A 51,296-nucleotide genomic window follows, 5' to 3' on the forward strand; every position below is an offset into this window, starting at 1 on the left:
ATCAAATGTTTTGCTGCAAATAGTGAACAGGGTCACAAGAAACATGTTGAGAAAAAAAGAAGCATATTAACTGGTAAAGATTTGAGAAGAATCAAACATGAAGCTACAGGAACCCGTTATCTTCAGTGCCGTCATACCTGGATAAGTACAAGATGTTCAGAGAAATGGCCAAGGTAAGGAAGGCTGAAACATCAAGACTGGGCCAAGACAGATCTGAAGACAGGTTGTTCAAAGGTTTTATGGACTGATGAGATGAGAGTGAGTCTTGACGGACCAGATGGATGGACGGGCCCACGGCCGGATCAGTACTGGGCACAGAACTCCACTTCACATCAGACGCCTGCAAGCGGGAGGCGGGGTACTGGTACGGGCTGCTATTATTAAAGACGAGCTAATTGGACTCAAAAACTCCCAAACCTAAAGCCAGTTTTTAAAAACACTTTCTTCAAGCAGTGGTTGAGGAAAAGTCTGCATGATTTTTTTGCAGACAATGCTCCATCACATGCGTCAAAGTACTCCACTATGTGGCCAGGCAGTGAAGGCCTTACAGATGAAAGAATAATGAAGTGGCCCCCTAAAGAACCTGTGGTGAAGGAACCTTATGGTGAAGGAAAACAGTTCACATCTCTGAACAGAGTCTGGGAGGCTGTGGCTGCTGCTGCACAAAAAGCTGATCGTCAGCAGACTCCATGAAGGGAAGGCTTATAACTGTTACTGAAAAGAAGGGTGACGATGCTGGTCACTGATTTAGTTTTTAAATGTCAGAAATGTTTGTCATTTTTGAGTTATATGTTTATTATTCTAACTCAGTGGTTCTTAACCTGGGTTCGATCGAACCCCAGGGGTTCGGTGAGTCGGTCTCAGGGGTTCGGCGGAGCCTCTGCCGCGGAGGTAAAGACACACTTGTGTAAAGTCATGATGACCCGCCCCGCTTGGCCATCACTGGCTGCAGAGGATCATGTTACATTGCTCGGCCAATCAGGGCTGCGGGGAATTTAGTGCGCGCAGCATCAGCGGCTGTCGTAGTTGTACGTTGCGTGGTTTCTTTCTTAATATTTTAATCCATACTAAATATGTCGAGCAAAAAAGAAAATGAACAGACTTTGCTCTGAAGATGCACCTGCCAAGGTGAAGCCACGCCTCTCTGAAGCCACGCCTCTCTGAACTGGTCTCCCAAAAACAGCAGCAGGAGTCTCACTGATATGCAGGTATGTAATTTGTGCAATACTTTATTCTGGCCCCAAAAAAGTATTTTGTGGATTTAAAATGACAAAAAACAAACTAAATTTAAAATAAAAAAAATTAAGTTATTAAAAAATTTGTCATTCTTTGAAAAAAATCCAAATTTATTTTTAATTAGTAAAATAGTAAAAATATATTTTGGGGGCTGAAATTCTTTCATGGGGCCGAAATATTTTTGGGGGCCAGAATAAAGTAACACTGTAACTTGCTGTGAGTTCATACCTATGTCTTGAATTTGGAAAAAAAAAATTATTTTATTTATCACTAAAGAAGGGTTCGGTGAATGCGCATATGAAACTGGTGGGTTCGGTACCTCAAGAAAGGTTAAGAACCGCTGTTCTAACTTTAACGAATGACAATAAACAAGTGAGATGGGAAAATGTTCAGTTTTAATTCAGTTGCATAATAATTCTGCACACTAACAGTTGCCCAATAATCTTGCACACATAGATGTTGTCCTAAAAAAGACAAGATCTCACTTTTGCTTCCTTAAATATTCAGGTTTGAGAGGTTATTAACATCTTGGACTGACAGAGCACTGTAGTTGTTCAACAATAAAATGAATCCTAAAACTACAGCTAGCATAATAACTGTGTGTGTGTGTGTGTGTAGCTACCTTTTGGACCTAACTGCACTACATAACCATGTGGGGTTATTATTATTCACACTTTATGGTTATATTTTGGATGAAAAGCCTCAAAGGTTTTAATATTATGAGTATTATGAGTAATATTTTCAGTGAGTCTTTTCCACTTATAGTGAACTGTACCTTCAGTGACTTAGAGGTCAGAGGTCAACTTCTCTGGACTGGAACTGAAGCAGCTCCAGTCCACAGCAAAGAGCCTGAGAAAGTTAAAAAGCGTTTAGAGATGGACGGCAGCCATGTTGTGCCTCCATGTTTCACCATCTCACCTTGGTTCTGATGGTTCTGGTCAGGATGGGTCTCACTGGGTTCTGAATGGAGCAACCTGGAGCTGGTTCTGTTTAAACATTAAAGTAAAATCTCTCACTTTTTTTTCAGGTCTTAATTTGAGATAAACACAGCAGAACAGCGCCTCCTGGCGGCAGCAATAATCCTCCATTCATCACATAGAAACATTGATAAGTGTTCGGTTTTTTATCATTGTTTAAATGATTCCTAAATGTTTTGGATAATAATGGCTCTGGGTCTGGTTTCTATTTGGTTCTGGAAGGCGGGAACATGTGTCAGGTGTACTGGGGTAATGAGTATTAGTTTGTTCCAGCAGAACCGGTATGGTTCTGGGTTCATTCTCACCGAACCAGCCGGATTTTACCGCGCAGCGGTCTGAATGCGACCCGCATGGCGGCTCCGCTAACACCGGTCGGTCTGCCGGCGTCTCCGGCCCTCAAGGCGGGGCGGAAGCGACGCTTTCTGTTCCTATTCCAGGGTTAAGTCAAAGCTAATCATTAAAGATAATGTTTAGCTTTAATTATTTTATGTATCATATTAATAATTATGCAAATATTTAGAAATAAAACAGCTACACGGAAGTTAGCTTCGATGCTAACAAGCTCTTACCCTTAACGCCATGTAATTGAATACCGGTGGAACAAATCAAACAACCCACCTGTACCACTTGGTTCGGTGGCTGGCCTCACTGGTTCTGGTGAAACCTACCGGTTCGGTTCGCTCTGCTGACCTTCACCTCTGACGTAATGGTCGACATGTTAGCTTCCCGGAAGTTCCGTTGGGGTCCATCCGGGTCAGACCGAACGGAACCTCTGAGAGGATGAAACTGGTTCCTTTCAAACTTGTGGCGCCACTCTTTGGAGCTAAAACTGTCTCATAATTCACAAATTCACAGGACGAGATCCACACTTATATAACAAAAATATCTCTTGATTTCCAAGCTGCTTGCCTGAGTTGTGTGTGAATTTTGAGACTCCCCTGCCTCTCAATCCACAAATGATTTTTTGTTTTTTTTTATAAGTAATTTATCTGATTGGATGATCAGCAACCAATGAGATAGCTTCCTTGTTTCAACCAATCATATGAACGAACCCCCCATGTTTCAGCCAATCACATTAATCACATATCTCAGCCTGGGTTGGAGAAGGACCTGGACTGGGGGGCTATCATTTAGTAATGTAACTATATTAGTTGTGTTACCACCCCCACGAGGCATCATTAGACCCAAAAAGGTGCAACTAAGGAGCAGATTTAGAAGCTCACAGAAAGCTACAGAATTTGTTAAAAACTGTGAGCTGTGCTGAAGTAAATAAAATAGAGAAGTTCAAATTCATGCTGAGTGAAAATCCTTCCTAAAAGTGAAGATATGTCACAGATTTCAAAAGAAAATAAAAACGGGAAAACACGGATAATATAGAAAATAGCGCCCCTTCACTTCCGGAGTGCAGTGGTCATATTTCCAAATAAGGTATGAGACTGCCAGCGGTCCGTCCCGCCCCATTCTGTTTGCTGCAGCGAGGTGGACTTGCTGGCTTCTGACAGTATGGCAAGCCGTTTTAACATACAAATGCATTTTGACTAGACAAAACTACATTTTGACTTTCTGCAATGGTAATTTAAGATATCTGCATTTACATTCTGACTAGTAAGAATAATAATTCTAGATACCTTCAATTACATTTTGATGAGTCAAAATTCCTGTCAAGATATCTCAAATGACATCGATGAATGTGTCATTTGACGGGACACCTATCCGTAATTACAATGCAAGATATCTTGAATGTAATTATGACTAGTCAAAGTTAAATTTTTAGATACCTGAATTAAGAATTTTGGGGAAGCCAACGCAGCAAGATGGTGGAGAGCAGTGACGTGCAGTGAGGTTGGTGGCTGGTGAGGCTCTGACTTAATCAATAAAACCCCCTGCATGTTATTGTTCACATACGGAAATTTCACACATGTGGACAACACTGAAGGGCAAAAAGATTATACTTTCACATACCATCTACAGTACAGCCGCGCTGTCATGGTAAAAATAAACTACAAAGAGTCAAAACTCACTAAATCCACTGAAATCTGATTCCGTTATTTAGACCAGGAAGCATCAAACCCCATGATTTTATGATTTTAATATTTTAGTGTTTAAACCATGACACGTATCCTCAGACAATAAGCTAACACAAAATAAGGAAAATAGAAATAAAGGATGTGAAAACCTCAATGTAAATGTAGGGCAGTGGCTTAAATATGTCAGCGGATGCCACCAAAATGTTAGATTTGTTCTTTGAGTTGTGGAAGTTGGTAAAGTGTGTCCATTGAAGGACACCGTACTTGGCGTCTGTTACGGTGCGCTGGCAGAACAACGGTCAGTATTTGCTGGTGATCAGGTGTGGAGACAATCCCAGGTATATCAGTAGCTGCATCAAGGTGAGCCGCTACCTGAGGAGCTTTGGCTCTGATGGAGAACATGGAGCCATTGATCAGAGATCAGATTGATCTGCTGGTTTCTGAGCGTTTAGATTCATCCAGACTGATCATCCTGGAGCTCTGAGCAGAACTTAAAGCAGGTACCGGTACCGGTACCGGTCCAGCTGCAGCCGTCCTCCAGTGGAGCCGCCCGCTTTGTGAATGCGCCTTATGGACAGAAATCATCTGGACCCTGTAAATGTAACTTCTGCTCATGATTCCTGGATTCAGAAGAAACGTTTAAATCCCGGCTGATCGCTCTGCTGCTCCAACAGCGTCTGCTCTGAGATCTTTAGGATTCTTTCTTTCATTTTTTATTTTTGTGAGGTGACCTTATGTGCCCTGAAAGCAACTTAGAAATAAACTATATTATTATTATTATAGATACTTACTCTGCTACAAACAAGGGCGTTGCCATGGTTACGGCTTCACATGGCGACTTCCTGGTATTTATACCAATTAATATGTATTTATGGAGGCGACAGGCGGAGCAGCAGCTGCTCCGTTTCCCCCAAATCAGGATTTCTAAAGGTGAGCAGGTCTGATCGCAGCTCGGCTTCATACATCTGGAGCTTTTTGTGCGCCACACTTTTTCAATTTGTTATTTGTTTCATTTCCTTTATTTAAGCAGGTAAACCCCGTTGGGATCTCGATCTCATTTTCAACAGGGACCTGGGCAGAAGTCTGCAATACAGCAACCTGGTTACAAAATCAAACTAATTAAAACATATGCACAAGTGTAAAACAATAGAAAACAATGTAAAAGCAGTGACACTGTTTAATAAAATCTCACTGCCTGTTTTTAAGAAGAAATAAATCCAATGAATTCAGTTCTGACATCTTGACTTCAGACTGGAGCTGATTCAGGCTGAATGTTTTCTTCCCCTTTTCACTTTTCTAAATTTGTCCTACGCCAAGTTTTAGTGTGAAAACCGAACAGTGTTTTATACATGAGGCCCCTGGTCCAGATTTACTTACTGGAAACTTTTATAAACACTTTAGGGAAGAAGTAAAATATTACCACATCAAGTTTTTACAGAAATTAAAAAAAAAATCATATTATACCTACTACAATAAAACAGACCAAGTTGTGCTTTGTCTGGTGAGGGACCACACAAAGCACAACTCAAAGACCCCAATGATGAACAAAAACTTTGGATTTGGTGTTCCCTCGCCCGGACGTGGGTCACCAGGGCCCCACCCCAGAGCCAGGCCTGGAGGGAGGGCACAATGGTGAGGGCCTGGTGGCCAGGCTTTTACCCATGGAGCCTGGCCGGCTCAGCCCGAAGAGGAGACATGGGCCCCCCACCTATGAGAGGGTCAAAGGGGTCGGGTGCAGTGTGTTATGGGTGGCGACCGAGGGACACAGCGTCTGCCTTCAAGCGGGCGCTGTGCCGGTCCATCGTGGTGAAGAGAGAGCTGAGCCAAAAAGCGAAGCTCTCGATTTACCGGTCGATCTACGTTCCCACCCTCATCTATGGTCATGAGCTTTGGGTCGTGACCGAAAGAACGAGATCGCGGATACAAGCGACCGAAATGGGTTTTCTCAGTAGGATGTCTGGGCTCTCCCTTAGAGAGAAGCTCAGTCATCTGGGAGGGACTCAGAGTAGAGCCGCTGCTCCTTCACATCGAGAGGAGCCAGTTGAGGAGCATCTGGTCAGGATGCCTCCTGGACGCCTCCCTGGTGAGGAGTTCAGGTCCCACCAGGAGGAGGGGAAGACCGGGTCACCCTGGAGGGACGATGTTCCTCTGCTGGGAACGCCTTGGGATTCCCCTGGAGGAGCTGGAAGAAGAGGCTGGAGAGGGAAGTCTAGGCCTCCCTTCTGAAGCTGCTACCCCGCAACCTGACCCCGGATTGGACGGACGGACGGATGGATTAAAACAGATTTATTGAGAAAATGTATTATGCTCAGAAATTCAAATTATAAATTACTAAGATACAAATTTACCAAACAGCAACAATATGAGACCTGATCGAATATAGGGACATGATCAATAATGATCAATAATGATATAGGGACAATATATAAAAAATCAATTGAAAGGTTAAAAACTCTACATTTCAACTAAAGAAACTAAAATGCTAATAAATGGCTTTAATATCGATGACAATAAATCCTCATTCTGTGAAGGTGATGCAGAAACGATAAATCTTGTCTTCTATGAATGCAATCAAACCAAATCATTTTGGAATTGCTTAGAAATGTGGATCAAATTGAAAATTGCTCTTCCTAAACAAAACAATAGAACTCTGTTGTAATATTTTCTGGCAACATTTTTTATTCATAAACAAAGATTGCTGAGATCATCCCCAGTTTTGAACTTTTTTCTATCTGAATTCCAGTTATATTTGAAATCTCTGAAATGTATTGAATCATATGAATACCTGACTGGAATATTAATGGAATTGCCCATCAATGCATGTTGCTAATTTAGTGATTATGTTATTGATTTATACTTTCTTTATCAATATTACTTTGTATTTGCATTTCTAAATCTGCCTCTACAAAGTTGCACTATTGTAATTGCCATACTTGTTTGTGCTTACTTTGTTTAAATAAAGATATCTCTAATTTAGTTTTGTCTAGTCATTATTTGCTTTTAAGATATCTATCATTTAATTTTCACTAATCCAAACTACATATCTCCCATCCTATAATGTTAAAACTGTTTGCCATAGAGGAGCAGAAAGTGAGATAAGAGTAATCTACCGAGCTATGCTAGCGCTTCTGCATGCTAATAGCATCAGGCTAGTGTCTTTCTATATATAGTTGAATTTATTCAAGATAAATAGCCTTTGTATATTATCTTATACACCCCTGGTCCTTAATTGATGAATTATCATAGCAGTGTAATAATTAATTTAAGTCATGGTTTTCAGAAACACAAAGTGATGTTTTTATTTTATTTATCCTACCAGGCTGAACATGCTATCTGCCAAAACATGCTACGCCTCGCGCTCTCTCCGTCCTTCGCCTCCCCTGGAAATATAATATAAAAAGATTTGATTGGCAGCTCAGTGGGGGGGAAGATCCCTGAATATAATTATAAAAATCAACTAACAGCAAGTGATTAAAAGTAAAAAGTAAATTTTTTTAACTTTATTTACAAATAAATAAAAAGTAAATAATTATTTATTTGTCTCCCTTAGGAATCAGTGAGGCGTGAAATCCTTCAGATTGTGAGGAGTCTTCACAAAGACGCTAGCCTGACGCTGTTAGCATGCAGTAGCGCTAGCATAGCTCAGTGGCACAACTTACTCACTTAGAGCGCTAGCTTGTGATGATAGTTGCACAATTAACCACTTAACATTAATAACGTTAACATGGAGATAAATAGCTAATATGTTAGATAGATATTTCACTTACATCTCCTCTGTTGCTGCCAGAAGTCAGTGTTGTAGTCAAGACCACCTAACCTGACACCGAGACAAGACCAAGACCAGCGCCCCGCGCTACATGGTACAATAAAATATGAAATATGATCAAAATTGCTTTTTAAATTGATCTGAAAGATTCCCATTCCCATAAAACCACCTAGATCAGGGGTGGGCAATCCTGGTCCTCGAGGGCCGGTGTCCTGCAACTCTTAGATGTCTCCCTGGTCCAACACACCTGAATCCAACAGCTGAATCACCTCCTAAGTGCAGTCAAGTTCTCCAGAGTCCTGCTAACGACCTCATTATTTGACTCAGGTGTGTTGAAGTAGAGATGCATCTAAAAGTTGCAGGACACCGGCCCTCGAGGACCAGGAGTGCCCACCCCTGACCTAGATATAAAATACTTAGAGCTGAAATAAATGTAATCAATATCATTATCAGTTCAAACTCTTTGTTCTGCTTTGCTTCCATCTCTGTGCCACAATCCTTCTCATGCCGTCCCTAACAAGGTAACGCCCTGGGCGGTTGCCCATGTTGCCCATGTCAGAAACCACCACTGTCTGCACCAAAGGTAAACACTCAACTATGAACACTGACCAAGAGCAACAAGCAACAAGCAACAAGCACCAGGCGACCCTGACTGTTCTCACCCTCCCTCATCTGCCACCAAGACAGGAGACGAGAACAACCAAAGAGCAACGAGGATGCTCTGTGTGCTCTTCCCTTCTTGTGTTTTATTTATTTGCTGATTAAATAAATATTATATAGTTAATTAAATAGAATAATAGCTACTGCAGAGTACCAGAGCTGTCGGGATCTGTGTTTTTCTGTGTATTTAGGGTTTTCTGTGTCCCTGAGTCTCCGTGTTGTCCTGTCTTCCCGTTGATTGTTTCCCAGGTGTGTCTGGTTTCTGTGATTACCCTCCCGTGTATTTAATGCCACCTGTGTGTCTGCGTCTCTGACAGGTCCTAGTCATTGTTTCGTCTGCTGTCCATTCGTAAACCCTGTTGCTACCAGTGCTGAGCCTTTGCTTTCCGCTCTGCTGTGCTGCCAAGATTTTGGACTTTGGATTGTGTTCTTCCCTAATTAAAACCATCATTTCTCACTTCAACCTGGGTCTACAGCGTTTGCTGCACCTTCACCACACCATTTCATGACAAGAGCAAAGAGCGGCTCTCAGTGAGGCTCCAGTCCTGTCGATGATAGTAAAGACTTTTGGTCACAGCGTTGTCCCATATCAGTGTCAGTCAACACCTCTGCACAATAACGCAGCGCAGTGAATTTGTTCCTGCACAGCTAGCTTAGCTAGCATCACCTCACAGAGTTTACCGTCACATTTTCTAAGTGACAGTGTGTGAACACTTTGTCCTTTATTTACAGCTTTGCATTAACTTCAGTGGCAAAGATAATAGTTTATAGTCGTTAATAAGCGATCAAAGAAAGGCTTTGATCAGTTTGCTGCAGTGGATGTGATATTTACCCAGAGTTCCCATGGTAACGGCACCAGACAGCCCAGTTTAGATTATACAAATTATATGTCAAAAGTTGGAAACTCATTTATTTTGAGTGAATCTGATGTTTTTGGATATGAGGCATAAAAACATTTTCAAATGTTTTGACATTTGCATTACAGAAAATATAAAGATCAATTTCAAATTGAAATATTTTTCTTAAGAAAATCTGCTACTGGATATATTTTATAAATTATTTGACATCGCCCAGTAAATGAATTTACTTGTTATGGATTTGTAATCCTTGATTTTAAAAACCGTGTTAATGAGTTTATTATTCTATTTTCTGTTGTTAACTGTCTGTTGTGGTAGAACAGATTTAATATTGCATATTAGGATAATCTGGATTAGCTGGATCTAGACTGAAGGCTACGGAAGCCCTTAGGGGACTTGGGGATTTTTTCTTTTGCGTTCCCTGGCAGTAATGTCCTGATCAGTTCAGGTGTTATGACTGAACACTGTAAGCCTTTCTCACGGGGCCATCATACTTTCTGCTATAATATGAGGCTTTCACCAGGTTTTTCCTTAGATGTTAATATCTCATTATGAAATATCTGAAGTTTTATATCTTTTTCTTTAGGATAGAAATGAACCAGAAACCTCTGACATAAACAGAAACTTTCCATAAGTAGGAAAGAAGAAAAAATACATCCAAACCATCTGGACTATTTCTGAGTTATTATCGCGGGTAATAAATCATCTGACAGTTCAGTGTCTGGTTGGTCTGAACGCTTAAAGGGCCGTTTCCATCCCAACCTTCACCAACAGACATAAACATGCAGTGAATGAATCCATTTTCTGTCCGTTTTTTGCACCAAAGAATTAATAACCACTGGGTTTCTTTAAATATGCATACATTTGAAATTCTAAATTGACATTTGTGACTGTATATAAAATAGACCAGCAAATATTGCAGTAAGCTTATTACAAGGGAACGCAAAAGAAAATGTTTCCCATGTCCCCTACAGGGCTCCGTAGAAGGCTTTACAGACCTTAGATAGTTATATTTATCTGTAAAGTCTCCGTAGTTTAAAAATAATTCCGAAATAATGACTTTGTGTTTGTTGTTCCAGAAAGCTGACCCATGATTCTACCGAACCTCTTCCGGTTCCAGAGGAAACCAGGAATCTGATCTGAATCACGTTTCATCACAAACTGCTGCTGTTCCCATCTCTGCCACCGGATGGCGCTGTGCTCTGACCGCACCGTGCCCCGCGGACACCACGTAACCATGGGCAACCTCACGCGCGTGCACACGTCTCTCAGAACAAACTTTGGTTGTTCGTACTTTCAAAATAAGAGGCTCTGGAACAGCGCGGGATCTCATTACTTTTTTAATGTGAATTGCTTGATTTTATATCGGCGTGACGTCACAAGCTGGAGGAAGTTGTTTGCTGTTGATCAGCTACGTGACTAAAATCCTGTTTATTGATTTTATTTCCCTCCCTGATCCAGAGAGCACGCGCTGCTAGCGCTCGTTACTGTTAAAGAAACAGCTTAACTTCCGGTCTGAGGACGCTGGGATCAGAACCAGTCCATGTTTGGACTCTTATTTTCCTAAAACTCGGAGGTCAGCACACTTCCTGTTATGTCTGGCTGTCGGGGGAGCGTGACACAGCCGCCACCCCCCGCCCCCTCCCAGACAGACGGTCTGCAGCATCACACGGAGACACACGCAGCTCAGCGCAGCCCGGAGGAGCGAGCCGAGTCCCGGTGAGTGTTGCTGGCGGAGCCCGCTGAGGGCTGGAGGGGCTGGGGGACAACTGTTGATGACTGGATGAATGTCTTTTTACCCATGTCTCTCTGTCTGTCCAGACTGCCTCTTTCTGTCCAGGCTGTCTCTTTCTGTCCAGACTGTCTCTCTCTCTCTGTCCAGGCTGTCTCTCTCTCTGTGCAGACTGTCTCTGTCTGTCCAGACTGCCTCTCTCTGTCCAGGCTGTCTCTCTCTCTGTCTAGACTGTCTCTCTGTCTGTCCAGACTGTCTCTTTCTGTCCAGACTGTCTCTCTCTGTCCAGGCTGTCTCTCTTTCTGTCCAGACTGTCTCTCTCTGTCCAGGCTGTCTCTCTCTCTGTCCAGGCTGTCTCTCTCTCTGTCCAGACTGTCTCTGTCTGTCCAGGCTGTCTCTCTCTCTGTCCAGACTGTCTCTCTCTCTGTCCAGACTGTCTCTCTGTCTGTCCAGACTGTCTCTTTCTGTCCAGACTGTCTCTCTCTGTCCAGGCTGTCTCTCTCTCTGTCCAGGCTGTCTCTCTCTCTGTCCAGGCTGTCTCTCTCTCTGTCCAGACTGTCTCTCTCTCTGTCCAGACTGTCTCTCTCTCTGTCCAGACTGTCTCTTTCTGTCCAGATTGTCTCTCTCTGTCCAGGCTGTCTCTCTCTCTGTCCAGACTGTCTCTGTCTGTCCAGACTGTCTCTCTGTCTGTCCAGACTGCCTCTCTCTGTCCAGGCTGTCTCTCTCTCTGTGCAGACTGTCTCTCTCTCTGTGCAGACTGTCTCTCTCTCTCTGTCTAGACTGTCCCTCTCTCTGTCCAGGCTGTCTCTCTCTCTGTCTAGACTGTCTCTCTGTCTGTCCAGACTGTCCCTCTCTCTGTCCAGGCTGTCTCTCTCTCTGTCCAGACTGTCTCTGTCTGTCCAGGCTGTCTCTCTCTCTGTCCAGACTGTCTCTCTGTCTGTCCAGGCTGTCTCTCTCTCTGTCCAGACTGTCTCTCTGTCTGTCCAGACTGTCTCTTTCTGTCCAGACTGTCTCTCTCTGTCCAGGCTGTCTCTCTCTCTGTCCAGACTGTCTCTGTCTGTCCAGGCTGTCTCTCTCTCTGTCTAGACTGTCTCTCTGTCTGTCCAGACTGTCTCTTTCTGTCCAGACTGTCTCTCTCTGTCCAGACTGTCTCTCTGTCTGTCCAGACTGTCTCTTTCTGTCCAGACTGTCTCTCTCTGTCCAGGCTGTCTCTCTCTCTGTGCAGACTGTCTCTGTCTGTCCAGACTGTCTCTCTCTGTCCAGGCTGTCTCTCTCTGTCCAGACTGTCTCTCTGTCTGTCCAGACTGTCTCTTTCTGTCCAGACTGTCTCTCTCTGTCCAGACTGTCTCTCTGTCTGTCCAGACTGTCTCTTTCTGTCCAGACTGTCTCTCTCTGTCCAGGCTGTCTCTCTCTCTGTGCAGACTGTCTCTCTCTGTCCAGGCTGTCTCTCTCTGTCCAGACTGTCTCTCTCTCTGTCCAGACTGTCTCTCTCTCTGTCCAGACTGTCTCTCTCTGTCCAGACTGTCTCTCTCTGTCTAGACTGTCTCTCTCTCTGTCCAGACTGTCTCTCTCTGTCCAGACTGTCTCTCTCTGTCTAGACTGTCTCTCTCTCTGTCCAGACTGTCTCTTTCTGTCCAGACTGTCTCTCTCTGTCCAGGCTGTCTCTCTCTCTGTCCAGACTGTCTCTGTCTGTCCAGGCTGTCTCTCTCTCTGTCTAGACTGTCTCTCTCTCTGTCCAGACTGTCTCTTTCTGTCCAGACTGTCTCTCTCTGTCCAGGCTGTCTCTCTCTCTGTCCAGACTGTCTCTGTCTGTCCAGACTGTCTCTTTCTGTCCAGACTGTCTCTCTCTGTCCAGGCTGTCTCTCTCTCTGTCCAGACGGTCTCTGTCTCCACTGTAACCTCAAGTGTCAGGGAGACATCAGGTCATCAATAACTGTTGATCAGACTGATGAGGTCACTAATTGATGACATCACAGGATCAGATTTGGTTCCTCTGTATGCCAGGTGTGTCCTAGTGTCTGTCCAGAGCCTCTGTGAAGGGGACCAGGAAGACACTGATGTAACAGAGATGAAGCTTCAGCTCATCTGTTTCTGATCAGCAAAGATCAATACTGTCATTAGCAGCTTCCTGCTGGCCCCCAGGGGCCCCCAGGAGTCCTAGTGGCCCTACGTTGTCTCCCTGCGTTGTCTCTCCTGTGTGTATTGTGGAGAGACAGACCGATCATGTGACGGTGTGTTTATCTGTTTAGCCTCATTGCGCCGTGTTAGCTAATATTGCAAAGACCATATCCGATGTCTGCCTGTCTTCTTCTGTCCAGCTGCATTAGAAACGGTTGATGGAAACGGCAAAATTGAGAATAATTTCCTCCGTTTCACAAACAAGCTTTTACATTTGCTTGATGCGGTTTTTGGATTTTTCCAAAAAGTTCTGATGTAGGGCATTCTCCCCTCCACTGGGGGCTCTGTGCCTTACCAGGGGATTCTAGCTAGCAACCTCTACTTCCTGATCGCTCCAGCCATGTCAACTTCTGATGAAGTTACACTTTGCGTTTCCTGGTTGATCTGCTCCAAACCAGTAGATGCTAACACGCCTAATTCACAGTTCGCTCAGGATTTGAAAGCAGGTTTTTCTTCCGTGCTAATGTTGCATTAGCATAAAAAGTACAACTTCAGAACTCTAGCAATATATTAGCCAACAGTTATGATGCTCCAGACAGTCCTTTGTGATATGAATATTTGACATGCTGATATTGCGATATACGTGCAATGCTTCGTGTGACCAGTAGGGTCCAGCAGCTGTTCTCCAGCCTCCTGAAGGTCTGCGTCAGCATCCGGAGGTTTTCTTGTTGTGATTCGGTCTGGGGTTCCACAAGGCTCTGGTCCCGGTTCTTTGTTTTTTCAGGAACCTTTAGAGTAGTATCCAGATTATTTCCAGCAAACCCGCCTGGATTGATGAAGATGTTATTAATAATACTGAACAAAATAAACTTCTCTCCACTGCTGTCTCTTAGCCCCACCCCTCCCCTTACTGAGCGGCCATGTCGGTGCTCGGCCCCGCCCCCAGCAGCGCCGACGCCTGCCTCAGCATCGTCCACAGCCTGATGTGCCACCGGCAGGGCGGTGAGAACGAGGGCTTCGCCAAGCGAGCCATCGAGAGCCTGGTGAAGAAGCTGAAGGAGAAGAAGGACGAGCTGGACTCGCTCATCACCGCCGTCACGTCCAACGGCGTCCATCCCAGCAAGTGCGTCACCATCCAGAGAACGCTGGACGGCCGGCTGCAGGTAGGATAGGGTTAGGGTTAGGGTATTGGACCGGACTGAAACCACTGCAGCCAATCAGCATCCATGTCTGCTGGTTGCTGATTGGCTGATCCAGGAGACAGGTAGTTTTAGTTTGAGCCAGGGGAAGGAGGGTTCTGGAGACGGTCAGCCAGAGATCCTCACAGCAGTAAGACCTCTCACTCTGATACAGAACACGTCTTTCTCTGCTGGTCCACCTTTAAATATGAACTGGGTTCGTTCTGTTGGGCCTCCGGGTCTCCTTTGTGGTTCTGGTTGTGACCCGGAGGCGGTTCTGACTCAGCCAGGTGCTCCGTCTGCAGCTAATGATCATGTTGGGCTGCAGCAGACTGGGTGTGGCCCAGTCCAACTGTCATTATCCCAGTAGAGACAACCGGCTGGTTCTGGTCTGCAGCCTGACAGCCAGAACCGGCCCAGAACTTCTCTAGTATCTCTGGAACCAGAACCAGATGGTTCCAGGAAGCATCAAGTCTGGTTCTGGTCCAATCTGGAATTGGGTCTCAGATGAAAAGGTTCTGATCTGTTGTGGAGCGAGTAACTGCTAATAATCATCGACTAATTTAATAATCGATTCATTGTTAACTGGAGAACAAGAGGCCAGTTACAGTCTGAACAATAAATAATAACATTTTGCATTTCAGATAGAAAACCTTCTTAATCTGCAAATCTGTTCAACCAGAAATCTTCTAATGAATGAATGAATGAATGAATGACCTTAAAATGGGACAGTCTACAACATACCTTATCCACTCAACCAGGTTTTGCTACAAATGCTAATTTCCACCTTTAGTCCTCAGTACATACAGTAATATTAAAATTCAAAATTTTAGCAGCTTCACATTCTGTAAAATGATCTCCTGTTAAGAACCTTTATTGATTAACTGATTCTTGATTAATAATCAGTAAATAATCTCCAGATTGTCCCTAAAGGAACTGTTCACTGCAGAACGTTTGATCTATGATTTACAAAAGGAACTGAATTAATTGTTTACATTTTATGTACTTGTAATATTGTGTAAAAGAAGCTTAAATGATTGAATAAAAAATCTGCAGAATGTGAAAAATAGCGTTGAGCTGCAGCTCAGATCGTTCCAGACGCCGGAGCTGATCAGAATCTCCCACTGATTCCTGGGATTCAGCTCCAACAAGCTGGAACTACAAACAATCAACTTATAATTAATGTTTTTTTAGATTAAAATTGGTTCTAATCGATAAACTGATAACATGCTTAGACTTTCATTCAGTGCTGTAGTTTGGCCTCCATCCAGCAGAAGGCGCTGCTGGTCATCCTGAAGCAGGAACAAAGATGGCAGCGTGGCCGTTTCAGAACGGCAGAGAGAAAATGCTCTTTATGTGATTCTGTTCAGAAATATAAAAACTGAACAAACTCCTGAAGTTTCACCCAAATGTTGCAGGTTGATCCGAGCTGCTCTCTCAACCACAAACCCAAATTCAATTCAAATTCTCCTCTGCCTACATCTCCCAGAATGCTCTGCGGTTCTGGATCAGGGTATCTACTGATATTGATCAGTAGATACCCTGATATTACTGATATTGATTGCGATATAAATACTTATTGATTTACTTTCCAGCTCTGCTGTTATGAAAAGAACTTCATCTCGATATCAGAGAAACTTCAAGAAAACGGCTTGGACCGATAAGATCAATCAACTATTAATGAAGTCATTAATCAATAACTGCCATCCCTACAAAACGGATCACATTAACCCCGTCTGGTCCAGAACCGTCCAAGGAAACGTTCTGGAGACATTCCAGCAGAACCAGAACCAGCTAAAGAGACCGGGCTTCAGACGTGCTGCTGGTTCTCCTGGTGTCGGTTCTGGTCAGAGGCCCGGTGTTCCCGTATCCTTAGAGACGCAGCAGCCTGGAGGAGGAGGAGGAGGAGGAGGAGGAGGAGGAGGAGGAGGAGGAGGAGGAGGAGGAGGAGGAGGAGGAGGAGGAAGGGCGGCTGGCTTGTTTTGTCTGAAACACAGGAAAGGGGCGGGACTAAGTGAAGCCAGACTGACTGAGAGAGAGAGTGTGTGTGTGTAGGTGTGTGTGTGTGTGTGTGTCATACCACAGAGTTTCCACACTGGAAGAATCTCCAGCTGATTCAAGCTGAACTTTCCAAAGATCCTGATCCAGAATGAACCGGTCCTGGTTCCTGTCCAGGCCGGGTTAGCGAGCCTCCTGGATCCAATCGGACCGTTCAGAACCAGATAATCACGACTCTGATCCTGGAGTCTGGAGACACTGAGTTTCCCTCCAGAGGATTTGTTTAGTCTGCAGCCGCCTGCCGCCCTTCACCTCCGACCAGCAACACGCTGTGACATGGCAACACGCTGCTGCCACATGGCAACACGCTGCTGCCACATGGCAACACGCTGCTGCGACATGGCAACACGCTGCTGCGACATGGCAACACGCTGCTGCCACATGGCAACACGCTGCTGCCACATGGCAACACGCTGCTGCCACATGGCAACACGCTGCTGCCACATGGCAACACGCTGCTGCGACATGGCAACACGCTGCTGCGACATGGCAACACGCTGCTGCCACATGGCAACACGCTGCTGCCACATGGCAACACGCTGCTGCGACATGGCAACACGCTGCTGCCACATGGCAACACGCTGCTGCGACATGGCAACACGCTGCTGCGACATGGCAACACGCTGCTGCGACATGGCAACAGGCTGCTGCCACATGGCAACACGCTGCTGCGACATGGCAACACGCTGCTGCGACATGGCAACACGCTGCTGCCACATGGCAACAGGCTGCTGCCACATGGCAACACGCTGCTGCGACATGGCAACAGGCTGCTGCCACATGGCAACACGCTGCTGCGACATGGCAACACGCTGCTGCGACATGGCAACACGCTGCTGCCACATGGCAACACGCTGCTGCCACATGGCAACACGCTGCTGCCACATGGCAACACGCTGCTGCGACAAGGCAACACGCTGCTGCGACAAGGCAACACGCTGCTGCGACATGGCAACACGCTGCTGCGACATGGCAACACGCTGCTGCCACATGGCAACACGCTGCTGCCACATGGCAACACGCTGCTGCGACATGGCAACACGCTGCTGCGACATGGCAACACGCTGCTGCGACATGGCAACACGCTGCTGCCACATGGCAACACGCTGCTGCGACATGGCAACACGCTGCTGCGACATGGCAACACGCTGCTGCCACATGGCAACACGCTGCTGCCACATGGCAACACGCTGCTGCCACATGTCAACAGGCTGCTGCCACATGGCAACACGCTGCTGCGACATGGCAACAGGCTGCTGCGACATGGCAACATGCTGCTGCGACATGGCAACACGCTGCTGCGACATGGCAACACGCTGCTGCGACATGGCAACACGCTGCTGCGACATGGCAACACGCTGCTGCCACATGGCAACACGCTGCTGCCACATGGCAACACGCTGCTGCCACATGTCAACAGGCTGCTGCCACATGGCAACACGCTGCTGCGACATGGCAACAGGCTGCTGCGACATGGCAACATGCTGCTGCGACATGGCAACACGCTGCTGCGACATGGCAACACGCTGCTGCGACATGGCAACACGCTGCTGCGACATGGCAACACGCTGCTGCCACATGGCAACACGCTGCTGCCACATGGCAACACGCTGCTGCCACATGGCAACACGCTGCTGCCACATGGCAACACGCTGCTGCCACATGGCAACACGCTGCTGCCACATGGCAACACGCTGCTGCGACAAGGCAACACGCTGCTGCGACATGGCAACACGCTGCTGCGACATGGCAACACGCTGCTGCGACATGGCAACATGCTGCTGCGACATGGCATGATGGCAAAGATGGACATTGTCCTCAGGTCCCTGCAGACGGGGTCGGTAGTGGCAGCAGCAGCCTGAGGTCAAACATGATGTCCTGCCTTCACCGTTTCCGTGGCAACAGTGTCTGTTCGACCAGCTTTGGTTTCTGGGGCGACTGCCCGGACCGAACCGTTGCTCTCTGACCTGTGGGTCTCACCTGCACAGGTAGCGGGCAGGAAGGGCTTCCCCCATGTGATCTACGCCCGGCTGTGGCGATGGCCCGACCTGCACAAGAACGAGCTGAAGCACGCCAAGTTCTGCCGCTTCGCCTTCGACCTCAAGTACGACAGCGTGTGTGTGAACCCGTACCACTACGAGAGGGTGGCGGCGCCCGCCTGCACAGGTAACACACACCTGAACCAAAAGCAGAACTGGTTCCGGTCCAGAACGGAGCTGAGGCTGAGCAGCAGCCCCCCCGCTGTCTGGATCAGAACCGGTTCTGACAGCCGTCCTCCTTCAGGTCCTCAGGCGGTGATCAAGGAGGAGTTCCTGCAGGACTGCCTGCAGCTGGACCTGCCCCCCCCCTCTGACCCGTACGCCCAGCCCCGCCCCCTCACCATGTATCCCAGCATGCCTCTGTCTCCGCCAGGTGAGCGCCGCCACCACCCTGCCGAGACGTCCTCGCCCGCTCCCCGGCGTCTCACTCTGCTTCATCTCCTGCAGGACGGACGTCCGTGACGCCCGCCGCTCTGGGCGCCGCCGAGGCTCCGGAAGGCCCCGCCCTCCTGCAGGTGGCCCCGCCCATTCAGCCAGAGGGCCGCACCTCACCCCCCGTTGCCCCACAGTCCGCCACGCCGGCTCCCGCCCAGCAGAGCCCTGAGTACAGTGGGACGCCCTCACCTGGTACACCTGCTCACCTGTCCTGCCGCTCACCTGTGCTGCTGGTCGGGTCTCTCACTCTACTTTGTCTCTGCAGTCAGCTGGTCAGGTAACGGTCCTGCCCCCTACACACCTGCAGGACATCAGCACAGCGGGCGGAGCCACACTCAGCAGACGCCGTTCCATCATCACCATCAACACACACCCAACACTCACTTCTGTAAGACACCATGAGGACGAGGAAACTTTGAGCTAGTGGGTTGCAGTGGGAGCTACTGGGAGGTAGTGGAGGGTACTGGGTAGGGCTGCGGTTGCTAGCTGCTACTGAGTGGTTCTGGGTAGGACGATGGTGCTGAGTTAGTGTTTGTACCTCCAGGGTCACAGCATCACAGCACTCCTCCGTACCCACAGCCGGTCTCCAACCATCCAGGTGAGACAATCTATTCCGAACACCAACATGTCTCTATGGATGTCCTCTGTCTGCCCATCTCGCTGTGTCTGTTCTGCAGGTCCAGAGTTCTGGTGCTCCATCTCCTACTTCGAGCTGGATGTTCAGGTGGGGGAGATGTTCAAGGTCCAGTCCAGCTGTCCCCTGGTGACGGTGGACGGCTACGTGGATCCTTCAGGCGGGGATCGGTTCTGTCTGGGACAGCTGAGCAATGTCCACCGGACTGCAGCCAGCCACCGTGCCAGGTTAAAGCCCTTCCAGCAGGTCCAACCAGTCAGTTCAGTTTAGACCAGTTCAGACCAGTTTGGATCAGACTGCTTGATCCCAGTACAAAACATTTCAGACCAGTTTAAGTCGTAGCTACCAGCAGGGCCGCTGCTTGCCAGAACTCACCCATCTCTTCCTGCAGGCTCCATATCGGGCGTGGCGTCCAGCTCGAATGTCGGGGGGAGGGGGACGTCTGGATGCGTTGCCTTAGCGACCACTCCGTCTTCGTTCAGAGTTACTACCTGGACCGGGAGGCGGGCCGAGCGCCAGGTGACGGGGTTCACAAGATCTACCCTGGAGCTTACATCAAGGTCCATCACCAGTCACTTCCTGTTTCACTTTCATCACTTCCTGTTTTCTTTCACCAGCAGTCAGGTGTTTCTCCGCCTGCTCCCTGATTGGCTCTCTTCACTGTTACGCCATACTAAACAACAATCAACACTTGAACCCAAACTCATCTCACTTGTCTGTCTGTCTCACTGGTGTCCACAGGTGTTTGACCTACGCCAGTGCCACAGGCAGATGCAGCAGCAGGCAGCAGCGGCGCAGGCGGCAGCAGAGACGCAGGCAGCTGCGGTTGTCAGGGCGATGCCAGGACCCCACAGCGTGGGAGGAATCGCACCTGCTCTCAGTGAGTGTCACCTCTGTGCACCTGAACGCCTCATTAATAATGCAGCTCTAACTGGGTGTTTAGCAGGTTTCTGTGTGTGTGTGTGTAAGGGTGTGTTTGGCTCCGCCCCCAGGTGTGTGCTCTGCAGCAGGTCCAGGTGTAGATGATCTGCGCAGGCTGTGCATTGTGAGGCTGAGCTTCGTCAAAGGCTGGGGGTGCGACTACCCGAGGCAGAGCATCAAGGACACCCCCTGCTGGATGGAGGTGCACCTGCACCGGGCGCTGCAGCTGCTCGACCAGGTGCTGCACACGCTGCCACCTCGAGAGCACGCCCTCTGATCTGGACACACCTGACTACTGTCGCCCGACAACCTCCGTTCCTCTGAGAGACGCAGAGCTACGGTTTCGTTTCCATGGTAACAACCTCCAAGGGTCAGTCCAGGCAGAGATCTGGGATCAGAATCAGGAAGACTGACTTCAGATCAGCTGAAACCAAAAACCATAAAGTTCATCTATTTATTTCTATTGATTATCTACCAACGATTAATTTCTAACTGATGACATCATTTCCTGTTTAGGTTGTTTATTCAACCATGTTTTTTTTTCTTTTTACAGCTTTTTATCCCATTTTAATGTGTTTTCTACAGAAAGCTTCTATAACTCTGTGCTGTCTGTTCTCATTACAATAAACATTCCTGTCCTGCATTCTGCTGTCCTGTCTGAAGGTGGTGCTACAGACTCAAAATATACCTCAACATGAACTAATGCTCACAGTGCAAACCATCTTAGCACTACAAGCCAGAAGAAGCAACGATGAGCTTTAACACTTGGAATTCTTCAAAATTCAAAATGGCTGTGCATCGTGAGGCTTAGCCTTTAGAGGTCGTCGAACAAACACACCATTCTCATCATGCTGTGATTGTTTTCCAAACTAATGGGAAAGCTGAAGTTCCAACTGGGAAATCGAGAAGCTGCTGTGCCGCCTTGACTTCAGTATCCAACATGGCTGCCTCCCAAAGTTAAATCATGAAAGTTTTAAATATTTATTAGCCATTCTGACACTTTTTGTATTATTTAACACATAAAATTGAAAAAAATACACCATTATGATCTGTAATAATTAGCGAATTGCTGTGGTTTGGAGGCTCAAATCCAAGTTTCATTCCCAGATCCAAGATCTGGAATCCCAGATTGAAGAGAAATACAATACTGGGAAGTATTTTAGCATCAGTAGCTATCCCATTAGTAGAGTTTTGAAAGTACTGGATTGAATTCCCATTTTCTTCAGCTGGTTTCTGTCTTTTTGCTGGTCATTTTATTTCTTATTTTGCCCATGTTTTGAAGCATGCTACTCTGTTCTAATTTAATCTTTGTTTTATGTTTTTGATGGTGTATAGATGAAGAAATGTCCAGATTTGATCTGGTTAAAGGAGCTTCGAGCAGATGATAGACGTTTCAAGTTAACTCCAGGGGCTGTTGTCATGGTGTCCAGGGGTTTTATGAATAGAAGTTTGTTGTCAGTAAATATGGCGTCTATCAGGACAAAGACTTCGCGCCTACAGAGTTTAAATGTTTCATTCTCGCCTTCTCGTTGGTCGTAGTGAAGTCCCGCCTTCATAGTTTCCACCAGTTACTGATAAAACATCCACACGGTGCCTTACGACGGAGGGGCTCGTGGAACGTCGTGTCTTTGAACCAATGAGAGGATGAGTTTATTGAATGTATGAATATTCATACACTGGTGGGCGTGGTCTGATGGTGGGGGTCGGGCAGCAGCGAACATGGAGGTTTAATCGTCGTCTAATGGCCGCTGAGGAAGGAGAGCTTTACTGAATTGCTTTTACTTTATCGTTCCTAAGTTAGACTTTTTATCCACTTTGTTCGGCCTTCATTATGGAGATGAAGAAGAGAATCAGCCTGGAGCTGAGGAACCGGAGTCCCGCAGAGGTTTGTGATAAACATACAGGTGAATTACTTTGTAATTCCCAGAACAAGCAGCCAAAGGATGCAATCCGACATGATGGAAAGGTTCCGCGGGAAACAGGCGTCGCTTCCTCCGCTGTTAGCGCGGATGCAGTGGTTAGAAACCCGGCGCCGCGGCGGACCTGGAGCTCGGAGCGAGGCTCGAGTCTCCGCTGCGGTTCTCGCTCCGGTCTCCGTGGACTCCGCCGCGTGCGGAGGCTTTCGCTCACTTCTCGTGCGGTGGAAGGGGCGCCTCGCGTGAGCCGAGTTCAGCTGCGAGCTAACAGGCAAACCACCGAGATTCCGGTGCGTTTCCGAGCGGCTGGAAGCTCCCCGGGCGGGGTGCTGGCGCCGAGGCTCGGTGGTTCAGAGAAAACCAGCCTGGATGGGTTTAGTCAGTCCCGGTTACATTCGGTTAAAGGCCGCTGTTAGGAGCTCGAACTGAAACAACTCTCATTGTAACCTTCAGAGTTAAATAGTTGGATATTGTTGACACTAATGGCGCATTAGACCAGACTCCATGTTCAAAACCTTAACTGATATTTTGCTGGATATAAACCCGGACTTCGTGTTTAATTCGGGTCGTGAAAGTGCTGAAACGTGTTTCCAGGTGTTCGGATCAGTTCGGCCCAGTTTTAATCCACCATGAGTAGTTTGTCTTAGTTTTTGAATCTTTTTCGTCCGCCGTTCGCGCCCACCATGCTGCTGCAGCCCAACCTCCGGAGAACAGTTGGGTTGTGGCGGATTTTAACGCTGATGAACCGAGTTCAGGGAAACCTGGGACCGTTTGTTCCCAGACATCCAGATGGTGTTTCCTGGCTTGTTTCTCCTCTCACCGCCTCAGAGCTGCTGGTGGTCGGTGTCCGAGCGGGAGGGAGCGGCGGTCAGGGCTCCGGATGGATGGAGGAAAAAAGCTTCAGTCATTTTACCTACAGAAACATATGTTTGGATTTTAAAGCTTTATCTCAGTTTTCAACACATTCAATTGGAAAATAAAACTAAAATCTGATTTCAGAGAGCGAATTCACAGAGCGAATAATTTTACCTGTTAATGTCAGATATTTTTAATTATAACTGATTCTGGTATAAACTAATATTTATTTATTTTAAAAGCTGATGTTAAACTGACGGAAATACCCCTAGTTATGAATGAACAGCTGACAGATCCAGCCTGGTTTCAGGGTAGATTTCACCTCTTCTGTCCAGTTTCAACCCATTTTATTCATTCATTCCTAAAAAAGGCAAAACTGTCTCACCAGTTGATCAGAACAGTTCATCATTTAAATCTCGTTCTGGTGAGTCAAAGCTACAAACCTGGACCGGTTCTGTTCTCTGGACCAGGAACGAAGCCGTCACTTCAGGTCAGTCTGCCATTCCTGGCCTTTAACGTTTCCCTTCAGCTTGTTGAAGCTGGTCGACTTTCAGATAACAGCGACCCAGTTCACACCTGAGTGATCCGACCAGTTACCTGCTCAGATCAGCATCTCCACATCAAACGGACTGAGTTATTGACTATATGTCTCTAAATGACTGTCGAGATTTACTGCTGTTTTAACACCATAATCTGAGTTTATATCCAGTTTTACAAAACATAATTTTTGCTGTCAGATGTTAAATTACTTAATAATTATGAAGTTGAACATTGCAGCCACCATTAATGTAAATTTAACTGTGATGCTAATTAGTGTCACCAGGCAGTGAAAAGCTGCTCATGATCCGAATTTTATTGATGCTGTTTTTGCTCAAGACTTTAAAAATGAGTCAAAATATGTTTTTGAACAACCATTGCTTTGCATCATTATGTTTCAGATACAATTAAATACTTCACAATTCCATTGTCCCATGAGCTCCATGTCCTCTTTGTAACATAAAAATAACTTAAAATTGAATGTTAACATATATATTTATATATTTCTTGGAATCTAAGGAAATCATTTGATCATAAGTTGGATACTCAGAATTAATGCACATAAATTACTCTGTTTTATTTACAATTATTCCTCAATAATACCAGTATCACTCATTGAACTTTGTGTCGCTAAAAATGTTCAAACCAAAATTAGAATTAACTTTCAGAATTATCACAAATTATTTATTTTAATGTATCTCAAAGATATTAGTCAGCATAAATATATATTACCAATTCAGCTCAGGGTTAAGATTATTTATCGGCCCATTTCTGACTTCAGGCTCCATGCAGCAGGTGTAGTTCACACTCTGACCTCTAGATGGCATCCAAGCGCTTCTAACAGCCCCCTGAGCATGAGAGGAAGATGAACCAGGTCCAGCTGTAGAAACGAAAAAACTGATCAGCAGGTTTAATTTGCCTCTGGCAGCCATGTTGGATGCTTGGGTTGGGGACTAGTTGATCCTGCTGACTGTTCTGGCCCGGTCCTTGGCTGTGGCCCTGCCAGCGGTTCTGACCCGGTCCACCTGTCCCCAGGTGAGGGAGCTGGTGGTGGACAGCTGCCGCTCGGCGGACGGGGAGGTGGAGGGCGTGACGGAGGAGTTCTCGGCGCTGGAGGTCCTCAGCATGGTGAACGTCGGCCTCGGCTCGTTGGCCAAGCTGCCGGCGCTGCCCAAGCTCAGGAAGGTGGGTCCGGTTCCGGAGGGTTCCGGTACCGCTCCGATCCGGACTCTGACAGGGACTGTGTGTTTCAGCTGGAGGTGAGCGATAACTCCATCTCTGGAGGTCTGGACGCGCTGGCGGAGAAATGCCCCAACCTGAGCTACCTGAACCTGAGCGGCAACCACATCAAGGAGCTGAGCAGCCTGCAGCCGCTGGTAGGTTCCGACCCGGCTGCCTCTGGTAGGTTCCGACCCGGCTGCGACTGCGACCGGTTCTTAGTGGTTCGGATGTTTGCAGTAAAGTTCTGGCCGGGTTCTGTTTGAGGGTCATGTGTGCTTCTGTGAGTGTGTGCGGTTCTGTTGGACCCAGCTGACCCGGCCTGCCTCCCTGCAGCAGAACCTGAAGAACCTGAAGAGTTTGGACCTGTACAGCTGCGGCGTGACGGCGGCCGATGGTTACCGGGACGCCGTGTTCCGCCTGCTGCCGCAGGTCGTCTACCTGGACGGCTTCGACCCGGACGACAACGAGGTGCCCGAGTCCAACGGTGAGTTCCGTGTCCGGTTCGGTCCGGTGCTTCTGGTTCCGTGTGTGACGCGCTGCTCTGTCCCAGATGAGGATGATGAAGCCGGGCCGCCTGGAGACGAGGATGAGGATGAAGATGATGAGGAGGAAGGTTCTGAGGTGGGGCTGTCCTACCTGATGAAGGAGGGAATCCAGGTGAGTCTGTGACGTCACAGTCACCAGCGGGGGGCGCTGCAGCCAACGCTAACACTGTTTCTCTTTCAGGATGAGGAAGATGATGGAGACTATGTGGAGGAAGAGGAAGATGATGAGGAGGAGGAGGAAGACGGAGGTAAGTCTGAAGTAAAGATGTTCTGGTTCTGCTCAACCTCTCCGTCTGAGCGCTGTGGTTTCTTCCTCAGAGGATGATGATGCTCTGGCTCAGGGAGAGAAGAGGAAGAGGGACGCAGACGATGAAGGTGACGATGATGATGACGAGTAGAGGACACACCTGGCCCCGCCCTTTACCTGTTGACCCCTCCCCCTTCTGGGCGTGGCCTCAGAGACGTAGATGAAAAGGAAGCCCTGTTACCATGGTAACCAGATGGGAAGCTGTCTGGGTGATGATGATGATGAAGATCCTCCAGTTTTAATCATGAACAGAACCAGAACCATCACGGGTTCTGACCCAGTCCTGGTTCTGACCTGGATCAGAACCAGGACCGGTTCTGCTCCAGTGGCCCGGTTCTATCGGCCTGACCTCCCAGTGGGAGGTCGCTGCGCTCTGATTGGACGCCTCTCTGGGACTCTATTGGACTGTTCCTGTTGGCCCCGCCCCCAACCCCGCCCCTCCCTGTGTAAATAGACGTGGCGGTCCTGTAGGTTCTGGTGTCGTCTTGACTTCTTTGACCCGATTTTATTTTTTTATTCCTGTCTTGACCTGATGGTGGCGCTGTAAACGCAGAGAGTTTTTGAATAAAACCACTGAAACCAAACCGGCATGAAGCTTCTCATCCATCAGAACCAGAACCCGGTTCTGACACCTGTTGCCATGATGATTAGAGCAGGTACCGCTGGTGTCTTTAATCACTGGAGTTATCCCTACTACACCTTTTCTCCTTCCACTCAACTTTCCAGTAGTGTTGTAGTAAACCCTGGGCACAGCTAGCGCTGTTAGCTGTTCAGTCATTAAAATCCACTTTTATTGGTTCTGAGCCAGAAACTGGACCCAGTTTGATGCTTCTGGTCTAAACATTCATAATTTAAAGTTCAACTTTTTCTCCTTCCAGTTGATTATTAAACTGCAGTTCCACGGTTTCACCTGCAGAGTGCGGCGCTGTGCCACTATGACATAGCGTTGCCATGACAACCTGGCACTCAGGCGGTTCTGGTCCTTCGGCTGATTATTAGGAAATAGTGGCAGTTTATTTCTAAATTGGGTAAATTGGGTTGATCACATGACTTCCTGGTTTCACATCAGCTCCTTGTAAGGCCACACACACACACTTCACAGAGGAGACAAAGCTTCCTGTTCTCCTTATAAGGAAGAAAGAGACTAAGGCACACAGAAGCACAGAGGGAGTTTTCAGACACCGGCCCTTTAATAGCGCCCTGCCGCACCGTTACCATGACGTTGAACAAGGTTCTGGTCTGGTTCCATTAGGAGCATCCAAAACCAGAACATCACCAGAACATCACAGCTTGGTACAGTGGTGGCAGAGTTATGCTGTGGGTTGGCTCTTCAGGCCTGGCTTGGCTGAGACGCTGTGCGAAGGTCAAAGGTCATCCGGGTTGTTGGTGAGAGCGCAGCGTCTGTCCCAGTTTGACCAGCTAAATGTCCCAACAAACAAATTAGCCGCACCTGTGACCTCAAGTCGCCGTCGTTATGGAAACGGACATTAAGGAGTTTGCATTCAGTTTGAATACCACCGGGTCCAGACTGGAGCTGAGAAACTCACCGGACCAGTTTCAAGCGACCCGGTTCTGAACTGGTGCAGCTCAGGCTGCGTTCACACTCCAGAATTTGATCAAATTTAAACTTTGTTCAGGACTAAAAGTCTGAACCAGTTCAGATCCAGTGTAACTTAAACTGGTTTCAGAATGGAGACTAGTGAAACCTGCCACTCCAGACTGGAGTTTAGACTGGTTTAAACCCAGTTTAGACTAGTTTGAAACAGGCCCAGGGCAGTCTTGTTCTGGGTAATCTAAACAGTTCTGATGAGCTTCTGCTGCTTCCATTAAACAGAATCTTGATCCAACACAGCAGAACCAGAACTGCTTCACATTATCCTGAAACAATGTCCTATTAATATCCTAAATATTTAATCAGCAAGCAAAACATTTGGTTTGTAAGCTAAATATTGAGCTTCAAATTAAACATTTAGCTTCCCAACTAAATGTTTAATCAGGAATCTAAATATTTACTTTCCATCTAAATAACTTCAAACTCGTTGAGATACATATTTAGCTTTGATTGTTGATTATTTTTGACTGTTTTATATATTTAGTAGTATGATAAAGCTAACCCACAGAACTGTTGGCGTTAGCCAGCTCCTGGCTGGCGTTAGCCAGCTCCTCGCTGACGTTAGCCAGCTCCTCGCTAACATTAGCCAGCTCCTCGCTAACATTAGCCAGCTCCTCGCTGACGTTAGCCAGCTCCTCGCTAGCACCACAGTGACACTCCACACATCCAGGTTCACTTTATAGATTTTATTTTAGCACATTAACAGGTCAGAACTCTCAGCTGGCTCACATCTCAACTGAACTACATCTCCCATGATCCCCTGCAGGGTTTAAGGCCACAGGAATACATTTAGAAAATGAGCGATGGAGGCAGGAAAACGGTGAAAGGAACTTCGACCCGATGGAGTCACTTCAGGACCAGTTGGTCTCCGTTCTGGTTCCGGTCCAGTTGCAGCCTAAACCAGGCATGCTGCAGTTGGGTTCCAGTCTGGTTGTATTCTGGTTCTAGTCTGACCCGGTTTGATTCCAGTCTGATCCAGAATCAGTTTGGGTCTGAGATGATTCGGTTCTGGTCGATCCAGTCTCCGGTTCCCCTGAGTTTCCGGCTGTGAAAAAGTTTCTATCCAGAGAAAAATCCACGAGAGCTCAGTCCAACATCGTACCGATACGGAGCAGAACCAGCTGGTCCAAACAGAACCAGAACCAGTGGTGGTGTTCTGGTTTCTGTCTGTCAGAGCAGTTTGGGTCAAAGAAACTGAACCGGACAGGAGGAAGAGGCGAGTATCCTGCCTGAGGAACAGTCCTGAAGGCAGTCCAGGAGAAGGCTGGTGGACTGGATGGACTCCAGGCCATCAGCTGGAGTCAGCGGTTCTGTTAGAACCATAGAATTGATCCGCCAGTACCGACTGCTCCATAGAAACTATCAGTCCGAGGAAGAAACGCCACATGGGAGATCCGATTCAACACTCTGGATCGAACCCGATCTCCGTGGAACAAAGAACCAAAGAACTGTTAGCACATTCAGCCTGGCGGTCCGGCCGGTCCGTTTAAATCTACCTGAGAAGCAGCAGGTTCTGGTTCTGAACGGCTCGGGAGAGTCAGAACCAGCTGTTCTCAGCAGAACCTTCTAGAAAACCTGCAGGTGTGAACAGGTCAGTTCTGTTCTACAGAAAGCCAAACTAGCTAAAACTCAAATGGACCTTCTGTTCCTTCTGTGGATCCAACAGAACCTTTGGGCGGTTCTGGACGGCCGGGTTCTCCGCCCAGTGAAAACGCCACAGAGCAACAGGTAACATGCGGATGCTACAACCTAACTTGGCACAGATGTTACCTGGGCTTGCTTCTTCGAAAAAAACAAAATAACAAATAATGCCGCTGAAAAATTCAAGATGGCTGCCATCTTTCAAGATGGCCACCACTGTTGTCAATTAAATTTTTTTCACTAAAGCTGAAAATATTTATCACTGATGCATACTTTGGTGTCAAATCATGTATAAATGAACCCATATTTACTGATAATAAATTTTTTAAAATAGATTTTTCAAGATGGCCGCCATTGTGTCTTTTTGTACGAAAATCACCAATTAGATGAATGTATGTGCTGTCAAATAGCCTACGTATTTTGAGACATTAGCATCATATTTTCTTCATCTAGTATTTCAAAATGGCTGTCATGGTTGTTGGCAGTGTTGTATAGTAACGAAGTAAAAATACTTCACTACTTTACTTAAGTATATTTTGGAGTACTTCATACTTTCCTGGAGTATGAAAATTTTTGATGACTTTCACTTTTACTTCACTATATTTCCGAACTTAATTGCGTACTTTTACTCCGATACATTTTCAATGTGTGGTTTAGTTACTCGTTACAAAAAAGCGAGAGAGAGAAACGCAAGTGTTTTGACCCCACCTACTGATTAGCAAGTAGCAAGTAGGCTACCGAACAAAGTGCCTGGGCTTGTTCATCACCACCAATAGGATACTTCTTCTTCTTCTTCTTTTCTATTATGGCGGATCACAAGCAACTTTAAGGTGCATACCGCCACCTACTGTACATGAGTGTGTAGAAGCATTACTTCATATCTATTAAATTCTACTTTTTAATTTTGTATTCTTAAGATAAATAAACAATGCTTTCCTTAATTTGTGAATATCTGTTATGTTTCCTTCATTTCCTAATATACCTTTAAGATTCCATTCATGCCCCATATTTCTAACTATTCTCTTTAATTCTTCCCTTTCGAGTTCATTTGACTTACAGTTCATCAATATGTGTTCTACATTTTCTTTCTCTCCACATCTCTCACATTTATCATTATTTTTCCTCCCTATTTTATAAAGCATGTCATTTAAGTAGGTATGACCTACTCTTAATCTACTAATTATTATTTCTTCTCTTCTGTTTCGTTCATTAATGCTTCGAATTCAAACTGACTTTTGTACTTCATATAATCTTCTTCCTTTCTTATCTTCATTCCACATTTTTTGCCATTTCTTGATTTCTTTACTTTTAATTAGGATACACCTGTTTCGCCTCTCCCATTAAACACAAAGCAAGTCTCGCAATCAGTAGCAGTCACATGGAAATTCTATCTTACAAAAACTCCCCGTCCAACTTGAAGAAACACATCGAGGTAACGTCTTATGAAATGGTTATAATCCTCCTGTTTCAGTAACTATAGCTTGGTCACTAGGCACTACTGTATTGTGAAATCTTGACCATAAATGAACTTTGTTTGGCATTGTTTCAGTTCCATACGTGGTGTATTTAGCTTAGGCCTAATGTTGACTGTCGCAGGCTACCTAGACTCCTCTGTTCAAGGGGGGCAGAAGCCATAGCGATAGCAATTTAGACTAAATTTAACGAATATAGGAAAGGCATGCAAGTTCAAAACCAGGTTTACAGATGCCAATAAGCTGCATTTCCCTCCCAATTCTTTTTTTCTTTTGCATAATGACCAGTTGTGTGCACCACCTACTGACTGTAGCATTGACTGATTCACTGATTTGTGAAGTAGAGTAATCGTAACAGCTCTTTTTCTTCATGTTGGCCGCATTTTCTGTACTATTTATTTTTCTCATTTTCAGCACTGACCTTACTTGAAGGGAAAACTTAAGGCTTACAAACACTTTGTATTTTCTGTCTTGGAGGGTATACTAAGAAGCTGGTTCAGTTGTAAAGCAGGTTAAGTTAACCTTGTGCTATAGGTAAAGCACCTAATTTTCTTAACTAAATGATGCCTGCAGGTATATCTATTAGCAGGTTTAATTTTGCCTGCACTTGGTTGTGTACATTATTTTAAGTGTATTTGACAAGTTTACCAAAATCTAAAAAATGTCATTCAAACTGCATTTGCTGTGTTTTACTTTTTACTTGTACTTTTCATTATATTACTTGAGTACATCCATTTTTACAGTAATTTCCATACTTAAGTACAAGAAGTTTCAAATACTTTAAGACTTTTACTCAAGTAACATTTCAGTCAGTGACTTCGACTTTTACCAAAGTCATATTTTGGAGAGGTACTTGTACTTTTACTTGACTCTGAGATTTCAGTACTTTATACAACACTGGTTGTTGGACAGTACATGGTTGCAATAAAATCAGTTATTGCCAGCAGTGGGCTAACTGAAATGTTAGCTTCAATAACTAATAATTTGCTAAACAAGAATCTTAGATACACTAATGCTAAAGCACTAGGTGAATTTAAAAAATTAGCAGATTCTATTGCTCAACTGCTAAATGCTATGCTAGCAAATGCTAAATGCATTAAAAACATAAATATAAACTAACGCTAAACTGCTAAACAAAAAAAACACTAACGTTAAGTTGACTGTCTCTAGTCTTCTTCAAGTCTCCCGTTTTGAAACTGCCGTATTTTTCTCCTCTTTCCCGCCGCCGTTCTCCCGTATTTTCCTGTAAATTTCCTGTGTTTTACGTCCCCCGCGTTCTGACGGCAGCAACTTATCACTTTAACGTTTCATGAACCGGACGACCGAAACATGATGTCACATAAAATTCATCCAAGTCATGAAAATGGGAAAAGTTTCACGGCAATAACTGATTTAAAGGGTGTAAAAAGCAGCAGCCATCTTGAAAAACGGCCATCATCCTGAAATTCAAGTGGCTGGTGGGAAATGCTAATGCTAATGCTATCACCATACCTGAATGATTTTCACAGTAATGAGAAGGATTCTCCTGATCCAGTCCTGACTGAGGCAGAACTCCTGACCCGCTTCTATCTGCCTCCGTCCAGAACCAGGTTCTGTTGGTTCTGGTCCGCATCTCAGGACTGGAACCTGAGATGCGATCTGGCCGTGGATCCAGATCATTTCATCCAATACCAGAACCTACTCCTCCGGAACCGGGCCTCACACCAATCGGACCGTTAGCCAACAGAACCACATCATCTGCGTAGACATTGACTTTGATCAACTTTGTAATAAAAACGTCTGAAACTTTTTTTTTCCCTGCAGAAAAAAATCAGCTGGTTTCCTTCAGAACCTCCCAGAACTCTCAAAATCCGTCTGTTGGTTCTGATCCTGGTTTGAGATTCTGAACCGGATCAAAACCCAGTAAAAAGCAGCATTTCCATATATTACAGCAGTACTTTAGACGGGTCCACACCCAGGAGTCGGTCCAACCAGAACCTCAGGTCAAAGTTCTTCCTGAAGGCACAGGAACCTGAGAGAACACCTGATGTTCAGGTATTTGTGGGCGGAGCTTCAGGGACCCAGCCAGGTCCAACAGAACAGGAACTTCTGACAGGATTGATGAGGTTCTGCTCTTCGGAACCCCTGGGAAGTCTTTAGGACCCAGCTGAGTCCAGACCGGGCTGTGGTTCTGGTCTGGCCGGTTCACATCAGGCTCTTACGGTTGGGTTTGGTGCTGTTGAGGCAGCCGGGCTCCAGCTGGCGGTACAACGCCTTCAGCTCCTGGACCTCGTCCAGAACCTGCCGGGCCTGGGTCCAGGTGGCTGCCGCCTCCTTCAAGAGCCGCTCCGCCTCGGCCCGCGGTCCGTCCGGCGCCGGCTTCCCGCCCTTGGCGCCGCCCGGCTCGGCGTCGGCCTGGACCTCCAGCAGCAGCCGCTCCGTCCGCTCCAGCTTCTGGTCGATGAGCTCCTGTAGCCGGCCGAGCGGTGCCGCGGTTCTGCCGGTTCCGGTCGGAGTTTGGTTCTTGGCGTCCGGGTTCAGGATCTCGTCCATGGAGGCGCAGCGGTTCTTCTCCGCGGCGCCGAGCCGCCGGTCCGGCTGGGGGGTCTGGGCCGGACCCGTCTTCTGCCACACGGCCTTGTCGCAGGGAAGGCTCTGGGACTTGGAGGACGACTCAGCGGTTCGGTCCGCTAGCGACCCGTCCGTCTGGGACCTGGGACAGTCCAGACCCGGTCGGGCCGGCGGTTCTGTGGCGACACCTTTATGAGACGCCGAGTCCTCCTCCTGGATGAGGTCAAGGGTCAGCATCCCGTCTGAGGACGAGGTGGACGCCTGGCGGACACACAGGAAACGGGTCACAGCTGGTTCTGAGGAACCGATGAGCCCAAACATCGTCCCACCTGCCCAGGGGGCGCCCTCCTAACTACCAGCTGTAATTCATTCATTTATTAATATCACAGTTTCAACCTAAACGGTTAGCTAGCAACCTAATAACTTGCTAACTACATTTTCTAATTTGGATCAAATATTTAGCTTGCTCACTAAATATCTGTTTTACTAACTATGTAAATAATTAGTTAATAAAACAACTAAAAAGTAACATTATTTAGTTTTACTAACTAAATAGTTAGTTAGTAAAACAAGGAAGGCGTCATACTGACCACGGCCAGCAGGTGGCCTCTGGTGGGCAGCCGGCGGTTGTGAGGGATCTTCACTCTGTCTCTGGTCAGGTGAGACAGCTGGGAGTCGTCCACCATCACCTGAGTAGCAGAACCAGAGACTGGGTCAGGTTAAACTGGGCCAAATGAAGGGCAGTTCTGTTGTGGTTCTGCTGGTACCTCATCCAGGATCCGGTTCTTGGCTCTGGTGATGGCCATGTTCAGGATGTTGATCCAGGAGTCCTTCTCCTCCGGGCTGACGGCCAGGAACACCTGGTTGGGCACCTGCAGCAAAGGAGGCACACCTGGTCAGGGGCGGGGCTAAAGGGGTGTACTAGTGTTAATGTCGTTAATAATGACGATTTTTTTCATGATGATGATGATGATGATGATGAGCTGTTAGTGTCTGTCAGGAGTCAAAACGTTTCTGGCTGTTGTCAGTCCAGCTAAAGCTGCTCCACTCGGTTTGGCCCCGCCCACCTGAATGATGTCATAATGGACGCAGCGCTGTACAGGTGACTTACTGCTAATGCTAACTGCTAATGCAACCAGCGCTGCACAATAAATGATTCAGGTGTGTGACCTGTCTCCAGGTGTGTGACGTGTCTCCAGGTGTGTGACCTGTCTCCAGGTGTGTGACGTGTCTCCAGGTGTGTGACCTGTCTCCAGGTGTGTGACGTGTCTCCAGGTGTGTGACCTGTCTCCAGGTGTGTGACCTGTCTCCAGGTGTGTGATGTGTCTCCAGGTGTGTGACCTGTCTCCAGGTGTGTACCGTGTTGCCCGGTGAGCTGCAGCGCTGCAGTCTGAACTTGCTGTGGTTCTTCTTGCTGCGGCTCTTGTTCTTCCTGATCTCTTCGCAGCGTTCGTAGTCGGACAGGTCCAGAACTTCGTCGGCCCGACCCAGTTCCTTCACCTGGACACACACAGGAAGTACCGGTAACTGACTGAGGAGGCGGAGCCTGGAGGATTGATGTGGAAAAATTACAGTTAGGTTTCACCTGCTAGTTGTATTGCGATATGTTTATTCTAAGTTCTGTATATTCCCACCAAGTTAAAGCTGTTTGGGTTTCATGCACAAGGTTGGACCTTGTTTTTCCAGCTGCATGGGAACCAGTCTGATTCCCAGGCTTTGGGTCCCTTATCCCTTTGTACAAAACTCATGTGTTGTCTCTGCCTGGCAGAGCTTTCTGTTTCAGACTTGCTTCATTATTGATTGTCCTGTGAGCTCTCTGAGTTGTGCACAATTCATGAATAAACCTGATTGAGTGATTTTACCTGAGCAGTGCTTGGAAATAGTTTTTTTCCACGACAAGGATCAACACCAGGTTCACTTCGGTCACAAGGAGGGGCGACGGTTGAAGGTTTCATCAGTCCAGGTGAGGCTGGTTGTCATGGTAACTGTGATGTACGGTGGTGGCAGGTGGAGATGTGGACCTGCTGGGCCGCTCCAGAACCAGAACCGCTCACTGACTGGACCAGGATCTGAAGCTGGGTCCGAACCAGGTCATCAACAGAACCAAGTTCCGAACACAGCAGCAGAACCACAACCGCTCTGGAACCTCCAGAACCTTTACCGGGTCAGAACCAGACCCAGTCCTCGCTCTGATCACCTGCAGCTTCATCTCAGCCCGTCTGTCTCCATGGAAACGGCATCCATTATTGAGCAGCCTTAAGCTGAGACTTCCTGGGAGGGAGGCCACGCCCCTTGCTGGCTCCACTGGGCTCTGACCCGACCCAGCTGCACAGCAGACCCACCAGGTCCGGATTGTACCCCCCTGAAGCTGTTTGTTGTTTTTACCTAAAAGTGGCCGACTCTGTTATTCCTCTATCGGTTTGATACAGTAGGGGCTTCCGCACTTCCCATGTCTGTACTTTCTGTCACTTTTTTCAGCCGTAGAATCCATTAACAAGTTATAACATGTTTTTCCGAGCCGCCTTTAAACCTAACATGAGAGCTAAGACGCTAGCTGGGTTTACAACTGTGCTTCAGCAACGGAGATCTGATGCTGTTGTGCAGAGCTACTCAGCTGTGTTAGAATCATGGCAGCAAACCAGCAAAACTCTAAGAACTTTGCAGTTTTTCCCCAAACAAACCAACTGAGTTGAGTAAAGCTGTTGGATACAGCTAATGTTAGCTAAAAGATGACTAGCTAATGTTAGCTAAAAGATGACTAGCTAATGTTAGCTAAAAGATGACTAGGTAATGTTAGGTAAAAAATGACTAGCTAGCTAATGTTAGCTAAAAGATGACTAGCTAATGTTAGCTAAAAAGATGACTAGCTAAAGTTAGCTAAAAAAAATGACTAGCTAATGTTAGCTAAAAGATTACTTGCTGATGTTAGCTAAAAAATGGCAAGCTAATGTTAGCTAAAAGATGACTAGCTAATGTTAGCTAAAAGATGACTAGCTAATGTTAGCTAAAAAGATGACTAGCAAACACCAATACAGCTCCTTGAGCTTGTTAACTAGCAGCCTGTAGGCTACTGGTGCTGTTTATGTTCAAAAAGTGGGGAGTGCTGGTTATATTCACTTGAGTAACTTTTTGGAAAAAAGTTACTTATAAGAGTAGTTTTACTGCGCTGAACCTTTTTCTTTTACTTGAGTCATATTATTGTTGCTACATAGACTCATTTTGCTGATCAGAACCAGAACCTCTGCTCTGCTCTGAGCCCGTCTGCGTCCCGGGGCGTTTGTTCCCTCCGAATGTTGCATCATCGATCGATAATCAATACTCTCTGAGAATGGTTACATAATGAGCCACGCTGACCTCCGACCTCCGGGTGTTCAACACCGTGCTTCTGATCTGGAACCAGAACTGCCTGGTGGAACCACACGGATCCAGAACATCGTTTGAAGTTCTGATGATTTTAGACATGAGTCAGCTGCTTCTGACCTGTGTGACCCCAGGTGACCTTGGGTGACCTCAGGCGGCGCCAGTGCCGATCTCCTCGGATTGTTTGCAAATCTGTGAGGAACTGATTTGAGAAACAAATTGAAATCCAGAACCGAGTCAGACCGACCCGCTTCATCGCCGAGGCCCAGCTGGTTGCCATCGGTTACCTCTGGAGCTAGGGGTCTTACTGTGGTCACCGTGGAAACCAGCAGCCCGCGATCACTAGAAGAAACACAGACCGGCTGATCTGAAACCGGGTCAGAACCACCAGAACGTTTCTGCTGATCCGCGTCCCACTAACTGAAATGGGAACCGGGAAAACCTTCCTCCTGGTTCGGACTGCTGAAGGTTCTGACCAGCAGTGAACCGAGTCAAAAGGTCCTGAAGGTCCGACCGGCTCGGTTTCAGTTCCTCTGTGGTTCTGATCAAGTTATTTCTGATTGAACAGGAAGACAGCCACCGCAAACAGGAAGATGCTGGTCACCACGGCAACGCTCTGAACCAACACACCAGGCCTAATATGGTGCTGACAGGAAGAGGAACCTGAATGCATCACAGAACCAGAACCAGCTCTGTTCTCCAGTTCCCTGCAGGATCTGGGTCTGGCTTAGGAGGAGAACCAACCGAACCAACAGAACTAACAGAACCAGACACTTTGGGTTCTAACTCACTGCAGTGAAACCAGGAGGTTCTAATCTCTGGTTCTGTGAGGCGGGTCCAGCTCGACAGTGAAACCCGATCTTTCTGTGTTCCTCTCAGACTGAAACCGGACTCCTGTCAGCAGCAGGAAATGGAGGAGAACCGGATAGAACCAAACCAGAACCCAGAGGAACACCAGGTTCTGCTGGGTCCAGTAGAACTCTGAGGTTCTGAATGGTCTTCAGACTGAAACATGCAGAATATGTCCAGAGAGTTCAGAGATCATGACGCCCCAGCCACCGCTCTAAATCCCGCCTGTCGTGACAGAAACCCCGCCCATTCGTCTATAAGCCCCGCCCACTCCGAGCTAAGCCCCACCCCTGACTCACCTCCTTCTCACAGATGAACAGCTGGTCTCCTTTCAGAACCACGAAGCGGTTCTTCCAGATCTCCCTGAAGATCCCCTTCCCACAGAACTTCCTGATCCAGCCCGTTTTGTCCGGCACTGGGTTCTGCTGGCTGGGGTCCGCCCGACCCTGAAACAGGAAACAGGAAGCTGAACAGACTGAGCTCTAGTGCTGACCTCTGACCTGCGTGGTTCTGGTTAGAACATGAGCCTATCAGCAGAGGAAAGAGATCTGACAGGTGGTGCGTTCATGGCCCTTATTGTTCCTATCTATCAGTCTATGATGCGTTCAGGACCCTGGTTTATTCCAACTGGTCTGTGGTGCGTTCAGGTGTCAGATGTTAGTTATCTAACCCTGTGGATGTGTGTAACATGAGCCTTTAAGCTGTTGGCAGATTAACTGTCACTCTGCTCTGGGTTCCCCTCTCAGCTTCCTGATTTACTGACACATCTGTTTACACCTGAACGCATCGCACCTCTCTGTTTATGATTTTTATTTGTAAAGACTTTAAATAACTTTTTAAAGTCTTTACACCGAACCTAGTAAGAACCGGACCGCTTTAAACTGCACAATAATAAACCATACCTTTCTTCTGAAAGTCGGAAACAGAGTCTGCAGCAAATAGCGGCTTTTATGGCCTTCAGAATAAAAGCTCAACCTAATCCTGGGGCTTTTGTTCCTCCAGATTCGGCTTAACGGTAAAAAGCAACCAGTACCGGTTCCGTTAGGACTCACCCGTTTCCCGGAGCTGTTCTTCTTCATCGTGGGGGCTGTCAGGCTGCCGGAAACGCAACTTCTCCCACTTTCATACAACTCCGTTATTCGTCCAGGCAGCGCTGCGGAGCGGCAGCCGCCGATGGGAGAGCGCTGAAGCAGGGGAAAGTTCCGCAGGGAGACCGGAGACTCCCACTCTGCTCCGCCGCTCCTCCGCTCGCTGTCCGTGGGGTTGACAGAATGACCGACCCGCCGCCGCCGCCGCCGGGCTCCGCTTCACTCTGAGCAGCCAGCAGCAGCTCTGGGGGTCGGTGTCCGATTACTCCTCCTCCTCCTCCCGTGGACTCCCCGCTGGCTCAGCGGCTCCTCGGCAGCATCACAGCGCCCCCCGCTGGCGCACAGCGGAACCGGATTACCCGGAACCTGAGGCCGGTCCCGCTTCAGTTTGCAGCCGCTCTGGCATCAGGTCCAGGATGAAGGCATCATCTGGAGGTTCTGAAATCTGGACCATGACCAGATGGCGGTTCTGGTCCGATTCAGATGGAACCCAACCAGACCTCTGGTTCCGTCCAGCAGCGGATGTTTCCTCAGATCCCGGTTCTGGTCGGCCGGTTAATCCCGCTCTGGAAGCCGTCAGATGTTGGACGGCTCCCAGCCGAACCGAGTCGGTTTCAGGGTCGGCCCGGATCCCAAACTTGGTCAGACACCTATCCTGCAGGTCCAGTCTGACCCGTCCGGTCCGTCAGGATGGACCACCGTCCTGTTCATCAGAACCAGAGGTCCAGAACCGGAGGTTCGGCCCTGACCGGGACCAGAGGTCCAGCCTGATCCTCCTCCACTTCCTCCTGGTTCTGGAGAATATTTCATTTCTGCTCCATTGGAACCAATCTGACCCGTTTTCTGGACCAGAACCTCTCCAGTTCCAGTCGGTTCCAGGTTCTCTCACTGTTTCTGGAGAGTGTTAATGAGCTCACAGATGTTCTGATGGGATCCAGAACCAGAACCCACATTCTCATCACGTCCAGTTGTTGATTCAGTCTGGAGGGAAATGTTGATCCGACCAATCAGAGCCCAGGAACAGAAACTAAAAGGAAAAGTTCAAAGTGAACAGCTGCTTCTTTCTTTCTATTAGTTTTAATGTTTAGTTTTATTAACCCTGTAGGAACAGATCTCACCTCCACCCGCCTCCGTCCAACCAGACGGCTCACACTCTAAAACTGAAACCCTCTGCATCACTCGCTAACCTCCTCCTGAACATGCATCAGGCGACAGTGGAGAGAAAAACTCCACTTGAACAAGGAGAAACCTCCAGCAGAACCAGAACCAGGCTCAGTGGGAGAGTGCATCAGCACCCAGAGTCCAGTTCGCGTGTGTAATAGCGCTCCCTGGAGTCTGGATTATTTGCCGGAAGATAATTTCCCACTTGAATCAACAAGAAGTTCTGAAGTTCTGTGGTCCGAACCCGAAGAAGATAGAACCAGGGGTGATGTCTTAGAATCTGACAGATTTGAATCAAACATGAAAGAGTTGGACTGACCATCTGTGAAACAAGGTGGGTAAGTTCTCTTTATTACCAACGATCAGTTGGAGCATGCTCAGTAAAGTCTTCCTGTTTCAAACACATCAAAGGAGAAACAGACAGAAGAACAAAGAAACATGAAAGGAACCAAAAGGTGCAACAAGACGAAGGGAAGGTTCTGGAGGGACCATGAAGAGTCGGTCTGTTGGATGTCCGACACCATGAAAACCGGCCAACCTCAGAGGTCTGCCCACGGGATACCACATGTTGCTATGGTTACACGTTTTACCATCAGACATCACTTCCTGTCCAGTTGTTTCTTGCAACAGGTTTACAGTAGAGTTTTCAGCTGGACTAGAGTTCAAAGGTTCAGACACCAGAAGGGACCGACTGTGGTCCGCTTGAAGGTACCAGGCGGTTCTGGGGTGAACGGGCCATCACGGTCCTGGAGGAAGCAATGCGGATGGTAAAACAAACACCAGTAACGTTAATCTGGTTTCTTTCTGTCAACCGGTCAGCACTCTGGGCCGGTTCAACGACCTCTGGTCCAACTTGGTACCAGACTAGAGGAAAGTTTTTTTTACTGGGTTTGACGGGACCACTTAAGGTTCTAGCACCGGTCCTGTTTCCTCGCTAGGTGCAGAGGGGCACTGCTGTCGTCTCTTCCTGTTGTGTGTCAGCCAGCAGGTCACAGGTCAGCAGGTGTCCTTCAGTCCAACCAATCGGGCGCTCTCCTCCCACAGCCTCCGGCCTGCCTCATCGTCCTGTCCTTCTGGCGCCGCCTCCTTCTCTGCGCAGTCACTGTGGACACAGAAGGTTCTGAACATCACTCGGTCCACCAGGACAAAACCTCCACAAAACAGTCGAAAGTCCATCTGACCAGGTAAAACCGAACGCAATGATGCTGAATCTAAGGCCCGCCTTCTACCTGAAGTATCGGCCTGAAAGTTCCTCCAGGCCCGGCGTCACAGCACAGAACACGGTGGTCTGGCTGCCCTCCCAGGGAGTCTTCATTAGCAGCAGGGCTGGAAGCCTCAGCAGCGCCCCCAGCAGGGGGAACCAGCCCTCTACATGGCGCCCCAGCTCAGTCCGGATCACCCCAGGATGAAGACAGAAGGCTGACACGCCAGAACCTGTAGAGCAAGTGAGGATACAATTAGGAACCAATCACAGCACAGTGCTGATGACATCATCACAACATCTTCAGTGTTAATGAAGGCGATGGAGTGGGTGGGGGGAAAGGGAATCAGATGGGGTGGAGATTGTTGGTTGTCTGGAGATTTTCTCAGACATACAGGAGGAATGTGCTCAGCAGCAGTAGCCATGCGGGTAGTTGGTCTTCTTAGAGTCTAGTTAAAGGACTGGACTTCCTCTGTAATTCTTCTTCTCTTACCTTGGACCCAGAGGTGAGAGCAGCTCTGCTCTCACCTCTGGGTCCAAGGTTGTTCTATTGTTTGTGAACTTGCGTGAACCTCTGAGACGTCGAGCCAGTTCTCGGGTGAAGAGGACGTTGGCCAACTTGCTCTGCCGGTAGCTCTCCAGCGCGTTGTACGGCCGCCGGCTGAAGAACAAGTCATCAAAGTTGATCTGCCCTGGGAACCAGAACAGACTTCAACTATCTGCAGGGATCAGACACATTAAGACGGTGAGGTCAGAGGTCACACCTCCCCGGTGGGCAATGGATGACACGCTGATCACGCGGCTGGGGGTGGTGCTCTTCAGCAATGGCAGCAGCAGATTGGTCAACAGGAAGTGACCCAGGTGATTGACGGCTATCTGAGTCTCAAAGCCATCTTCTGTGATCCATTTAGGGCACATCATCACACCTGCAGGATGTAGACAGGTGAGCACAGAGACAGACAAGGACACAGACAGGACAGGTGAGCTCGCCTGCATTGTTGACCAGGATGTCCAGTCTGTCTTCACTGTCCAGGAAGTCCTTGGCGAACTGTGAGACAGAGTAGACAGAAGCCAGGTCCAGGTGTCTGATCACCACGTTCCCGTTTCCGGTAAACTGCCGGATCTCGTCCGCTGCCCGCTCGGCCCGGCTCAGGTCCCTGCAGGCCATCACCACTCGGGCTCCTGGAGAATCCACACACCCTGCTGTTCAGGAGCTGATTATGGGTTTACCTGACAGCTATTAATGATCAGGAGATAAGCCCAACGGAGCGGATTAGCTCTGCTATCCTCCTGGATGATGGAGCCTCTCTTTGCCCTGCGGAGGAAGCTCATCCCAGCTTCAGGATCTTTGCCTCATACCTGCTGGTGATGGACTGATGACCAGAGTCAGAACCAGTCAGAACTTTAAACCCTTTTGAAAGGGAAACTCCGCTTCTGATTCCACCAAATTTCACCAAAGTGGCCCACTTTGGGTCCCTTCTCTAATGACTTGTTACCAAAAAACCAACTAGTGACAAATCTGGCGACATGGTTCTTTGTTGTGCTTCCTCCTGACTCTCCACAGGGTGGCGCTGTGTGTCTGCAGCCCTGTCCACATGCAGCCAGGTCTTTCTAAAGACAAATATCTCCACCACATCATTTAGAAAAATCACGTCACACACAAAAGGATTAGTTTCAGGAAAGCTTTGATCTGCATGAACCAATCTGCCACTTAGCGTTGTTTTAAACATTTCAAACCCATAGGAGGAAGTGCAGTGTCAAGCTAAATCCTGTCAGCCAATCAGAATGTTCCAAAACAACCAGCACTTCCTGTTAGGAATCAAACATGGAGCCAGGAGGTCCATCCATGCGTTGAATTGCTTTCAAACTGAGTTTTACATGATAAAGTTAATACAACACGAGTCGATAAAGAACCGTGTCAAAGCGAGTTTGTGAAAATATCGGCGCATCATTTGTTGCAGACTGTAATGCCTGGAACCCTAAATCCCCATTTTCCTATAAACACAGACAAATACAGTTTCCTCAAGTCTTCTGAGTTTTTTAGGTTATTAAACGTTTTCCCAGATATCAGATGTGAGGGAACTAGAAAGCTGGATCGCCTCAAAACAGGAAGACTCGCCTGCAGTACCACAGTTCAACACTCAGAGGGCAGCACTGAGACAGCTTTAGATAAAATACTGCAGAACTAAACAAGCTGACATGAAAAGACAGAACCCTAAACATTCATGTAGTCACCAGTATAAACTGGTTTAGTTGCATTTTAATGTTCACATAAACAGCGTTTCATCGTTCTCATGTCCATTTCTGGCCGGGTTAATTATTACAGTAAATCATTGCTTTGGGTTCTGGACCCGTCAGAACCTCCTTTGGTAGCAGTCAGGTTGAACTGGAGCACACCTGTCCACCAGGTGAGCAGCGGTCGTCTCACCTCTCCCTGCCAGGTCTCTGCAGGTCTCCTTCCCGATGCCCGTGTTCGCTCCGGTCACCAGAACCGTTTTCCCATCCAGCCGGACCGAACAGCGGCACACTCCACCTGCGATCCACCTCCTGAGCACCACCACACCTGGAGACGGACAGATAGCTGCAGGTGAGAGCGTGAGGAACAGCTGGATCTGGGATCATTTCTGTGCTTCAGATCTCATAGAAATGTGCAGATACCTCTTCGAGCCACCAGGGGGCAGAGGTTGATGTTTCTGTGGTAACAGGTAACCTTCGGCTCAAATCAGCTTCACATGCGGAATGGAAGCGGACCTGAGGCCTGAAGCAACAGCACTGCTCCCCCTACTGGAGCTCAGGCAGAACTACAGCACCTCTCTATGCTAATAGCATTAACTCTGTGTCTCCAGATGACCTCTGACCCTTCCGCTTACTGAGTCGGTGGTAGTAGAGAAAAGACGGCACTGACAGACCGATGAGGTCTGGCAGCAGTTCGTCCTTCTAGAGAACTTTCCAGAGCATGATGCTACCAGAGTCTTCAGGGATCCCTGGAGCAAAACCTCGACTCCTGGAACAGCTGCACCCTTAAATCAGAGCTGAGACATGTTGGCCTAAATATGTTGTAATTTTCCAATAAAGTAAAATATTCCTGTTTGTGGTACTCCCAAACTCATATTTACTTCAAAAATGGACATCTTTTGTTATATCTTTCACCCATGGAGGTCGCCATTTTTTCACCAATGGGTTGATGACGTCATCAGGTCCGTTCTGTACTGGAGTCCAAAGAGGAAACACAGGAAGGCTGACTTTACCTTAGTAGTTCACCATATTGCGTTTGACTGCTGTCATTTTAGATAATCCCACACTGTGTCACTATCGGTTGTGCTAAAATAAAATAAAAATAAAAATTGAGGGAATCTGGATAATTTCCCATATGACAGAAAGGAGAGCGCAGTGCGAGAGCCGGAGAGGAAACAGCGAAGGACCTGATCTGGACCCTGGACTTTTCTCCACAGCACTTTGAGCCATTTATACCAGCAGAACCAACGAAGCTAACAGGTGATCGTTACCTTAATGAGCTAAAAATAAACGCCGTGCTGAGACAAGCAGAGCTGGACGCTCTTTGAGATGCTAACAAGATGCTAACAGGAGCTATACCCCCTCATCCTAACTGCTAGCAGAGCTGCTCTGAAGGACAAAGAAGAGAGAAACGAAGCAGCTGCTCAGCTGTCTGCACTTTTCTGCTGACAATATGAAACACCAGAACTATATAATATCAGCTCGATGTGATTTTTAGTTTTCCTTTGGATTAAAACAAATTCCAGGTGTGGCTAATGTTCACATCTTTTGACTGCGTTACATAAATCCAGACATGCTGGAAAGTCTTTATATAAACATTGATAGCAAAATAATCAACCGATCTGAGTCTTTATCCTCCTGTTTGGAGACCGGGACCGATATGAGACCGGGACCGATATGAGACCGGGACCGATATGAGACCGGACCGGCTACAGGAGCTGGTGGAAAAACTCTTTAAGGGAGAAATCAGCTCAACTTGCCTGCAGGTAGTGGCAGCATCATGCTGACTGGAAAACCGGCCTGATATTATGGGATGGTTTAGGTACAAATCCATGCCACACTTTTCAGATTCTACTGTAAACGGTGGCTATGTGTTTATTACAATGCTCTTACATCTTACTGTGATGTAAGATGTTTTCAATGTGAAAACATGATTCATCAAAACTTCAGGGAGGAAAACCTCTGAAGGTTTTTATCTAAACAAGATCAAAAATAATTCTTATCAATAATTAATGTATCGTTTAGAAACTGGAGTTCTGGTTCTTTCTAGTCTCTCGGTTCCGGTCCGGTAAAATGTTCTTACAGATCAGAGTAACTCCCACAGCGGCTCCACACGTCAGCAGGACGCAGCCGCCTCCGGGCCCCGGGTCCGACCCGCCGCCGCCGGGCCACGGCAGAACCAGGAACTCCTCTGGAGCTGCGGCTTCCATCCCTGCAGATCGGCGCAGACTGAGCAGAACCGAGCAGAACCAGCCCAGAGGAGGACGGATTAACAGATTAGAGCAGATTATGGATCAGAGCTGCTCTGGGATCAGTTACCAGCTGAAGAACCGGAAGGATTAGAATGGCAGGAAACCACACAAACAGAACCGGGCCAGAACCGGAACTGTACCGCAACAAACATACAAAAAGAACCGGATCTGCTGGACAATTACGGAGATGTCTCCTGGGACAGACATGCTGGACATCAGGTGTTTCCTCTCCCGTCTTCTAGGGGGCAACACAGGAACCTGAAGCTCACAATGAACACAACTGAGCCGCTGTGGAAGCCACGCCCCCTGGTGTGGGCGGCGCCGTGTGGGGGCGTGGCCAGGCACAATCTGCCGTTCATCAGCAACGTTACTGGAAATTCAGTTAAACAGCCTCTTCAGTCTGGTCTCCTGGCCCAGCTGAGGCCTCAGGTGAGGACGTTTCTAGACCCCCTGCAATTTGCCTACCAGCCCCACTTAGGAGTGGACGATGCCGTCATCTTCCTGCTGCAATGAGCACTGTCGCACCTGGATGGTGGAGGAGACACTGTGAGAATCACATTCTTTGATTTCTCCAGTGCCTTCAACACCATCCAGCCTCTGCTGCTGGGTGAGAAGCTGCAGAGGATGGGTGTCGACGACTCAGTGATCTCCTGGGTGACTGACTACTTGACAGGCAGGCCACAGTTTGTCCGTCTGCGCAGTGTCCGTCTGATGTGGTGGTCAGTGATGTAGGAGCTCCACAGGGAACTGTGCTTTCTCCCTTTCTCTTCACCCTGTACACCACTGATTTCCAGTACAACTCTGAGTCATGTCACCTACAGAAGTTTTCTGATGACTCAGCGGTTGTTGGGTTTATAGGGGATGGAGGGGAGGGGGAGTACAGGACACTGGTGGACAGCTTTGTGGAGTGGTCTGAGCAGAATCACCTGAGGCTCAACATTAGTAAGACCAGAGAGATGGTGATTGACTTCAGAAGGAAGAAGACATCTTCACGGCCACTGAAGATCAAAGGGGAAGTGGTGGAGGAGGTGGAGGATTACAAATACCTGGGAGTTGTAATCGGCAACAGACTGGACTGGGCATCTAACACTGACGCTGTGTGCAGCAAGGGGATGAGCAGACTCTATTTTTTAAGGAAGCTGAGATCCTTCAATGTGTGCAGCAAGATGTTGGAGACCTTTTATCACAGTGTTGTTGCCGGCGCCATCTTCTTTGCTGCTGTGTGTTGGGGAAGCAGCATCAGAGCCAGCGACTCTAATAGACTGGACAAAATCATCAGGAAAGCTGGCTCTGTACTGGGACTAAGGCTGGAGTCCCTGGAAACTGTGGTGGAGAGGAGGACACTGAAGAAGGTTCTGTCTATTATGGACAATAAACAGCACCCTCTCCACCACATAGTGGACAGACAGCGGAGCACCTTCTCACATAGGCTGCTCCAGCTCCGCTGTCGTAGGGACAGATACAGGAAATCCTTCCTGCCACAGGCCATCTCACTGTACAATAAAAGCTAAATCATTGTTCTGCACTAATCAGTCCGATTTTGCACAACTGCACTGTGGCACACTGCTGTACATATATTTACATATACATTCTGTTCTGCACTTTTTTAATCTTTGCAAGGACTGCTCTAAGCTGCTTTTTATATTAACAGCATTTTATATTTTATTTTTATTTTATCTACAACTACTACTCAGTGGTGGTTGTTGTGTGTCTTGTCTCTATGCTGTAACTGCGAAATAATTTCCCTGCTGGGATGAATAAAGGAATTCTATTCTATACTGCAGCAAGGGGACCGGCCTAGTCAAAGTGTTCAATGATGTCCATATAAACACAGATGGTGGAAGACCCACTGAGCTGGTTCTGGTTCTGGTCATGTTACTGAACCGACTGGAGAACTGGGTCGGTTCAGAACTCCGGTCCAGAACTCAACTGGTTCCAGTCTGACTTGAAAAACTGGGATTTCTTTGTTTCCATAAGAAGCGTCCCATCAAGAGGTCAGAGGTCACATGTGGGGTTACTCTATAGCTCTAGATCTAGAGTTAAAGAACTGAATTTATGGATCTAGAGCTCTAGATGTAGATCTAGAGCTCTAGATCCATAGCTCTAGATCAAGAGCTATAGGTCTAGTTATAGATCTTGAGTCAGCTTCAGTTCTTCCAGCTAAACCAGAGATCAGAGTGACCTCTGACCTCTGACCTTCCAGAGGACGAATGTCTCAGCATCTGATGTGTAACGAAGAAACTTGACAGTTTGTTCACTGTGTTTCTGACTTTTGTGTTTTTTTTGTGATTTTATTATGTAAAGCTCTTTGAAATCCCTTGTTGCTGAAATGTGCTACACTAATGAACTTGATTGATTGATTGATTGATTGATTGATTGATTGATTGATTGATGAGAGAACCACCGCTGCCAACTCAGCTAGATAGCTATAGCTTGTCACTTTTTCCTCAAAAGAGCATTAGAGATAAATCACTAAATACATTAGAGACTGGCCACGTTCAGTAATGTTAGCCACGTAGCTAACATTAGCCAGTCATCATGTAGCTAACATTATCTGCCTCCAGCAGCATTAATCAGCTCTATCTGTTAGCTTGGGGTAAAACCTGTGCTAAAGTTTCTGCCTTTAGCTGGTTTGCTGCCATGATTCTAACACACACTACGGGTTGCAAAAAATTAGTCGACTAGTCGATTCTTTTTTCTTTTCTTTTATTTAAATGTTATTTAAAAAATAAATGAATAAAACACCAAACAGCCTCTGGTTTCTATTTGTGCGTGTTTGTCTTTGTTTAACAAGAGGAAGTCCTTTTCAGGTTAACTCATGACGTCGCCGCTCGTAACCACGCCCCTTCAAAAACACCAAAACCAATATGGCGGACGGCTCTGGATGTTCCTGCCGTTTTGGCTCTGCCAGGCCGCGATATTGGCCACAGTTGATGTTTGTTTGTGTGTAAAAGGTTATGAGCTGCACCGCTGCGGGTCACAGAACCCACTCCGGTCGAACCGGGCAGGGTAATCCTTGATCTTCTGAAAACCCGCAGCTCACGTTGGTTCCTCCAGAAAAATTCTCATCAACCAATCAAAGGCAGAGCTGTTTGATGGGGACGTAACGTCAGACCCAGAGAGCCAATCCACGGCTCTGATACAAACTACGAGGAGGAGGGCCCGCCCCCTGCGTGTCGAACTACAGAGCGCGTGAAGAAGAAAGAGTAGAACCGTCCGAATCGGTTCGGTCCGACTGCTGAAGCGACTCTCCAGCTGCAGGTAGGAGCAGTTCGGTTTGACCCGGAGCCCGCGGACAGAGCTAACCGGGCGGTAGGAGGGTGTACTCGGTGTGTGTATGTGTGGACAGCTGCTGGAGGAGCGGGGCGGGCGGACACAGACCGGAGAACCGTACGGCTGCAGTTCTACCGGACTCGGTACCGGCTCTGAGTCCACTGTGACCCGTAGTCTACTCTATTGGTGTTCCGGTTCGGGCTGGAAGTTTGTTCCCGCCGGAACAGAGAAGCTGCAGGGAGAATCAAAAAAACAAATAGGACCTTGGGGGCGCGGACGCCCCCTGCGGCTGCTGCTGGTACTGCAGCGACAAGTTTAACCTCAGTCTGAGTTAGGGCTTACAACTAAAATAGTTTCTTCAAAGTTAGATGTAAAATGATGATTAATAAATATTTAAGAAAACCTTGCATGAAAACTGTAACATAGTTGATACAGGGAGACATTTCCGTATCATTCACATAAATGTGGAAAATACAAGGAAAACAGGGAGCTAGAATCAATGATTACATCAGAATAGGTCTTAATAAATCATGAGTTTATGGAAGATATTGCATATGAATCACAAAGGAGACAAAATAAAAAAATGTCTTGTTTCTGTTAATTTCTTGTCATCCTCTAGTCCAGTTGGTGGCAGTAGTGCACCGTTATAGCCGGTCTGCCAACCAACATTAAACAAAGAAGACGACAAGACATTATTAGTCATTATAAAACCTTTCATATCATGAAAGAGAGTTGTCTTTGGGTTGGTTGGAGCCACAAAATTAGTTAGTAATTCCATCTTCTCCTTACATTAAATCATTATTATGATTATAGCTGTTAGCTGTGCTTACATCACTCAGGAAATGTTCAGGATATTTGGCTCTCAGGTCAAATTGACGGAAAATATGAAAAGTTTCCTGCTGCAGTGACGTTATATTATGAAAGTAGAGGCTTTGTGTCTCAGTAGAGAGTCATGTGACTTTAAGCATCAATCTCAGCTTAATGGTGGCGCCTCCTGCTGGTTAAAGGTTTCCAGGTTTTTCTAGACGTCTGGATCCGTTTAATGTTGTTGTGTTTTATTGACATTAATCTTTCTTATACTGACTCCACATGACCTTTGAACTTGTTCAGATCACTCTGTAATAAAGTTATCATAACCGGGTCGGACCTGACACGGGTTGTTCTGTCTCCATAGCAACATGGACACTGAGCTGTTTATGGAGTGTGAGGAGGAGGAGCTGGAACCGTGGCAACAAGTGGATGACAGCGTGGAGGAAGATGACATGGAGTACACGGACAACTATGGAGAGCCAGGTGGGACAAAAACGCTCTGCTGTTACCAGTCCAGATCAGGGCTCTTCTGGACCTGAGCTGGGCTTCAGGTACCTGCACATTTTCTGGAAGAACCTGAACAGAACAGCGCCTTAGAGATGGTCTGTAGCGGACTGGGTTTCAGCTTCACACCAGAACATTTCAGCTTCAGAACTTCTATAGTGGATCTGTGAACCGGAACACGCCCTATCGTCATTAGATTTAGCAGAAGCTAATGCTAAAGCGCCCTATCATCATTAGATTTAGCAGAAGCTAATGCTAAAGCGTTATATCGTCATTAGATTTTACAGAAGCTAATGCTAAAGCGCCCTATCGTCATTAGATTTAGCAGAAGCTAATGCTAAAGCGCCCTATCGTCATTAGATTTAGCAGAAGCTAATGCTAAAGCGTTATATCGTCATTAGATTTTACAGAAGCTAATGCTAAAATGTTATATCGTCATTACATTTAGCAGAAGCTAATGCTAAAGCGCATTGGATTTAGCAGAAGGGTCACAGGTCGTGGGGTTGCAGCGTGGTTGGAGATGCTAGTCCACCTGGACAGGTGCAGCAGGATCAAAGGTTGACCTGATGTTCCGTGTCCACAGTGGAGGATTCTTCACCCTGTGAGACTCCGCCCCCCAGGTCTCCCCTGCCCAGCACACCTGTCCCAGCAGGTGAGTGTCCCCGCCCCCCCAGGTGAGTCCAGGTGCACCAGTGCTCATCTGTATGTCTCTCAGGTGCACCGCCCTTCGTCTCCTTGGCCCCTCCTCCACCTCTCTCCGTCTCCATCTCCAAGCCCGCCGCCTCGGCCCCGCCCTTCAGAGCTCAGGCTCCGCCCCTCATCCTGACGCAGACCGCCGGTGGAACGTTCCTCCTGCCGGCCGGGCCCGGCGCCGGCGGCACCCAGCCCATCCTCCTCACCGCGCAGGTACGGGGCCGTGCCCGAGGCCACTGGCCCGTTTCCACGGCGACCTGGACGCTGACGGCATGCTTCCTGTTGCAGGGCTTCCAGGTTCCCACGGTGATGACTCCCGGCACGCCGCTGGTTCTCAACCTGCAGTCCAACCTGCAGACGGTCCAGCTGATCCAGTGTAGGTCCGCTCGGCCCGGAACGCACGCCGTTGACCTCTGACCCCACTCACCAGCCCCTTGTCTCCACAGCGCCAACTCTGGGCCAGCTGGTCCGACCCACTGTGGCCTTGTCTACCGTGCTGTCTCAGAACCAGACCGGACCCGGTCCGACCCACCCGGGATCCAGCTTCACCACTTTGACCATCAGAACCGGCGCTCC

General features: G+C 47.5%; 4 protein-coding genes and 3 long non-coding RNA genes across 11 annotated transcripts; 3 read left to right on the top strand and 4 right to left on the bottom strand.

Annotated features, from left to right (window-relative positions):
* Positions 1-1,467: 1,467 nt before the first annotated feature.
* Positions 1,468-3,093, bottom strand: LOC116717699 (uncharacterized). Its single transcript, XR_004338789.1, has 2 exons — positions 3,028-3,093; positions 1,468-1,585 (listed from the first exon to the last, which is right to left on the bottom strand). It is a non-coding gene; the product is annotated as an uncharacterized LOC116717699 (long non-coding RNA).
* Positions 3,094-4,937: 1,844 nt separating this feature from the next.
* LOC116717106 (uncharacterized) lies at positions 4,938-31,376 on the bottom strand. The gene is made up of 5 exons (XR_004338688.1): positions 31,364-31,376; positions 30,200-30,203; positions 19,490-19,496; positions 8,660-8,663; positions 4,938-5,078 (listed from the first exon to the last, which is right to left on the bottom strand). It is a non-coding gene; the product is annotated as an uncharacterized LOC116717106 (long non-coding RNA).
* On the top strand, positions 10,770-21,281 carry LOC116717102 (mothers against decapentaplegic homolog 4-like). Of its 2 annotated transcripts, none has more exons than XM_032558208.1 (11): positions 10,770-11,242; positions 14,267-14,536; positions 18,598-18,775; positions 18,893-19,021; positions 19,096-19,275; positions 19,349-19,471; positions 19,628-19,681; positions 19,761-19,944; positions 20,109-20,277; positions 20,459-20,597; positions 20,687-20,895. In XM_032558208.1, the coding sequence occupies exons 2-11, from the start codon at positions 14,294-14,296 to the stop codon at positions 20,737-20,739; spliced, it is 1,452 nt and encodes a 483-aa protein (XP_032414099.1). In that variant the 5' UTR covers positions 10,770-11,242; positions 14,267-14,293; the 3' UTR covers positions 20,740-20,895. The 2 variants fall into 2 exon arrangements, with proteins under 2 accessions (XP_032414099.1, XP_032414097.1); XM_032558206.1 differs by having other exon boundaries at positions 10,775-11,242; positions 20,710-21,281.
* On the top strand, positions 22,319-26,603 carry LOC116717104 (acidic leucine-rich nuclear phosphoprotein 32 family member E-like). Of its 3 annotated transcripts, none has more exons than XM_032558212.1 (7): positions 22,320-22,523; positions 24,982-25,131; positions 25,200-25,322; positions 25,504-25,651; positions 25,718-25,824; positions 25,894-25,960; positions 26,031-26,603. In XM_032558212.1, exons 1-7 carry the CDS (start codon positions 22,470-22,472, stop codon positions 26,108-26,110), a joined length of 729 nt encoding a protein of 242 aa, XP_032414103.1. In that variant the 5' UTR covers positions 22,320-22,469; the 3' UTR covers positions 26,111-26,603. The 3 variants fall into 3 exon arrangements, with proteins under 3 accessions (XP_032414101.1, XP_032414103.1, XP_032414102.1); XM_032558211.1 differs by having other exon boundaries at positions 22,321-22,523; positions 25,501-25,651; XM_032558210.1 differs by having other exon boundaries at positions 22,319-22,523; positions 25,501-25,824.
* Positions 31,377-31,645: 269 nt separating the features above from the next.
* plekho1b (pleckstrin homology domain containing, family O member 1b) lies at positions 31,646-38,809 on the bottom strand. Its single transcript, XM_032558209.1, has 6 exons — positions 38,556-38,809; positions 37,803-37,949; positions 34,654-34,794; positions 34,062-34,166; positions 33,885-33,983; positions 31,646-33,555 (listed from the first exon to the last, which is right to left on the bottom strand). Exons 1-6 carry the CDS (start codon positions 38,580-38,582, stop codon positions 32,929-32,931), a joined length of 1,146 nt encoding a protein of 381 aa, XP_032414100.1. The 5' UTR covers positions 38,583-38,809; the 3' UTR covers positions 31,646-32,928.
* On the top strand, positions 34,035-35,111 carry LOC116717107 (uncharacterized). Of its 2 annotated transcripts, XR_004338690.1 has the most exons (4): positions 34,035-34,189; positions 34,323-34,396; positions 34,456-34,607; positions 34,742-35,111. It is a non-coding gene; the product is annotated as an uncharacterized LOC116717107 (long non-coding RNA). The 2 variants fall into 2 exon arrangements; XR_004338689.1 differs by having other exon boundaries at positions 34,323-34,607.
* Positions 38,810-40,082: 1,273 nt separating the features above from the next.
* Positions 40,083-45,843, bottom strand: LOC116717105 (retinol dehydrogenase 13). Its single transcript, XM_075074324.1, is given in 8 exon segments — positions 40,083-40,854; positions 40,982-41,186; positions 41,482-41,512; positions 41,515-41,645; positions 41,718-41,879; positions 41,944-42,135; positions 43,382-43,516; positions 45,272-45,843. Coding segments are annotated over 8 exon segments (1,089 nt in total). The 5' UTR covers positions 45,399-45,843; the 3' UTR covers positions 40,083-40,748.
* Between the last annotated feature and the right edge of the window lie 5,453 nt (positions 45,844-51,296).

Source organism: Xiphophorus hellerii, chromosome 3, assembly GCF_003331165.1.
Source record: "Xiphophorus hellerii strain 12219 chromosome 3, Xiphophorus_hellerii-4.1, whole genome shotgun sequence".
In the NCBI taxonomy this organism is placed as follows: domain Eukaryota; kingdom Metazoa; phylum Chordata; class Actinopteri; order Cyprinodontiformes; family Poeciliidae; genus Xiphophorus; species Xiphophorus hellerii.

Coding starts and splice junctions, on each gene's coding strand:
- plekho1b (XM_032558209.1), bottom strand. CDS start 38,582: ATGAAGAAGAACAGCTCCGGGAAACGG. Junction 34,167..34,653: donor GCAGCTCACCGGGCAACACG/GTACACACCTGG, acceptor CCTTTGCTGCAG/GTGCCCAACCAGGTGTTCCT. Junction 33,984..34,061: donor AGAACCGGATCCTGGATGAG/GTACCAGCAGAA, acceptor TCTGCTACTCAG/GTGATGGTGGACGACTCCCA.
- LOC116717102 (XM_032558206.1), top strand. CDS start 14,294: ATGTCGGTGCTCGGCCCCGCCCCCAGCAGCGCCGACGCCTGCCTCAGC. Junction 20,278..20,458: donor ACCCTGGAGCTTACATCAAG/GTCCATCACCAG, acceptor TGGTGTCCACAG/GTGTTTGACCTACGCCAGTG. Junction 20,598..20,709: donor AGGAATCGCACCTGCTCTCA/GTGAGTGTCACC, acceptor CTCCGCCCCCAG/GTGTGTGCTCTGCAGCAGGT.
- LOC116717104 (XM_032558210.1), top strand. CDS start 22,470: ATGGAGATGAAGAAGAGAATCAGCCTGGAGCTGAGGAACCGGAGTCCC. Junction 22,524..24,981: donor GGAACCGGAGTCCCGCAGAG/GTTTGTGATAAA, acceptor ACCTGTCCCCAG/GTGAGGGAGCTGGTGGTGGA. Junction 25,323..25,500: donor TGAGCAGCCTGCAGCCGCTG/GTAGGTTCCGAC, acceptor GCCTCCCTGCAG/CAGAACCTGAAGAACCTGAA.